The sequence below is a fragment of the Bremia lactucae genome, linkage group LG10 (genome assembly GCF_004359215.1).
Source record: "Bremia lactucae strain SF5 linkage group LG10, whole genome shotgun sequence".
Classification (NCBI taxonomy): domain Eukaryota; phylum Oomycota; class Peronosporomycetes; order Peronosporales; family Peronosporaceae; genus Bremia; species Bremia lactucae.
The window spans coordinates 5,299,713-5,353,355 of record NC_090619.1 but is presented as its reverse complement, the minus strand read 5'-3'; the positions used below and the strand labels follow the sequence as shown (position 1 = coordinate 5,353,355).

At 45.8% G+C, this 53,643-nt stretch overlaps 18 protein-coding genes across 18 annotated transcripts; 7 read left to right on the top strand and 11 right to left on the bottom strand.

Annotated features, from left to right (window-relative positions):
* Positions 1-3,414: 3,414 nt before the first annotated feature.
* On the top strand, positions 3,415-4,863 carry CCR75_003960 (uncharacterized protein; the record flags this gene model as incomplete). The annotated part of the gene is made up of 1 exon (XM_067962051.1): positions 3,415-4,863. The coding sequence occupies one exon, from the start codon at positions 3,415-3,417 to the stop codon at positions 4,861-4,863; it is 1,449 nt and encodes a 482-aa protein (XP_067819045.1).
* Positions 4,864-11,960: 7,097 nt separating this feature from the next.
* On the bottom strand, positions 11,961-12,590 carry CCR75_003959 (uncharacterized protein; the record flags this gene model as incomplete). Its single annotated transcript, XM_067962050.1, has 1 exon — positions 11,961-12,590. One exon carries the CDS (start codon positions 12,588-12,590, stop codon positions 11,961-11,963), a length of 630 nt encoding a protein of 209 aa, XP_067818745.1.
* Positions 12,591-13,257: 667 nt separating this feature from the next.
* Positions 13,258-14,688, top strand: CCR75_003958 (uncharacterized protein; the record flags this gene model as incomplete). The annotated part of the gene is made up of 1 exon (XM_067962049.1): positions 13,258-14,688. The coding sequence occupies one exon, from the start codon at positions 13,258-13,260 to the stop codon at positions 14,686-14,688; it is 1,431 nt and encodes a 476-aa protein (XP_067818744.1).
* Positions 14,689-14,928: 240 nt separating this feature from the next.
* On the top strand, positions 14,929-16,899 carry CCR75_003957 (uncharacterized protein; the record flags this gene model as incomplete). Its single annotated transcript, XM_067962048.1, has 1 exon — positions 14,929-16,899. The coding sequence occupies one exon, from the start codon at positions 14,929-14,931 to the stop codon at positions 16,897-16,899; it is 1,971 nt and encodes a 656-aa protein (XP_067818749.1).
* A 794-nt stretch (positions 16,900-17,693) lies between these two features.
* Positions 17,694-18,233, top strand: CCR75_003956 (uncharacterized protein; the record flags this gene model as incomplete). Its single annotated transcript, XM_067962047.1, has 1 exon — positions 17,694-18,233. One exon carries the CDS (start codon positions 17,694-17,696, stop codon positions 18,231-18,233), a length of 540 nt encoding a protein of 179 aa, XP_067818748.1.
* An 85-nt stretch (positions 18,234-18,318) lies between these two features.
* Positions 18,319-18,658, top strand: CCR75_003955 (uncharacterized protein; the record flags this gene model as incomplete). The annotated part of the gene is given in 2 exon segments (XM_067962046.1): positions 18,319-18,585; positions 18,605-18,658. The coding sequence occupies 2 exon segments, from the start codon at positions 18,319-18,321 to the stop codon at positions 18,656-18,658; spliced, it is 321 nt and encodes a 106-aa protein (XP_067818747.1).
* A 460-nt stretch (positions 18,659-19,118) lies between these two features.
* Positions 19,119-20,327, bottom strand: CCR75_003954 (uncharacterized protein; the record flags this gene model as incomplete). Its single annotated transcript, XM_067962045.1, has 4 exons — positions 19,119-19,144; positions 19,189-19,326; positions 19,484-19,568; positions 19,632-20,327. The coding sequence occupies 4 exons, from the start codon at positions 20,325-20,327 to the stop codon at positions 19,119-19,121; spliced, it is 945 nt and encodes a 314-aa protein (XP_067818746.1).
* Positions 20,328-20,742: 415 nt separating this feature from the next.
* CCR75_003953 (uncharacterized protein) lies at positions 20,743-21,892 on the bottom strand (the record flags this gene model as incomplete). The annotated part of the gene is made up of 3 exons (XM_067962044.1): positions 20,743-21,061; positions 21,126-21,294; positions 21,352-21,892. The coding sequence occupies 3 exons, from the start codon at positions 21,890-21,892 to the stop codon at positions 20,824-20,826; spliced, it is 948 nt and encodes a 315-aa protein (XP_067818753.1). The 3' UTR covers positions 20,743-20,823.
* A 369-nt stretch (positions 21,893-22,261) lies between these two features.
* On the bottom strand, positions 22,262-22,528 carry CCR75_003952 (uncharacterized protein; the record flags this gene model as incomplete). The annotated part of the gene is made up of 1 exon (XM_067962043.1): positions 22,262-22,528. The coding sequence occupies one exon, from the start codon at positions 22,526-22,528 to the stop codon at positions 22,262-22,264; it is 267 nt and encodes an 88-aa protein (XP_067818752.1).
* Positions 22,529-23,191: 663 nt separating this feature from the next.
* CCR75_003951 (uncharacterized protein) lies at positions 23,192-24,751 on the bottom strand (the record flags this gene model as incomplete). Its single annotated transcript, XM_067962042.1, has 1 exon — positions 23,192-24,751. One exon carries the CDS (start codon positions 24,749-24,751, stop codon positions 23,192-23,194), a length of 1,560 nt encoding a protein of 519 aa, XP_067818751.1.
* Positions 24,752-25,372: 621 nt separating this feature from the next.
* Positions 25,373-28,053, top strand: CCR75_003949 (uncharacterized protein; the record flags this gene model as incomplete). Its single annotated transcript, XM_067962040.1, has 4 exons — positions 25,373-26,519; positions 26,584-26,820; positions 27,237-27,394; positions 27,454-28,053. Exons 1-4 carry the CDS (start codon positions 25,967-25,969, stop codon positions 28,051-28,053), a joined length of 1,548 nt encoding a protein of 515 aa, XP_067819024.1. The 5' UTR covers positions 25,373-25,966.
* Positions 25,404-25,853, bottom strand: CCR75_003950 (uncharacterized protein; the record flags this gene model as incomplete). The annotated part of the gene is made up of 2 exons (XM_067962041.1): positions 25,404-25,450; positions 25,538-25,853. 2 exons carry the CDS (start codon positions 25,851-25,853, stop codon positions 25,404-25,406), a joined length of 363 nt encoding a protein of 120 aa, XP_067818750.1.
* On the bottom strand, positions 27,246-29,607 carry CCR75_003948 (uncharacterized protein). Its single transcript, XM_067962039.1, has 5 exons — positions 29,480-29,607; positions 29,217-29,389; positions 28,468-29,151; positions 27,447-28,429; positions 27,246-27,388 (listed from the first exon to the last, which is right to left on the bottom strand). The coding sequence occupies exons 1-4, from the start codon at positions 29,593-29,595 to the stop codon at positions 28,398-28,400; spliced, it is 1,005 nt and encodes a 334-aa protein (XP_067819025.1). The 5' UTR covers positions 29,596-29,607; the 3' UTR covers positions 27,246-27,388; positions 27,447-28,397.
* A 551-nt stretch (positions 29,608-30,158) lies between these two features.
* On the top strand, positions 30,159-30,362 carry CCR75_003947 (uncharacterized protein; the record flags this gene model as incomplete). The annotated part of the gene is made up of 1 exon (XM_067962038.1): positions 30,159-30,362. One exon carries the CDS (start codon positions 30,159-30,161, stop codon positions 30,360-30,362), a length of 204 nt encoding a protein of 67 aa, XP_067819026.1.
* A 224-nt stretch (positions 30,363-30,586) lies between these two features.
* Positions 30,587-32,092, bottom strand: CCR75_003946 (uncharacterized protein; the record flags this gene model as incomplete). The annotated part of the gene is made up of 1 exon (XM_067962037.1): positions 30,587-32,092. The coding sequence occupies one exon, from the start codon at positions 32,090-32,092 to the stop codon at positions 30,587-30,589; it is 1,506 nt and encodes a 501-aa protein (XP_067819027.1).
* Positions 32,093-32,381: 289 nt separating this feature from the next.
* Positions 32,382-33,326, bottom strand: CCR75_003945 (uncharacterized protein; the record flags this gene model as incomplete). Its single annotated transcript, XM_067962036.1, has 1 exon — positions 32,382-33,326. One exon carries the CDS (start codon positions 33,324-33,326, stop codon positions 32,382-32,384), a length of 945 nt encoding a protein of 314 aa, XP_067819028.1.
* Positions 33,327-33,577: 251 nt separating this feature from the next.
* On the bottom strand, positions 33,578-34,002 carry CCR75_003944 (uncharacterized protein; the record flags this gene model as incomplete). The annotated part of the gene is made up of 2 exons (XM_067962035.1): positions 33,578-33,791; positions 33,875-34,002. 2 exons carry the CDS (start codon positions 34,000-34,002, stop codon positions 33,578-33,580), a joined length of 342 nt encoding a protein of 113 aa, XP_067819029.1.
* Positions 34,003-34,013: 11 nt separating this feature from the next.
* CCR75_003943 (uncharacterized protein) lies at positions 34,014-39,298 on the bottom strand (the record flags this gene model as incomplete). Its single annotated transcript, XM_067962034.1, has 5 exons — positions 34,014-38,067; positions 38,144-38,526; positions 38,603-38,964; positions 39,040-39,103; positions 39,188-39,298. The coding sequence occupies 5 exons, from the start codon at positions 39,296-39,298 to the stop codon at positions 34,014-34,016; spliced, it is 4,974 nt and encodes a 1,657-aa protein (XP_067819030.1).
* Between the last annotated feature and the right edge of the window lie 14,345 nt (positions 39,299-53,643).

Sequence of the window (53,643 nt, the reverse complement as noted above, 5' to 3'; positions counted from 1 at the left end):
CTTGCATGGACACCGTAATCAACGTGTGTTCATGAACTGGGTTATTTGTGATAGAACTCGCTAAGAGTCGTATGTGCTGGGCATATGCGTGAACATCACGCTTGCCTTGCTTGAGTTTAGGAAGCTCTGAAGAGCTCTGAACTCAGTCCTTGGCGGTTCAAACGTCTGTTTGAGTTGGGTTTTAAAAGCCTCTAGTGACCCAAAGACGTATGGGTCGCGCAACAAGGCCCAATGCCCAAGTTTTGGCACGACCTGCCAGACTTGATTGAGCAAATGCGACTTGCATTTGCTCGTCGACGATGGTACGTGCCCTTATGGCATCGTCTAACTCGATAAAATATCTCAAGAGGGAGTCTTCTTCGACTCCCCTATATTTAGATATGTCAATCTTTAGAGTTTCGGGAGACGCGTTTGTATCATCCCAGGCACAGAGGTCTGTACCTGCTGTAATCTCAACAGTTCCGCCTGTTGAGAGCCTTGATGATTCAGCAAGGCTATTTTTTCCTTCATCTCGTCAAGTTCATGTTGTGTGAACTTGGCGATAGTTGAATAGAGGGCATCTCTGTCTAAGTTAGACAGTAATGCCAGGATTGCATCGAAACCCACGGTTGAACTCATTCGTTCAACCGCACTCATTTCTATATCACTTAGAAAGGAGTAGCTTTCAGGGGAAACGTGATGTGTATTCCCACTATCATCTAACATGTCCATGTTAGATGTGGATAATGTGGTCCTCGGACGGACTACAAAGTGCTACCAGGTGTCACGGGGCACTACGACTTGTACTGTTTCAGTACAAGTCTACTTCACACTGCTTCAGTTGTGAGTGGTGCCTTACGTTAGGTGACGTACACTGTACGTGCAGAGGCAGACTTCTCCTAAGACAAGTAGACTTAAGAGGGTAAAACGAAAACTGTATTAAATAAAGTTAAGTGTCACTTAATCTATCTTTGTAAATGCTTACTTAACTATAACCTAATACTTATCATGTAAATGAATTCTTATCTCTTTTTTATTTGTAACTCTCTTTGATTACTACTTCAGCTGATTCTTCTGCGGAATAAATAGATATAATGGCCGATACGTATTTATAGATAAGAATTCTGAATATTACTATATAAAGTAATATGCTCAAAATTTTATCTACCTTTTAGATAATATATTAATTCACAACCTTTAAGTTTTAATTTCACGTAACGATACACCCCGTTATATTGTCAGCATCAAATACTTGCTATCTAAGAAGTAGCCGCCCTCTCACTGCTGAAAAATTTCACCATTAATGACGCTTGGATGCAGCTGCGCCTGCAGCCATTTCTGGTGTGGGCAAAACAATGTTGCCACCATTTTAGAGGCTGTCAGGGAACTTTACAATATGGTGGAGCCTCGCCATCAAGAAATCATACTGAGACTGCTGCGACAAATTGCAGTCCTGGATGATGTGGGTCCAAGAAATCCTGTCCCCTGACGTACTCGTGGTCGCCCAACTGCATCTAAACCTTACAAAACAATTTTGTGAATGACTTATCAACGCAACGAGATCCATCAATATTTGAGATTGTTCAAGCGGCGGTTCGTTCAAGACTTTGTAGTATTTGCAGGAATTCAGGTCACAATGCATGTAACGGGGTGTATCGTTACATGAAATTAACACTTATAAGTTTTTAAATAATATATTATTTAAAAGGTAGATAATATTTGGAGAATATTACTTTATGTAGTAACGTTCAGAATTCTTACCCATAAATAGGCATAGACCATTATATCTATTTATCCCGCAGACTAATTAGCTGTAGATATAAACAAAGAGAGAGACAGATAAGATAAGATATGATAAGAATTCAGTTGCATGTTTAGTATTAGTTTATAATTAAGTTAGAGCTAACAGATAGAAAGAAGAGATACTTGATTATACTAATACAATTTTCATTTTACCCTCTTTAAGCTGGTTACCCTAAAGAGAAGTCTTCCTCTGCACGTACTAGTGTACGTGAACTAACGTAAGGCACCACTCGCAACGGAAGCAGTGCGAAGTGGACTTGTACTGAAGCAGTACAAGCCGTAGTGCCCCGTTACAATGCACGCAGTTGCCCCTAACGCCCAATAATTTGGCTCGTAAATAATCATTTTTATCCACCCCATCAATTCCACTCCATCATTTGTTATTTCCACCGTCATTCGTTTTTTACACCACTTTTTTCGCCCATGTAAATAATATGCGAAGCGCAATACTAAGGATTTTTGGCTTTTGAATGGCCAATCAAGATCAAGTCGGCAGCGACGGTAATTTATTTTAGCTTTGGAAGCGCGTATTTTACTAAAAAAATTTTTCGCAAATTCTATAAAAGAGCTTGAATAAACTGATGTATGTTGTTGCTGCAAATTGGACAATTCTTTTATGTAGGATTATTTTTTGACAAGGGCCAAGATGTCAACTTAGTCGATTGTAATGGACGTTGCAAATTATATTTGTCGATTGATGGTCATTCTCAGTGGTAGGTTTCTAACTGCGGCAATTATTTGCATTTCATGCCAGTGGTGACTGTTGCATTTGTGCTGCACAAATCTTGCTGTTGCTTTTATTTATACAAGTGTCGGCGAATGCGTTTCTTGTAAGAGTAATTCAATCTCAAGGAACGCGAGCAATTAATTAGGATTAGTTGACATGTCTGGTAGAGAATACTCAAAATAATGTTTCAATGGTAAATGTTATTTTTGTCATTTTATTAAGATCCTTCTGTTGCAAATTTAGCTGCTTTCTAAAAATGGTCTAAAAGTAAGCGTATCAATTTTACTTAGCCATTATTCTATCGACACCAAAAACAATATCGCCACCATGAAGTTAATCACCATATCCTACTAATAAAGATGGCGAGCAGTTTGCCCAATAGTAAGCAATTTGTCATCTCCTCTAGTTTTGGAGGCTTTGACGCGGGCAAATCACAATGATGCCTTTGTCCCACTATAAGGCAACAAAAGATTTTCTATTCTATTGCATGATGTGTCGATGACAAAACGACAAGTCACGACTCGGTTGTTCGTAGTTAGAACTTTAGAAGTGACCTGATTCTACGGTTTCCATGACCTTGTACTAAAAAGAGCCTTCTATTCAGGACAGCGGGATCTGGTCAGTCCAATCCTCCCACTTTCGCATTTACGACCGCCAATACCAAGCCCATGAAGTCTCAACAATAATTATTCTCGATTAAGTTGACATCCAACTCGTTATATCTATCTACCCTCTGCCAAATTCTTGTCAAAGCAACCGAGAAAAGTGCCAGCATGATGGGCTAACACTGAAGCCTTTCGAACTCCTCGAAACGTGCACAAGCATACCACTTTCATACACAAAAATAAACACCAAGCACGACGAATCCCGACTCTGCCTTGTGCAGCTCCTACTACGCTTAAAAAATGAGTTACCAATCACTCAGTGACGACATTGAAAGTAGACTGTCGAATGCCAATTTTGACTCAATTGAGACGCCCAAATGCGACGAAAAAAAAGAATTACCAAACGCTTCCGTTGGGGCTTTGCTCGTAATTTCAATGCCTCGCATGGCCATTCGAATGGCATGGGCTGCCCAATGGGCAGCAGTAGGACCTTATCTCCAAACCATGTTACCTCGCTACGCGGTTCAATTGACGCAACTCAGTGGACCCCTCTGTGGAATACTTATGGCCCCAATCGTGGGTGTCTATTCCGACCACTCGACATCAAAATTTGGACGTCGGCGACCATATCTTTTTGTCTCGGCAGTCGGAAGTATCCTATGTTGGATACTTATGATTTATACCCGTCAGCTTGGAGACGCGTTGGGGGATGTCGGGTCGGGATTGCCCGGTGAAGTCACCGATCGTACGTACACTGGTCTTCTCACCATTTTCTTTTACCTCTCGATGGACATTACTGTCAATATTGCACAAACACCAGCTTTGTTGCTTATTTCTGACTTTGCGGGTACTCGACAAACTCTCGGATCGGCTTTGGGTCAAGGATGGTCCACGCTTGGAGCAATTGTCGTCGCTATGTATACGGAAATCTTTGGAGCTGCGTACAATTCAATGTCGTTTTTCTTTGGAATGCTCTCGACGTGTATGGTAGTTGCCATCGGAGCTTCTTGCTATGTGGCAACAGAAGTGCCACGAATGAAAGAAACAAGTGCAAATCAGTCTTGTTGCCACAATGCACTAATGGCAATACATGCAATTTATTTAGCAATTAAGACGCTACCACAAGGGCTTGTGATTTATTGTAGTGTGATTTTTTTGAATCAATATGCCTTTGCGGCTTACAATAGCAACAAGGGCATGTTCTTTGGTCTCGAGGTTTTTCATGGCGATGCCACGAATGCGGCAACATGTGGCAACCAGTGCTCAAAAGAACAGCTTGACTATAATCGTGGCGTACGACTAGGTGGTGGATTGGCAGATATTCTCTTTTGCAGTGTCGGGTATTTGTACTCGTGGGTGCTTCCTCCGCTCGTACGTCGGTTTGGCGCGCAAACTATTGCAACTCTTGCGACGATTCCACAGATCTTGCTTATGCTGATGGCATTTTGGAATGTCGTGGCAGTAAATCTCGTGATTGTGGCACTAACGTCGATTACTATCAGCACCTTTTTTGCTTTGGTTGTTCCGATTGTGGTGCATACTTTGGGCCAGAGTGCTGATATTGGCGTCTACGTTGGTGTAATCAACTCGGCCAATTCACTTGGTCAGTTGCTTAATTTTATTGTTGGCTCGGCGCTCGTGGAAACGTCCATGGGCTATCGACTGCCCGTCTTCGTCGGTGGTGCTGTTAGCCTCGTATCATTTCTCGTCTGTATAACGTTCTTTCGGATCACAATGCACGCGATATAAGATAACTAATGCGAGAGATTACAAACCATAAAAAAAAATGCTTTCGAAAGTTAATGATCTTACAGTATTCAATCTTGCGATACTCGTGGAAACCCATCCTTTTTATTTAATCGAGTTTTGAAAGACGACAAATGCGAATTTGGGCTCGATTTGGATTACAAAAAATAGGGGTTCCTATTTTTTCAAGCGACGTCGCGGTGATATCTTTGTATTCAATCTCGTGAGCTGCGAGCTGGTCAAGAAACTCCTGGAAGGTCTCTTCATTTCGAATAGTGGCAGCAACGAGTGCCAATGGCTGTGGGCGCTCGGCTCCTTTGTGAGCAAGAAATATTTGCAAAACACGCATAAAATGGGGAAAAGCAGCAACGTCGTAGGCACAATCGCCTGCTATCAAGACGTCAGGGCGCTCACTTTTGTCGTCATGTGGCTCCCACGTTTCCCAGTCCAGTGCTTGCACTTGAACGGGGCAACAAAAGTAACTGGAATTGATTTCGACATTGTAGCGCAAATTTTGCATGACATTTGGCGCGTAGTCAGTAAGTACTAGACTACGAGAGTGGCACACACAGGCCAAGACAATTCCAGTCAAGCCGACTCCAGCCCCTAGCTCCAGCACCTTTTTATCACGAAACTCCCTTTGATACGCAATAATGTACTCTGCAAGTAGTGAGCTAGCTTCCCACACCTTAAGTCCCACCTCATTGATCACAGAGGCTACTCGACAAGTGACAACAACGGACTTGTCAATTGATGGTATAGTGTATGATACGTAATGCATAGCTTCGGCATTCAGAGTATCTTCATTCCATTGAGGACTTTGCACGTATTCCATTAAACTCTCTACTAGGCCATCGTCTAAGCTTGCGTGCTCAGCTTCAATAGCTATTGTCAATGATTCAGCATCGTTAGTCTTCTGATAATTTGTTACGGTCACAATTTGCTCACCTTACCTTCCACATAAGTTTTAAGAAAATTGTAAGTATATTTTTTGAGTGGCGCAAAGTCTTCGCAGACTTTATCGTGAATAACTACCTGCATGACTTGAGCCTACAGACATGTTTGATACTATATTAAAAAGCGGTATAAATTTAACATTATTGTCATGAATAGAACCTGGACTTCCAGCGACGCCCACTGACAATCTGCGTCGAACTGCGCTTTGATCAATTCAATGAGATGTCGTACGGGCGCCATGGCCCGATAAGCCTCCAGCACTCGCTGTAGCTCCATACTCCACAAATTCTAGTAAATACGATGCCGTTCTATCGTACCGTAAGAAAAACAAGAAAACAATAGTTCCACCAAATTATACTTCTAAAAACATTTTGATATTAAGCTCGGGCAAATTTGAGAAAACCCTCGTATGGGCAAAATGCCATTGAACAGAATTTTCCAATATTACCGTGCATGGTAATATTGTAGCAACTTTAAACGTTCCTATGCACGTCGTGTACGCAAGAACTTGGAAGCACCTCACCTTCACTGTTATCACTGCAGGATGGATAGTACTGATCCAGTATAAGCGAAAGGTGCCCCGTTATGCCTGGTAGCACTTCGTGATCCGTTCAACGTCCACGTACAAACCATCAAACAAGGGATGTTGGATGAAGAAGGACGCCACCCACGAAGGCTTCCATGCAACGCAGAAAAAATCGCTCGCTTGAGTGACCTCGACTGGGAAGTAGTCAAAAAATGCAATAGGCCGTAGGCGGGCAGCCATTAGCGCCATTTTGTTCACTCTGCAAGTGACGATCAACATGCACCTATCGCCGAATTCATTCAACTTGAACTCGACGTTGCCTCAGAAAAAGTACATTCTTCACTATCAAGGCTCTCAACACGCAGAGGTGTTGAGAGAATAGGGTGCTCAACAGCTAAAGCTGTTATTAGATAGCAGCATTTAAAATGCTGCTGCCGGGCCAACGTCTTTGCGTCGACCCGAAAGCTTAAAGATCGAAACATTTAATCTCAAGGCAGTCGAAAGCGACTCCTAATAAGATGGTTCGTCGAATAAGCCAATGCCATAGACGCTCGCCGCATCGATGACATGCAACGAAAGTAAAGTTTGGCATGTCCAACGTGACCAAACGTGCCAAATCTTGGACCTTAGGGCTCAAAGCTTCCGTATATGTGTTTTAGTTGTTTGAGGTCTTTGAGACTTCGGGCAAACGTTTCAGCTGCCACGTGCCGATTTAAGAGCTCTTGTAATTGAAACAGGGCAAGCGTGACCTTGACAGCACATACGAATTGTATCGTGAGTTAACCAATTAATGAACAGACACAGATTACTGTGTTTATCAATAATTTGCCGATGCCTCCGTCAAGACCCACCGGTTCCGTTTAGAATAAGAGACGCTTCACCATTCTTCATAAATAGCGAAACTGGACGACTCTAGCCTGAAAGAAGCTTTTGTCCACTCTGGTGCTTATCGTCCACCGAGACGACAAGAAGTCTGAGGTCCAAAACTTAGAGACCTCTCTTATGTAGAGAGCGAAAATCCTCGCTCCACCAGTTACAAGCGATTGCAAAGGCGATAACGTTGTCAAAAGGCAGGGCACTACGCCTATGAATGCAGTTGGTGATGCGGTTCCCCACATCACTTTACAACTTAAAGTGGTAAATAAGTGGCCACTAAAAAAATTTGTCCATTTGGAGCTTCAAGATAATCCATTCGACGCCAACCGCTAGAAGATCGAAGGCTCAATTTGTTGAGCGCGATTTTAGCTCTAACGAGAATGACAGTGCGCCTTGCAACAAGCGCATCTGTAAGAGCTAAGAAACGTGTGGTTGCTACCCAAGAAAACTTTAAGGGTTAACAGTGCAATGACGACGTCATTGTACTGGATTTGGATGACAAATTTGATGCCATCCTTGTAATAACATGACTTAGAAAGGACGAGCCATGCATAAACTGGCAGCATTGGTCTGTCCGATATCTGTGATCTGTTAATCAGATGGCCATCGGATGAGCGTCTTGAAGTGTTAACAACGTGTAGTTTTTGAGTGTGATGGCCCCGCTTGTGGATGGTCGTTAGTACGTATGCACAAGACCTCAGCGTGACATTTCATCACAGCGTGAAGTTAGACTCCGACGGCTGTGCACAAGCACAGGCAGCGTCGAAAGTAAACCACCTAGTTAGTCGGGTGGATAGAAACAAGGATGCTTGCCTCGACATCAACATCCAAGGGAGTTTGGAGCGTCTATCTAAAATAGACAGTGCGAAATTCTATAACGACTGCAGAGTCGATCGTAGAGGATCTCGCTATACAGCTCGAGGCAGTTGGAAAGACCACTCCAAAATAAATAAGCAAATAAGTCCCGATAAACTTGAGAATAAGGTCCCCAGGAACTAGGGGGATAAGTCCTCAATAATTTTTGGCAATAAGACCCAAGGAAAAAACTCAGACGCCTTAAATCGATCTGACACCAGCGGAAGTTAACTTCGAAGATTACTCAGTTACCAACTCTACAGCTGAAACGCTTCCTGCGTGATCTGCGCAGTGGTAACGTCAAGCAGGTCTGCGTACTTATCAGATGACGAGCACGTGGCCAATATTCGGTTGGCAATGATATTTCCTGAGAATGACGGGTTCTCAGCAGCACATGGATGGACGAGAATGTCCTCGACGAGCAGCTTCAGATGAAATTAATATGGCTCAATTTGGTAGTCGCTAGAAGCGAATCCTTTATCTAAGAATTTGATTGACTTCAGGGATGTAATCCCTGATTCGGTACCCTGCGAGTTGTTCAAGGATAAATGCACTCGACATGAGATCGACCTGATACCAGGTTCAAAATACTGCTCATGATGCATTGGCCACTGCCTCGTTAATAAGTATTAGAAGTATTAGTGATCGAAAAGTTCTGTACCAATCGCTGAGCAGCTAGGCCATGTGAGAACTTTAACCTCCCTACATAGCAACAGGAGGGGTGCATGCATTCAATAACTTCAGTACCGACTCAAACGCCAATACCGATAAAGGACATTATCATTGATGATATGTCAAAGAGTACCATCTTTCCATCTTTTCGTTTTCATGAATCTGATGGACGGATTCTATCAGATCCTCATGCGTGAACAGAGTATTAAATTCACAGCAATTAGCGCGCCCTAGCGGTATGCTTTGGGAGTGGCTATTATACCACAGTGGCTGAATAATGCCCCAGCAAAATATAACAGACGTGTAACCAATTTGTTGAGATCGGCGCGAAAAAATCACACCATGTTGTTTTGATGATGTCTTCTTTCGTTGTCAGGCCATGAACGCAAAAGCCGGACGTTGGAGTACATCGTACTAACGTCGGAATGGTTCATACACTAATACTTAAGCAAAAATCGTATGCAAATTTCAAGAGTGTAAATCAATGCAAGCGAGATATCACTTGCTGGGTGCAACGTGGTAAACACGGTTTACGCCCTGATCCTGGAAAGATCAAGGCGATCACCGACTGGCCGGCGCTAGTCGGTGTAAAGAACCTTCGAAACTTCTTGGGCTTAGCTGCGTATTTGCATAAGTACCCGCGCAACTCTACCGAAATGACAGTATTCATGTTGGTTAGAATGTGAAGTGGACACGGAACACCTATTGTCTGTATTTCTTTGAAATATCAAGCAAAGCTTGATGCAATCGGTGATCTTGGTGATTGCAGACCAAGATAGATCGATTCTCGTGGTCTGGACGCCGGCTATTTTGGATTTTTGGAATCGGCTGTGCATTACTACAGGATAGCACAGGCGCCGCAAAGACGTTGTTCGCGTCAGCTGAAACTAGCTAAGTGCAAATACCCAGTGCATGACAAGGCACACGTTGCAATGAAATAAGCACTGGCTACGCTTTTGGTCTATCCTTTCGATTCTAGACCGTTCATTGTTTATATGGACCATGCGTCATGGCGCACGGACATAAACAGTCCACACCTGTCGCAAAGAATGGCGAGTTGCGTGTCCTTCTTCGCGGACTCCCCACCCTCTCTCTTTCTTGACGTTCATAGACCACTTGCATGCCACGTAGCGTTTGATTTCCATCAAACAGTCGATGACTGGAAGACTCCGAATTCCCTTCAACACTCTGTTCGCGGATTCAACGTTATTTGACGTCATAGTATTGTATCTTGGGCATGTAGAGTAAGACGTTGACCATTTTTCACGACCAACCTCCTGTAAGCACGCCGACGCACTGCTGTTCACACTTGCAATATTTGCTACCACCTTCTCGTTCTCCACTGTTGTCCGTAAACGAGCCAATATCCATGCCAAAAATTTTAAACCTTGAACTTGTACATCTTGTTAAAATTCTTCATCAAATGGCGGAAGCATAAAAGTGTGGGACGTTTGGTGACGCTGTCTGCATAGCTTATATATGTCCCTTGTCCCTATCCGGTATAACAAATGCTGGGCCAGAGCTGGCTGCAGGTCGAAGAGTAGGAAATTCAAAAATCAGGTCCAGTTATCTTCGTTCTCCACCGATACCATCCCAACTCCGATTATTTGGATCTCGTTGTTTCCATTTCGAAAGCACGCTACAAGAAGAACTCCACCGACTGACGTGTTCGTAAAGGTTCCATTCACGGATATCCCACACTCACTGTATGGCTTATATGCTTGAAGCTCTTCCCGAAAAAATGACACAAAAAGCCACTTAAATTTGTTCTCTACGACATCAAGCTCGGATTCGTGACCTCGAATCTTCAGCTCATCCATGGAGGATGAAATGAGGTTGTATTGATCAATGTCGCTTCCGAATAGCTCAAGCTTCAACTCTTGAGAGCTTAAACGCAATTTTTATAGGTGGCGTTAATCCCTTCGCTCCTTAACTTCAATTGAATCATCATGGGTGTCACTTTCCTGCCAGAGGAAACGGCCATATCTCAAATTGAAGGTTTTAAAGCAATTTGTTTCGCAGTCTCATATCTAGCAGGATGAGATCGGAATAATTCCGTCCGGGCAACGCCCTCATTGAGACCCCCCATAGAGATTATTACGACAATTGCTTCTTGCACCGGGTCTTGATGCACAGATGCAATGAGAGTTCACAACTCCTGGACAAAGTCCCCTAGGGTTCGTTTACCCTGTCGAGTCGCTAGGAGTCGTGCTCGCATGCGAAAAGCCTGATCAGGCTCTGCACGACGCCTTGGACGATCCGTATACTTGACGCATGTGCATTGCAAAAAAATTCGGAGGGCTGAATGTATGCGAAAAAAAAAACTGCACAGCGAAGAGACAGGCATGTTGCGTGCACACTGCCTTGTAGCGCCGTTCATCGCTTGACACAACACGAAGCTGACGGTTGCAATTTCGAGCAGTCATTAAAATAGAACTGCTATCTTTCTATTGCTCGTCGTCGCTATCCATCGCTGGTATAAATTTGCAGCAAAACACAATCGTTGATGTGTGGCCAGCAAGAGGTAGCGGAGGTGGGACATCTAAGTTTTGAAACATGCCAGAATTATACATATTGCAGCATTAGAGATCATACAATAATTAGAACAGGATACGTGTCAAATATCGTCTGAACAGCAGAAAAGTAAATGGAACAGTGTTACAGAGTCTTAATCCACTCAAAAGTTTAATGATCACGTGACTTGATTGAAGCATGCTAAAAGTCCGTCGTATGCTTATGACAAATTTCTATGAATATCAACGCCTTCAATCCATATCTCTTCATAATACCTTCTCTGCCTCATGACTAAGATCAAGTGTAGCATATTTCTTCATGATCCCAAGCTTTTGTGTACTCGTAGGTATATTATACATGTGTGGTTATATATTTTTATTTATCAATTATTTTACTACTGTTGTTTCATTTTTGATTATTTGGTATGTATTTTACATTTATTTATTGTTTTGGTGTATTTTTATATATTTCCGTTATTTAAAGATTCTATCTTAACTTGGTTTTCTCATTTGTCTGTTTAGTGAATGATATGATTCTTGTAATAATATATCGGTCATAAAATTTCTTGCTTGAGATCTTTTATTTTTTTCTGCCAACTAGTAGTTAACCTTTCGGTAATTCCGTCACAAATAAGATTATTTTGCTACATTGATTAAGGCAGGTCAGTCGCGCTTTATTTTATACGACTACCAAAGCAAGCTTAAAGTTTGTTCATGGACGCAATATCGACCGACTGCACGTAATCTTCAATGGCTTCAATAGACTCCGTAATGTCGTCAAGTAGAACAAGTTCGTCCACAATGACGCACTGCACGAGCAGCTTCTTGATCCCAAAAGCTACTGGAACCAATTTGTGACCTTCCCCCCACGTGAGACCTTCTACCACAAGGGCTTTAATCTTCTTAGCCAATTCCTCCAGATCAGTCTCGGCCTCCCACGGTTTCACCTCAATCACCACTTGCGAGCGCTCAATAGGCTTCTTCTTTTCCTTCTTTGCACTCTTTGCAGCCTCCGCACGCTTAGCTGCCAATGCCTTGGCAGCCTCGTCATCCTCATCGTCGTCATCCCCGAATAAATCGTCGTCATCGTCGTTATCCTCTTCGACCTTTGTAGGAATCGCCTTCTTAGGAGCTTCTTTCTTAGCCGGCGCCACGGCCTTCTTTGCGCCTACAATGGGCTTCATGGGCTTTGCGCCCTTAATCGGGTGCAACACCGAGAACTTGGCGGTCTGCACGAGCTGGAACTTACTCATATTAGTTGGCATGGTGGAACACAAATTATGGTCGGAATTCGTGTCTTTAAGTGAATGGTTTCGATCAGCTGTAGCCATCGGTAACCTTTTTGAAAAATTACAAAAGTCATATCTCTAAAAAATGTGCAAATGCGATCTATTTTCTTCCGTCTGACAGCAATGTCGTCCGTCTTTTTTTTTTCACTTCATTTTGCGGGTGCCGTTTATAAATCACGCACGCAACATGTACCGTCCTTGATTTGAGTTTAAAACTGTTACGGAACTTGCGCTTTGAAACTGATGCTAAAATGAAGCTTCTTTTTGCGAGCTCCTCTATGCCTGCGACAAAGCACCAGCTGTAATTAAAAGTCGTCCATTCGACAGTTTTCATTGTGCTAAATAAAAAGCTCTTAAAATTACAATGTACATGTCTAATCTTTGGGCTTCATATTAAATAGAAGCACATTAATCCAGTAACCTACGTTGCAGCTTTTTCTTTTACAACCCATGTTCTGTTATGGGCGAAACGATCAACGATTTCACGAAACATGCCCAGCATCCGATCTATCTGTCAAGGCAACGACATTAGCAAGTCCTTGGAGCGCCGCTCCGGCTGTTTGTCTTGTCTAGAATTGATGGTCGATACAGCTTGCAAGTGTAATAGGCTGCCTTTATTGATCTCGTAGGCGACCTCTCATATTCCAACTTGCTCTGCCAAGTGGACTCGGAGTACTCGCAAATAATTGAGTCCAATTAAGCGTTTAATATGACCGACGTCGAGAAAGGCTATGACATTCAAAACTCGCCTAATGCTAAATCTAAGATTGGCAGCATCGACGCCGCTCCGCTCGCGCATCCCTCCATATGGCTCCTCCTTGCAGTGTCCATGCCGCGTATGGCTCTCAACATGGCGTGGTCGGCACAATGGGCAGCGCTTGGGCCGTACCTGTCGACGATGCTGCCAAAATATGCTGTTCAAATCACGCAATTTATTGGCCCTGTAGTCGGTGTACTCCTCGGTCCCAGTATCGGTGTACTTAGCGACCGAAGCACTTCTACGATCGGTCGACGTCGTCCGTACCTCATTGTCGCTGGTCTTTTAAGTATTGTGTGCTGGATTGCTATGAGTTACACGCGCGAGATGGGCGAAGCGCTAGGTGACCACGGTACTGGCATTGCCGGCGAGCCCATGAGCCGCACGTACACGTCAATTCTGACCATCTTCTTTTACCTGTGGATGGACATTACCGTCAACGTTGTCCAAACGCCTGCCATGCTTCTCGTTGCGGACTTTGCAGGGGATCGTCAGACCATGGGGGCAGCGCTTGGCCAAGCATGGTCCACGCTCGGCTCGATCCTTGTCGCGGGGTACATTGAATTCTTTGGAGCCGCGCACAAGAGTCTCCACGAATTTATGTGGATGCTCTCGTTCACCATGTTCATCTGTATTGGCATCGCTTCATTTTTTGCGCACGAGACGCCACTGGACCCGAGTACGATCGACGCCGACTCAACGTGGGTGCGCATCGGACGTGCCTTTGCGTCTGTGTATACTGGTGTTCGCACACTCCCTCGTTCATTGGCGGTATACAGTATCTGCCTCTTTTTCGTGCAGTACGGGTTTACAGCGTATAATGGCAATAAGGGCCAATTTTTTGGCTTGGAGGTTTACAAGGGTACCGCCGAAAGTGCGGATACTTGTAACCCATGTACCCCGGAGCAGGATGCTTATAATGATGGCGTAGGTATTGCCGGGGGGCGCACCGATTTGCTATTTAATATTCTTGGTTACGTCTACTCGTGGACGCTTCCGTTTCTAGTGACAAAAGTCGGCGTGAAATGGATTTTGACGCTCTCAACCATTCCACAAATGTTCTTAATGATCATGGCTTGGACGAGCAATGTAACATTTAACGTAATTATCGTCGTAATCACTAGTATCACCCAGGCCACGTGGTTTGCTCTCATGGTGCCAGTGGTTGTCCATGTTTTCGGAGATGGCAAAGAAATTGGCATGTACGTTGGCGCAATCAACTCGGCCAACTGCTTTGGTCAATTACTAAACTTTGCGGTTGGCTCGGGCCTCGTGCAAACTTCTTTGGGTTACAAACTGCCAGTCTTTTTGGGCGGTGTCATGAGCGGCCTTGGGTTTATCACAGCTTTATTATTCTTTCACGTGGAAATGAACTCAATGTAAGAAGGGTATACGTAGTCTGGGCATTGATAAACCACATTTCTCTGACAATCTCTTAACAACCAACTCGTTGTATCACATATTAATGACAATTAAAAACTTTTGTGCTTTAATTCTTTCTTTCAATCTTTTTTAACATATTCTACAGCACTAAAAAGTCTTTGACCAGTCTTTCATAAAACACGAAATGGTCCGAGCTAGGAACCAAGCGAATCACAATACTTTTCACTACGCAACTGCATCATGTTGGAATGCCAAAATTGCGGCGCCGTTGGCGACACGTTTTTTAGCGAAAATTACTTTGGGGAGATGGTGTGTGAGCTCTGTGGGACGCAAAACTTCTTGCAGGCGCGGAATGAAACGCACACCATTGAGGACACGGGTATGGACATCGCAACAGTGCTGAAGACGCTGAAGCGCCGTGTCGTGCGCACGAAGAAGAAGAGTCAAGACAATAGTACGGTTCCGACCGAACAAAGAACCCAAATTAAGAAAGAAAAGCTTGAAAAGGAGGTACCAAAGCTGCCAGAGCTATTAGACTGCGTCATTGCCACACAAATGGTCTTAAATTCCATGGCGCACGCATTAATTGAGCGAGTAGGAAGCAGTACCTTTCCCAAAGACGAGTATCCGAGAGTTGTGAAAGAGCTGTGGTTTAAATTCTTACAAACGTGGGGCGTAAAAGGCACGAAACCGCTCTTGCGTTGTTACAATGAGTTTTTCATGTACTATACAAAGAAAGAAGAAGTAAGCATGGATCCAGCCACAACATTCGACTTGTTAGAACAATGGGATGCAGAATGGGAGAAAAAACGAGGTGACGAGGCAGAAAGCAAGGAAGACAAGACGGTGGAAGAAGAAGAGGAAAACGTCGACAAACCTCGACGAAAAAGCCGAGTTAGAGATCCTCCACGTCGACGATTTGATGAGCTCAATATGTTTTCAATCGTCGATTTAGTCGGAATTTTAATGCTTGCATCGCGAGTTTTAAATTTAGGACTGTTGCCAAGTGATTTTGCGGAATGGGTTGCCACGGGTGTCATTCCGTATCATAATTCGCTGGCCACGTGTTGTGCTAACGCCCCTGACGTGCGAGAATCGGTGAAATTTATTGTCAGTTTCTTTCAGTCCTTCATGCGCCGTCACCGAGCAAGTAGCGTTCAAATTGCGTACTCGGCTCACCATCTTCAGTATCACATGGGCTTGCGTCTACCTCCTTTAAACGTTCCGCTTGCAGCTCACCGCATTTGCGCTACGATGGGCTTTCCTAAAGGAGTGTATCGTAATTTCTTATGGATTACTGGCATGATGAATGTCAAAGGGCCCATGACGGAATTGCCGCTGCTGCTGCAATCGGAAGTCGATGGGTACCCTCGATTGAAGCTTACACACACGCCAAACGATCGAGCCATTGTCGATGGAATTCTCGAATCTGAAGTGGGTCTTGTAGCTCACTTGGTTGTCGCGATTAAAATGTGTGCCAATTGGCATGAGTGGATCTATGATCGGCATCATACCAAGGACGATAATGAAGAAATTAATACGGAAGGGGTCCAATACAATGCACCACCCGTTGCTGCAGTGCACGAGGCTCAGCGTCTTCTTCGGCGTGATCTCGACTCGTTTGCTTCATTTGCCAAACAGATTTTTATTGATCCTACCAAGTCTGCCATACCTGAAGAGTTTCAAGAGCATATGAAGCAGCTGAAACGCATTCAAGAGAACGAAAAAGCAGTGAGACAAATGCACACTAAGAAATTGATGACGAATCCTCTTTACGCGTATCCAGCTAAACACGTCGACGGAGTCCTCGCGGAGACTGATGTAGAAATTGAGCAGCGTATGACGCGATTACGATCTCGAGATGGCAACAGAGATAGCGTCAATGATACAGAAAAGATCATGGATGCTTTCTTTTATCCCGTATATACCAATGATCATCGCACAGCTTTGCATTCAGCGTATGAAAATGTGCTTGAACTGCTTTGTCGAAAAATTGACGCGCCAATTGCCCAAGTGCTACCAATCCTGACCAAACTTGACAAGCGGATGAAGAGTCTCATTTACCACTTTGAGCGCACTACCACTCACACTGATTTTTTACGAGCAGGCCATGCCAAGTGGAAAGCTGCAAAAGCTCCCTTGACGCCCACTATAGTCGATGCGTCATCTCGTCAGCGGCATTCGAAGCGAAAGCGGGACGACAAAATATAATAATACGTACATACGAAAAAATATAATATGTAAATTGATATACTTGAAGTCACGCGTTCTCGTACCTTTAAAAGACGCAAACAACTGCAAGCATCGATAGTAGGCATTGCAATAGGTATTGAGTGCCTGCAGGGCAATTAAGTCTCAAATCAAGAAATTTGAAAAAATTCAAAATTCTTAGCGGTGTCATTGCTTAGATGATCATCTGTGGAGAGCAGCTAAATATCATCGGATTATTTCATTGAATTGTCCGGTCAATACGGATGATGTCTCGGATACGTTGAAAGACATTTGGCTTGTAGCGAATTCTGTCGCGATACATCAGCATTTCCGTATCTTACCAAATTTTACGCCTCAAGCAATCCATGCACCCTTTATGTAAATATTATTCCATAAGAGGAATAATAGATAATCTAGGGCTAAAATGAACTCGACTGAAAAGCAAAAAATTAGCTCAACTTAAATGCCTCTTCCAGCGTTGTATAACAACGCTGGAAGAGGCATTAGATCCGATTTAAATGCTCATTACATCTCTGCAGCTTTATGATCAGTGCCCTCTTGTATCTGGAGAAAGAGTAACCAGGGCTGTGGCAGATAGCTTTGTTATCCTTGATTCCCTAATACTTGACGGATTCAAGTACAAGATGAATCGTAAGCTGAAGAAACTCCAATGCTCCATCTCCTATGTGAATGTGGAAGCACCAGAATGTCTCAGACCTTTTTGTTCTCGCAGTCGTTCGCTGTTGCCATCACCGTACAAGTAGTTTAAAAACTTAGAAAGCTAACAACGTAACATGAGCGATCCAATGCCATTCACAATTGAGCGTGTAGTTGCACCTGGAAGACTGGTAACGGCTGCACCTAGATTGCAGAAGCTGGGATTAAAGAAACTAGACGTCCAGAAGCTACGTACAATCCAGTATGTGCAGAAGGACGCAATGAATAGCAACAATTGTGATGTGGAAGGACATGTCAGATGTAAAGGTCATATACAAAGCGAGAACGCAGGACTGCTTGGACTTCCACGTTACATGGTGACTGAAGATGAATTTGTGAAGGACGAACGAGCGTCTGCCAATGCTGATCTATTTGCTGGAGATATAGACAGTGTTACATTTGTAGTTAGAGTTCGTTCTACTCTTATGCGTAAGCGAGGTCTATTGCGTAAGAAGTTCACATCTTTCCGTCCAATAATAGGTGCCAGAGGCAATACAACTTGTGTATGGACAGAAGATCCAACGATTGTGTTTGTGCCCAGACGCTGGATGAGAAGCATGAAGGTACCAATGCGTGAGTCGACGCCTGATGGTCTTCGGAAAAAGCGAAATGTATAGATTCAGACCGATGCAAGATGGTAACTTAGGCGTGATTCTTAGAGCTCCAGTCATTTCAGTGCATTCTATTGTTGCAGTGAGGTTCATGGCTTGGGATGGTCTCACCATTGGTGTCAGTCCCGAATTGTGTGAAGGCATGAATCTGGACTTTGATGGTGATGAACTTCACTTTGCAGTTGTATCTTCACCCGAGGCCAGAGAGGAGCTAAAGCTCAAGATGAATTCCAGAAAGTTGGATAAGTTTTCACAGCAGAACATAAGTCATGCAAGAAAATCAAGTGGAGAAAAAGTGCTGAGTCAAGACATGGATTTTATGATGTCCACCAGTTGTTGTATGGATGATCTTCCAAAGGTGTATGCTGGAATAGCAGACTCGACGAGACACGCTGGCATCATGGGTGTTTTACATGATTACACACTCGTAGATGTAAGGCCATTTGAAGAGGAGACTGGAAATGAGGATGATGACCGCAATGCAAGATTCAATTTAGAGCTACGAAAGACGCTTGAGTATCTGAGTGGATTCATAGATTGTACTTATACACCAACGTCACTTGAAGCGGGTCGCATTCGATCGTTATGCCATGGCATTCGGATACCAACAGAGGCTCTGATAGCACGCGCACATGACATCATTAAAGTTTCTACAGCGGATGAATCTGAGTTTGCTTACACAGGTGAATGTCATATCGCTGAAACGCTCGCGTCCTAACCGCTAGACGACACTGACACTTTCCAATGTCTCTCGTTCAATCATCAGATTCACTATAAACGAGCATGCGCAAGCACGCAGATTCTCCAGTCTGTTCATCGTAGCAGGTCGGCATCTCGTCGTCATCAAGGATCTGGGAAATTGTGAATTTCTGTCCATGTTGAGTCGCAAGTTTATCTCCTACTCTCAATCTGCAGTTCTGCATGTAAGCAAGAACATAACTAGTCTTATTTCTGCTCTCACCCTCTGCCATGACTACAGCTGAGTCCGCAGGTCTGAACCAACGATCCTTGTCTCCAAGCTTACCCCCAGTTTGCACGCGTGGGCGACGTGGAGGCAATGGATGTTGCACGTAGCCGTTATGGTTGAAAACTTCCATCTCTACAATGGAAGTGTTAACCACAATGGAATCCTCCTAATTGCCCTTCAAATTCATGTAAACAGTTAGCAGAGGAAATCCAGGCACAGACAGGCAAGACACATCTTCGACTTCAGACGCTATCAAGTTCATCAATTCTGTCTGCAACACAGGTTGTACCTTGTGCCTGCTTGTTGTTGTCGACATCATCTCGATTCTTGGTTTGCAAATGGCCTGTGTTGACATGGCTGATGCGAGCAAGGGTCTAGGAGGATCATCACAGCAGATATAAGTCACAAGATGAGAGAAAGACTTGCAAAACTCAAACTAGCGGTTGCTCTGTTGAGGGCCTTTCATAATCATATAGTTCCATCATCGCAGGAGTTGAGAATGTCAGTGAGTCTACCCAGTCAAGCTCATCCCATCTTTGAGGCGGACATTCAAGTGAAGACACAGGTCTCATTAGACATCCAGGTGTGATTGCCATTGAGATTACACGTCTACCTTCGAATACATGCAAACTTGGGCGTTCATGACCTTTCATTGTGAGCCACATCAAGATCATCTCTACCACGTTAGCAGAACGAATTGCACTTACAATGCCACAGAAGTGGAAGATCCAAGGTTGGCTACTGTTAAGATACTCCAAAGTTTCAGCGATATGACATTCACCTGTGTAAGCAAACTCAGATTCATCCGCTGTAGAAACTTCAATGATGTCATGTGCGCGTGCTATCAGAGCCTCTGTTGGTATCCGAATGCGAACGCCATGGCATAACGTTGGTGTATAGGTACAATCTATGAATCCACTCAGATACTCAAGCGTCTCTCGTAGCTCTAAATTGAATCTTGCATTGCGGTCATCATCCTCATTTCCAGTCTCCTCTTCAAATGGCCTTACATCTACGAGTGTGTTATCATGTAAAACACCCATGATGCCAGCGTGTCTCGTCGAGTCTGCTATTCCAGTATACACCTTTGGAAGATCATCCATACAACAACTGGTGGACTTCATAAAATCCATGTCTTGACTAAAACTTCCTCTTCACTTGATTCTCTAGCATGACTTATGTTCTGCTGTGAAAACTTGTCCAACTTTTTTGGAATTCATCTTGAGCTTCAGCTCCTCTCTGGCCAAAGAGCAACTTCATGCAATGATTCAAACGGGCCTATGACTCCAGTTCTCGCTCCACTTATGATCCAAACACGATTTGACCTTGCAATGTCGCTGAGACTCTCAAGCTGAGTTTGCACACCTGAACCTGTGCGAGTGCGTATAGTCTCATATGAAGCTCCAATTGCATAAGGATATATAAATGCCGGTGGAAAGAAACGTGGAACGTAAAGCTGTTTGGGATCTGGATGAAACCAACTCGCCGGTGGTGGAAGGCGATTAGATGTATTACGTACTCCAACTCTTCAAGAGTTGCAAAGATTGACGGCGACATAGTAAAGTAAAGTGAGCGCGATGCTGCTATAGGCAGTAGACACCTTGTACATGTTTTCAAATTCATTTTACATTACTTTCCATTTTTGAGGTACTGAAGCATGTAGCTAAAGTCTTTCTTGCCATGACCACCGGCAACCATCATATTATAAAGCTGATGAACCTGACAAGTCAAAGGAATGGACACTTCAGCCTGCTTGGCGCAGTCTATGGCTAGTCCTAAATCCTTCCGATGTAGCCCGACCACAAAACCGCCTTCGTAATTATGTGATGACGGCACATTCTCCATTAAGCCAGGGTATGGATGGTTGCTATAATCATCAGTACTTTTGTCAAAACATTTAGTCTCGCCCCACGTTTTATATAGTCACGTACACAAGAGAAGACCAGCATGAAGACGTAGATGTATCCATGATATTTTTGAGAATCTTGGGATCAATGCCTAAAGTCGTGCCAAGATTCATCGCCTCGGCCACGGACGCCATCTGAATGGCCAATGCCAGATTGTTGCATAATTTTGCAATTTGGCCAGTAGCTAGTCTTTCTGTCAGCACATCATTTTAACAGATATCAATTTGTATACACTACTTACAGCTTCCACCGCAGTATACTAAATTCTTGCCCATTGCTTTAAGTAGTGGCTTCACGCGTTCGAACTCCTCTGGCTCACCACCGACCATGAATGTTAATGTGCCATTCTGAGCACCCGCTACGCCGCCAGACACTGGGGCATCCACGAATGTAGCTCCACGGTCGTGTAGCTCTTTGCTCAGCTGCTTGGTAAAAATCGGGTCAATGGTACTCGAGTCTAGTAGCAAGTGCTCGCTACGTAGCACCTCGTGCATACCGTCCTTGCCTAAATAGACCTTCTCGACCGTGGCAGTGGACGGCAGCATTGTAATGATAGTGTCGCATTGTTCAGCGACCTCTCGGGCAGTGACAGCGGCAATTGCACCCTGATCCACGTGCTTCTGTACATTGGCCGCTACAGGATCGCATACCACGAGGTTGTAGCCATGTTTGCGGAGGTTGTCGGCCATGCGCCCACCCATTTGTCCTAGTCCAATAATGCCGACCGGATTCACAGACGATAGGGTCGACAATGTGCGGGTGAAGCATGACTTTTGAGATAAACGAATCATTGCCGTGCTTAATATGGCAAGAGTGATGTTCTTGAAAAGGTCAAAGGTTACTTGTGGGTACTGGAGGGGGTACTCGTCAGAATGTCAAGTGGCAATCTGACAGCGAAGTTGACGGAGCTTCTCGCAACTTCAAGTTGCGGGACGACGTGGCGAATACATTAAGTACGACGACAAGTCCTTCATCAAAATAAAGCTGCATCAATCTACTTTTTACCAACGCTGTGGCTTGTCAAGACAGCGATGACATCTTAATGCAATACAGAGAAATGTCTATTCAACAAGCAAAGCAGGATTATTTTTTTACGATATATCTTTTTGATCGAGTCCCTCCAGAATCATGTAGGGCAGGGTTGGCAGTAGCAGATCTGCTTAGTTGATAACGTCTACAAGGAAATCAAAGATATCCGTGTTCCTAATGGCCGTCTGGATATCTTCTTTCTGAAGCGTCCGCCGCTTGTTCTTTTCCGAGTAGCCCCACGAGCGCAGCGTTAGCTCGAGAATAAACATTTCGCAAGCCTTCGCAAAGAGCACGGGCGCCTCCGCACTGATCATACGGACATCTTCGTCCGACTTCATAATACGCTTGATGCGGGCGAGTGGCAAGTCGTTATGGTTCTTAAAATCTGCCACACACATGCATGGAGGTCAGTTTATTCATGCCCCTTATACCAATAATTCGTTCTTCGTGAAAAATCGAAAAAGACCTTGTTCGCTACCAACTTCGAGCTGCTCCATCTCCAATAGCTGCTTGGCCCAGAAAGCCTTGAGCTGTTGCTCCATCTGCAGCTGGTGTTGCGCCTGCTCGGCCTCTGTAAGTTCCACCACCTGGCCTTCCATTATTTCGTTAATGAAAGTTACAGGATCTAGATGATATTATTAGCTGCAGCAGGACGGGATCGAGTCGCGTATAGGTTGATGTGACGGGAAGGCGCGCTCAGTCAGTCGACTCTTCCTAAAAATGCGTGCACATTTTCCATGTCGGACATGTGTGGACACACCATTGTATGTAAGCCACATCGCAACCTCATTTCTCTAATTACAAAATAAGTAGACTAATTCGCTTGCAACTGCGTCTTGTTTTTGTCCATCGTCGTTCTAGTCCCTATGGTGGTGCAAGCTTCGTGAAACATCCGCGCGACATTATTTTCCCGTAATTAAAACAGAAAAGATTAAATTTACTTATGGGTTTTGTCGCAGCAGAATGGCTACTCCTCTTTCATACAAAGTCATAACAGAATCCTTTCAAGACATTCTTTACAACTTTCGCGACAGGACGAACATTGTCCAACACAACTAGTTTTAATCTCTTTCAACGTCCGGGTCAACAATTTGACGCAGAGAATCCGGCACGTAGTCAAAGAGTGGCTGGTCCACCACACTATACGTTTCAATGAGACTAGTGCCATCGTCATGGGCAGCAGCCTCTAACGCGTCACACGCTTCGAGGAATGTCATCGCATCCAGCTCGTCAAATCGAAGCTTCGTCGCCTCGGCAAACTTTTGGATCCGAAAGTTTCGCGCAAGCTTATTGACCGTAATATTGTCCGGAGACTGCACCAATTCGGTGTCCACAATATTAATGCCAATCTCCGAGTCGCTGGTCATGCTGCGACGGTTCCAATTGGCCGAGCCCAACGACACATACACGTCGTCGACAATCACGAGTTTACTATGGATATACAGCTGTTTCGACTCTTTCGTCGAATACAATTTAAACTTATCCGGGTACGCTTTTTGGATCGGAAAGACCATGTCATAAAGGTACTTGGCGTACCCCGTGTACCCCGCCTCGACCGTACGTTGCACAATTACAATAAGCCGCTCAATACTGGGCATCATGTCCATTATAGCCTCCAGGAGCTCTGGCACGAGGATAAAGTATTGATCCTGGATAAAAATATAATTCTGGGCATTGCGAATGGCTTTAATACGAGCGTGAAAAATCGATTGCTCTCCCTGAGGAGCAAATGTATAGTGGTCGTAATCGGGACTGAACGTACGGCATAGTTGCACAGCGTGGGTCCCGTCGGTAGGAATGTTCAGCGAGACATCGGCATGATGAATCGGGGGAAGTGAAGAGAACTCGGGGTTTTCAAAGTCCAAGAGGTCATCCATGAGGTCTTCGGATGGCTTCTTGTCCATGTTCCACCGATCAAAGAAGTTTTGAGCCACGTCCTTGGCCGCAGGGCCTTCCAAACGGGCGTGGGCATCGACCCAGCCATTCCAAAGAGCTTTAATCCCCGTGCGTTCCCGCACCTCGGCCTGATCGTGTTCAATCGTGTCCCAGCGATCATTGGTCAGGTCGACACCGCCAACGTACGCCACGAGATCACGGCCTTTGCGTATAATCACGGATTTTTGATGATGCGACGACGTGGCATGGGGCAGACGGTCATCGTATACAAAGCGAGCGGGGCCACTTCGTTCTGGAGGCGGTAGCGCGTTAACGAGGTCGCGCACTTCGTGGTTTTGATCACGTTCCGTGATGTTTGACCACACGAGCATACGCCAGTCCGCGCCACGCATAACAGCGCTCTTGGCCAAGTCGCAGAGCTTCGTGTCAGGCTCGTGCGGCTTGAAAGGCACGTTACAAGTACCCCACCCTGTAAGGTACACGACGTCGCCGCGACGGACTTCCATCATGTTGTCGGCCACGTCGTTGAAATACGGGGCAGAGGCCACGTAGAGCTTCACGCGGTTTCCTCTAGTGTAGAGATGAATGCCCTCACGCTTGTAGCCATCGCGAGAGGTGCTCATCTCTTCCTCAGTGAGAAACCACCGCGAAGGCTCAAGGAAGGGCTGATCGAAGGGAGCTGTCGCGGCCTTTTCGGGTCTTTCCTCCTTTTGAAAGGGGTCCATAATGAAGTGGAAAGCACGGCTGAGTCCGCTCATGGGAACGATGTGCTTATGCAGGGGGGAGTCTTGGTCTTGAGAGGGCAGAAGCTAGAATGGTGGATCTTCGAGCGCATGATATAATACAGTAGCTGTTTACGGTCGTATACTGGAGTGGTGTATAATAATTGCGATCGGTGGAGCCAGATGTCCGAAAAGAATTTCCATATGAAAATCACGATGGTTACTTGTAGAAAAATTGGTGTCGACAATGATAATCGACAAAAGCTTCAAGCATGTTACTTCACAATCTATAAAAAAGGAGGCAGAGACGGCCACCTTGCTCAAGTTGAGCGGCTATCGTGTCGGTGTTGTTAACTTGACTGATGTATGGCAATTCACTTATTTGGCAATACAAATATTTCTTAAAATTAAGACCCGACTGTAATCCGACATGACACTATAACTGCTTATACGTAAACATTGCTCCCAAATGATGTTATATTGTAGCAATATGATAACAACTCGCATTATTTCATAGTCAGCTCTGCATCGGCAGGCGCAAGAATTGTTCCTATAATTATACAGGCTACTCATCTGATCGGTTGTCGAATGTCGCGAGCCGCCAATTCTTAAGTAAAACACTGCGCGAGTCAATATTTCAGATCATTTTTCTTATCTACTTTTTCTGTAATTTTATGAAATGTGTATACATGTACGTATTGTCTTAAATATTAAACCACATAAAATATACAATTGCTAAGATAACCAAAAGCACCGACATCGCCATTTCCCACGTACAAGCAGAAATACCTTCCAATATGTTTCTTGTCAGCCCAGATTGCGCGATTGGTGCGAGCGAGTGGTTAACAGGTGCATTCGACAACACGTCTACATCCTCTACCTCCTGTGGTTTTCCCTTAGACATGCATTTCTGCTCCTCTCCACCGCTTCCAGCTAAGACTGGCTCGTCATTGCAGCTGTCGAGCGTTCTTGTTCTTAATCCGTCACTTGTAAAGTAGTCCGGAATTATCTGCTCCGTTAGCGAGCTGCCATCCTCTGTCAGCATAAGTGTCGAATGAAACGTTTGATCGTGCGTGTCCGATTCATTTTCAAGCGAATAGTCCATTTAAGGTCTTAAATTTAGAACGAGATTCAAATTGTCGAGAGCTATCTGCGAGAACCCTTAAATTAGGTGACATTTTAGCCATTACAAAGTATGTACGAAACTATAGCGCATGTATGAAGAATCCACGCGCAGCAGCTCACCGCACACTTCGCTTCGTCTGTGGATCTACGACCGCTGAGAAAGAGTCTCAACAAAAGTCTGTAGCGGGAATAGCTCCGAAGCTGAAGCGGCAGCGCGTGAACAAGCCATTAATAGTCGAAGTGCGTCTTGTCGAGCTCATTGGTGACATAAGTGAGGCTAGTGACAACAATGACAAATATTACGGTCTCTTTCTATGGACATCGGCGTTGCTGCTTTCTAGATTTGTGGCATACAATTCAAAGTGGCTATGTCGTGACAACGTTGTACTGGAGCTTGGTTGTGGTACAGGCCTTCCTTCACTTCTCGCTGGATTATGTGGAGCATTAAAAGTTTACATGACCGATCGTGCAAGCGCGGGCGATGTCCCGCGCAATGTAGCCGCCAATATCGCGCTAAACGGACTTGAAGCTTGTGCGACATACCTCCCTTTGGTGTGGGGAGACATGCACCTTTCCGAGGATATGATGACTGTTTTCCAAGGTGTCCACGTCGTTCTTGCTGCTGATTGTTTCTACGAATCAAAAGGTTTGTAGTCTCAACGCTCTTTAGATTTAACGCAAACTTGGATTTATCGAATACTTTTCTTTAGCTTTTGAAAAAGTGCTCGCGACCGTCGCTCTAATTTTTCGCTGCAGCTCCGCCACGAATTGTAAATTCTATTTCGCTTATCAATTGCGCAGTATAGATCAATCGATTGCTCCAATTTTAAGCCGCTGGGGATTGACTGCACAGTCGATTGATAAGCGCACGTATATAAACGACGAGATTGAAATGGAAGCCAACGTGACACGAGACTTTGACAGTATCTACCTTTACGAAGTACAACGTAAAACCTAACGAATAAAACAATGCAAGTTGGTGGCTCAGATTCGCCTTTTCATTATTTCTGTCCCAGCTCCTATGATATTTCTTGAATAAATGTATCTCCTACGATCTAGAGAGCGTATGCATAGGGCTCTCGCAATAGCCTCTTCAGCCTTTTCGCAAAAAGAAATAGAAACGTATTATTCCCCATAATAATCGGCAAACTCGTGTCTACAGAATTTACCGAGAAGCTTTCACTCGCGCGTATACAGAATAGTCTACGACTCATGAAGCTATCTGGGGTTTCCCTAAGGAGCTCGAGAACACACTTCTATCGTCACTGCCACACGCGAAGAAGGTTTTTTAAATGGTCCGTACGTTTCAGCATCGTATTGGTCAAAATAAAGGCTCAATTCAGCTAATCAGTTAATTATTAAGTGTGTGTGGCTGTCACGACATTTAAAACTTCCCGAGAGCTCATGCTATTTTCCCGAGTAGCCCGTGTAACCTCGCGTATCGCTCTGCGTCGCACGCCGTCCACGGCACTGCGTACACTGGAGACCCGACAGAAGTCTTCGCTTGCCAGCTTGCTTGAGGTACGCGATTGAATTAAAGCGATGGACGTACGATATGCTTACAATTGCTCAACTTCCAGCGGGAGATTCGCGAAGAGAAGGGCAACTCGTTTGAAGAAGAGGAGCTTGAGCAGCTTCGCTTGAGATTTGAAAAGGTCTTTAAGCTTAAGGAATCCCCTGAATGCATGAATGTCGTATTACAAGGCACTGTAGGGTCCGACTCAATCAAGATCCACTTTAACGCCCAAGACACGGTGGAACTCGACGAGGACGAGGACTACAGCGATGATGAAGAAGAGTCGAATGAACAAGATGAAGAAGTGGACGATGAAGCCGAAAGCGACGACGAAGAGGATGAACTTCCTGGTATCCGTTTTACTGCAGACATTCTGCGTAATAACAAGGGTTTGCAATTCGATTGCGTCGCAACAAGCAATCTCACGATCGAACGCTTACGTTTTTTTCACGATTTTGAAAAGAATGACAAAAACGAATCGCAATACTATGGTCCGGATTTCATTGATCTAGAACTCGATGTTCAAGACAAGTTCTACAGCTACTTGGCCGATCGTCATATCGACGACGACTTGGCGCAATTTATCACGCAGTATGCCGATTTGAAAGAACAGCGCGAGTACTTGGCATTTCTCGAAAACGCGGAATCGTTTGTAAAGAATTGATTAATAAAACCACTACCGAGGGCTGTATCTCATCATTTGTTTTTATACTTGGCTTGCTTTCGAGTCATTCCTTCCACTCCATCCCAGCTCTCGCGTCGTCTTAAGCTTGAATTCGAGCCATGACGCGTTGCATAAGATCCGAGACTTTAGGATTCGACATGTGACGCATGGCTGCTGACGGACCTTCGGTATCCACATCCCGAAAAAAGTCCGCTAAGTCCACGTCGGAACGCGCAGCAAGGACCTCCGGGCTATTCATAACGCGACTCAAATCGGGCGTCCCGTTTCCTCCATTCGCCTCAGTGCTTGGAGTCCCCCCACCTCCACCCAATCCTCCCATGAAATTATTCAGCATGTCGGGATTTTGCATCATATTCTGCGCCATTTGCATCATTTGCGGGTTTTGCATCATACTCTGCGCCATTTGCATCATTTGCGGATTATTCATAAGACCTGCAAGGCCCCCGTCGCCTCCACCAAGCATACTCGCAAGGTTTGATAAATCGGGCATCCCACCCGTCGCATGATTACTCGAAACCGAAGGTGTGGAAGTTGTTTGCAACTGTTGACGCTTGTTCTCTGCCTCGGCAAGTCCGGATCGACAAGCATCATTCGTACTATCGATTTCAAGGCCACGTCGATACGTGTCAATAGCTCCGTCAAAGTCTTGAAGCTGCAGCTGTGCACTACCTAAACGAGTGTACGCTTTCATGTAGGACGGCTTGAGTGCAATCGATTGTTCACAGTGATCAATCACTTCAGTATATTTGCCCATATACATGTGTGCAGCTGCCAAGTTGGAGTGATAAATGTGTGAAAATGGACCATTCGGTGACAATTGCAGAGCCTCACGGTACAAGGTAGCAGCACCATCGTAGTCCTGGCTACTTAATGCAGCATTGCCTTGGGCCTTGACCTCTTCTGCCTTGACCTCCTTTTCTTCTTTTGACAATTCCGGCGTCACATCGCCAAATTTCTCTTTAAATTTACTCAACGCCTTGTTCGTGCGTGTGGTATATTCACTTGACCCTGGCAAAGCGTCCTTGAAAAAACCCTTGCTTTCCAGCTTCGCGACCCACTTTTGCCACAACTCGGGGTCTGTCACCATAGAAATAAATTTTAAACATGCATTCTTGGTTCAGTTGCCAAAATAAAGTACGTACGTTTTTTTACGACGGGATCTTCAGCTGCGATTGATGGAACCTCAGACGGCGTACCCGTGTCTAAATTCAGCGCCTTGAGTCCCGCCGCAACGATGTCATCAAACGACGTATCACTATTAATGGCCAATTGCCGCTTTAGCTCGGGATCATGCATGCTCAAGCCAAAAGCTTCGCTGTAAGTATCGTTAGCATCATGGGAACAATCAGACACGATGTCATGTGTTGCAACGTAGAAAAATGCAATTATCAAGCATAGTCCTTACGCAAGGCGAGGGAGGGCCTCATCAACTTGTTGTGTGTTCACACCGTCGCGATTCTTGAGCTTATCCACAAATGCAAGCGCGTTATAGAGCGTCGCTTTCCACGTGCTGTCCATCATGTCGAGGGCGAATTTGTATTCTTTACCACAGCAACAGGTCTTTTGGTGGCGAGGATTGGACAAAATCAATTTATATCCAAAGATTTAGCTACAATGAGCCAAATTATCGAGTCTGTGTAACCTAACAGATATGGCGTATACGTATGCAAACCCCAGCCATCAAGACGCGTACGCGATTATTATGTCAGCAATGTTTGATGTAAACGTTAAACAGTCAATTTATTGCACCCTGATACTGAAAGAATGAAAAACATATTGGTCACGTTTCTCACTTAGAATACATATCAAGCAATTCTCTAGCTAGAAAATGGTAATGTGGAAAAATGGTTGACTGGATGGTCAGTGTAACTATGACAAAGTGGAACGATCATAGAAGGAGGCGAGACCAAAACGGTTCCTACTCCTTTCACTATTAATAAATTAAGTTCTTCATTCCATCCCATTAGAACAAATTCGACGAATACGGCAAAGTTGGACGAGGCTAAATTTTACAATGACCCCTTCATTGCGATGTCCGTCTTTTTGACTGGCTGACAAAGGACTAGCTGAATTATGTGAAATACATGACGAAGTCGCTTCAGAATTTGGCCAATCACGTCAAGCTACAACCTCCGACACTTCCAGGATATCCAGATCGGCATACCATGCTTGATGTTGACGTGCTTGTGAGTCTCGCTACACGCATCAAATCAAGCATCAAGGTACTAAATGTCAATACAATTATGTTATCAAATCGCGTCTCCCATCTTTTAAACACCGACGTTTAGTCAAGGTCACTCACTATAAAGTCGCTTTGTATCCTCATTGCTTATATTACTACAAGATAAACCAGAAAAACTATGATTTACATAAGTAGCCTTACCCATCCCAAAGTCTATCTACTTAAACCTTTCGTAAAAGTTTTCGAAATCGAAAATTCACGTTCGAAAGACATTATTCTACTGCTTCAAGTACAAAGCGTAAAAAGCTTTCGACAGCAACCAAGTCGGGTCTATATCGAATGCACGTCAATCCGTAGCATGCCAAGGCTGATCAGAGCACCGACGAGGGAAAAAGCGCCTCCTACAAACACTGGTAATGCGTACCCAAACGACGTCTCGACAAGTGCGGCACCAAGAACAAAATTGACCAATTGACCCACGCAATTGGCCGAGTTCACTGCACCAACGTACATACCAACTGGTGTCGACGTGCCAAAGACGTGCACAATCATCGGGACAATAAGTGCAAAGATCGTGGCCTGTGTAATGGCAGTGAGTGTCACGATCGTCACGTTAATCGCGACATTGTGCGAAAACGCCATGGCCATGAGTAGAATTTGTGGAATACAGGCCACTGTGATGATCCATCGAGCGCCTTGACGAGAGACAAGAAATGGCAGAACCCACGAGTAGACGTAGCCGAGAATATTAAACAACAGATCGGCTAATCCTCCCGCAATCTGAACGCCGTCGTTATAAAGCTCTTGGTCGTTTGTACAATGCGATAAACCACAGACGTCTGCTTCCGTGGAATTGCCATGAAACACTTCAATGCCAAAGAACTGCCCTTTGCTGCCATTGTATGCCGTGAAGCCAAATTGAATGCAAAAGAATATAAGACAAAAGACACTCAGTGTGCGAGGAAGAGTCTTGATCCCCAGTAAAGTCGATGAAAACGCGTCACGAATTCGAGACATTGTGCCTTGAGTTTCATCGGATGTCATTTCAATGTCCTTGGAGAGGACCGAAACTTCTTCGGTAGCAAAGACACACACGGCGCTTACAGCAATCAACATAGTCACCGAGAGCATGCCAAGGAACCACCGTAGCGTCATATGCGCAGCACCAAAGAAGTAAATGTACCCAGCGACCCAAATGGAGCCTAACGTGGAACTCGCTTGACCAATACTAGCTCCAAGAGTCTGTCGATCGCCTGCAAAGTCACTTATCATGAGAAATGCAGGGGTTTGAACTACATTGACTGTCACATCCATGCACGTGTAAAAAACAATCGTGAGCCAAGCTGTGTAGGGTCGATGCTCGCCAAAGTCCCCGAAAAACTCTCCCAATTCACGTGTGTACCCCATGAGTGTCCAACACGCTGCACTCGTGATCGCACCAAAGACTAAATAAGGACGTCGACGGCCCCATGGACTCTGACTTCGATCACTGAGGACACCAATAATTGGCGCCACGACGATCCCTGAAAGGGGGCCAATAACTTGGGTGAGCTGGACGGCAAACGGTGGTAACATCGTTCCAAGATACGGCCCTAATGCTGCCCATTGAGCCGACCACGCCATATTCGTCGCCATTCGTGGAAGGGATAATAAAACCAGCATTGGTACAGAACATCCAACCATATGGTTGTGTTCACCACCATCGTTTAAATCAAGATGCGAAAACGTCGAAAGACGAGGAGGATGGTCAATTAACCCCAAAGCAAACGATTCCCGATGAGGTGGCGTGTCCGTACGCGTGTATGTGGGTGTACTCACTTCAATATGAATCGTCATGACTAAAAAACGACTCGGGTCACAAGGAGCTTGTTTCAAAAGCTTGCAATTTCTCAACTACCAAATTTCACCGTGCTGCTCGTTCATGAAAAGCACGAAACCCAAGAGGTTTAATCTTCCTCGTAGGACTTGAATTCCTGATTCGGAAAGACGTGCGTCGTACGATCTTGTGGGGGTTTAAGAAAATGCCGAATCAGATGAAAACAGTCGGATTGAAATCATTGTGTTTCATTTGCTGGTTTTGAAAACTCTCGTCTGCTGTAACTAGCACGATGAAATATGTTTTTAATTATGTGGTTCCATTTAATTCATGAATTCGTTCACGAGCTTCTTGCAACGTTTGTCGCATTCGTTCTTTCGTCCGTTCTTTTAAATTTCGAAAAAATGCAATATCGTCTTGTAATTCGACGAGAAGATCGTGGGTCATACCATGCATCTGTGTATCTCGGTACGTTTTCCGAAGATCTTGTAAAATACCCAATACTTCCTTAAGATGATGGGTATCTCGATCACGTTGTGCAGCAATTTTATGCCACTCTTCGAGCTTCATTTTCGTCTTGCCCAATCGAATGGACTCCATCAATTGATCCGTCACGACCGTTCTACAATTGCCACATAATTGTCCATCGGCAGAAACCTCGTTCTGAGTATATGAATTGGCAATGCCACTTAGAATCTCTAAATCCGTCGTGGGATTATTGGCCGTCGAAAGTGTGGATTTTCCTAAAGTTGACGGGGGGTACTGCATCGAGAGTAAATTTGACGGGACCCCTTCGTAAAAGCCTTGTAATTCTCCTGTAGAGGGAGTTGTCTCGGGTTGTGTTGGCATAATTACGATATTTCGTTTATTTGTCAAATTGCTAATTATCTGAGTTTCCGAAGGGTCCCCGATAGTCTCGTCCCCAGTCTCTTGATCCGTTCGTTTCGAGACTTGATGCAATGTAGTACCAAAAGAAGGAACTCCCGTCGTATTTGTGGTTCCATTCGCATCGAATTTTCGCAATAAATCAACATATCCCCCTTTATTGTCATTCGCATTCGGCCCTTTCTTAATGGGACGAATCCCACGTCGGTAGCACTCGGCACGTAGGTCGTGAGCGCGATGTCGTTCGTAAGGTTCATGGAGTCGGCGCACGGATTGCTTTATTACGTTTGCCTCATTCGACAAGAGCGAGTCGATGTCGCCGCCACCACTATGCACGTCGCCAAGCAAGGAGGTTTTAATCGAATCCATGTGTTTAAATTAAGTATACACTTTTTGAAAAACCAACGAAAATAAACAGTTTTTTTTGAAAGAATGATTGTCATTCCTTGAAGTTGCACCAGCATTCTTTCTTACTACGCCGCTCCTTAATTGCATGATTCATGGAGTGAAGACATCCTTGTGACGTGTTTTTCTGTTGCTTAAGGCAAGAAATCTTCTGTATATCGTAGTATTGCGTCGCATACAGGTTCAACGAGAGCAAAAAAGACGAGCATTGAATGTTAGATTGGCAAAGACCACGGCTTTTTTGTAAATAATGTTGTCAAGATGTATCGAGTGCTTTGTCGAAGGAAGCTAGCAGCAATTTCATAGACTACACAGCTGGAGGTAGCGCAGTTTAAGATGCCAACCGTATTAGTTAAGAAGAGCTTGGCAATTTGGAATAGCGAATAGATGAGACCGATATCAAGACATTGCTTATTCAGCTCGCTCCAACTGCAATTGTACACTTGTTTTTTTTTTCATTTCAATCAAATCGAACTCGACCTGTTTTCCTAACATTCGATGCCGTGTCTTACTCGTCGTCGGCTTCAATTTCCTCATGATGCATCGAACCACTACCGTCCTGCTTACTTTTCGTATCGTCGTCTTCTTGGAACGTAAAGAGCTGCTTGAACAAGTACGAGCTCGTGCGACACTTGTCCATGAGTGTTTGCATTAAAACACGTGGCTGCACCAACTCCTTTGTCCTTGTGTCGACTTGGTTTCCTGCATCATTGCCAAGCGCCGTACAATTCCTTTTACATGTTCCCGAATCTCTTCATGCGCTAAGAGCACACTTCGACGTTCAAGCGCTGCAATCATATCTTCGCCACTCGCGGCTTTCTCAATCGCTCCTGGAGCGATCTCAATCGCCGTGTATTCCAGCAACCCCATCAAAAGGTCGGTGATATCCTCCCACACGGACTGAAACGCTACACACGTCTGTAAGTTCGTCACTTCTTCGCAAATCACCAGTGACAGGACTTGAACGACAACGACGTGCGGATAAAGTGCCAAAGGATCGTTCACCGTCGATGGTCGACGTCGACGGCTACGTGGTGCCTTGTTTCCGTCGCTTTGTCTAGTACCACGAATCACGTTATTCTTCCAAGGAAGGTGTCGTTGAAAGTCGAGAAACAACGACTTCTCGCTTGCTTTTTCGTCACGAAAATTTTGATTAAATTCTTCGAAATGAATGTCATGAAGCAAATCGAAACCAAGTGGAAGGATGCCGTATTGAAGAACCTCGAGCCATGCGATGGAATCAAATGATTGAGTGGTGCCGGCATGGGCACGGAGCATGTGTTGAAACCCGTCAATTGCTACGCTCTTGAGCTCCGTCGCAACTATTGAATCCATTGAAGGTCCTAGTAATCGTCTTGAAACAAGAGCCATGCCACCTAAGAACCGAAGCCGTTCATTTCGAAACTCCATTGTATCCCGACCAAGCGAATCAAACATCAAGACAAGCAGTTCCAATGGCCGCGATACAGTCCAAGCATCGTGTGGTTCACGAGATTTCATGGCAAATCGCATCATAATTGTAAAACAGTCACGAAGATACATGGCATGACCGTCTGTCGTCCAAATTTGTGTCGTCACAAAGCGCTCAAGAAGTCGAAAACCATGAGATGCGGCATACGATCGATTCACCGAGGATTGAATCAAGTGGCAAAGAAGCAACCACTCCTTGTGTGTGTACTGCACCCATGTCGGCGCTTTCGATGCCACGTAACGATTTAATCCACATAAGATTGGCGTCAAGAATGGACTCAGGACGTCGTCATTGTCACTTTTTTCCATCAATGTGGTTAAAAACGTGATCAACAAGTAACCATTGGCATCACTTGGAGCCCGCAAGACCCAAGCAAACAACCCATGGATGGATTTATACATGAGAAAACATGCCTTGTCATACGTCAAGTTGCTTGGACTAGGAGTTGTGGCAAGAAGCACTGGCCGCACATACGTCACGAGCTGACAATAATGCGCGTTTAAAAGAGCACGAATCCCATAGTCTTTGTTTTCACAAGTAGTATACAGCGATGGACTCGTTGCAACGACTTGACTCAACAAGTGAGCCAAGAAAACACTTCCTCCTTGACTAAGTAAAAGCTTGGATCGTTTTCGATCGCTCCGTACCGCTTGATCATCCAAACCTCGCAAAACCGACAATATTTCATCCTGAAGTGCTTGAATTACTTCACGTAATGCACGAGGTGGCAAATTGGCCACGTCTTGTAGCAAAAATTCGATACGATACGGCTGTAACATTTCACGAATCCACTTGCCTTCTTTCGTGGTAGTCGAATCGTCTGTCGAAAGACATTGTTGTTCAATCAAAAGATCGTCAGCATTCCACTCAAAATCCACGGATGTTTGCGGGTGCTCCAATTCACGCGAAAGACACTTGGTTGGCGACATGGTGCCACTTCCAGGGCCTCCAAGATTTGAATCAAGTGCGGAAAGGAGCCACGTTATACCTCGATAGAAACTACTCGTTTCGTCCGCATTATCGTCTTGTTCTTGCGTACTCTGGGCGACTTGCAAGGCTATTTTAGTCTTCATTTGATCGACCAAGTCAATGAATTCCAGACATTCGTCCCGTGTCATGAGATTCAGTGCTCTGTCCTCGCTAGGATACAGAATTTGCGATGGTAGTACACGAAACTCTCGCAAGGCATTGATTAGATGGAAAAAATACTTCCACGCACGACTTTGGAGAGACGAACAATATACATTCACGAGCTTCAACACGGCTGCCGTCGCGATAGGAGCGCTTGTATTCTCGCAATACACAGCCATTCCATTGTGACGACCATGGTACCCAAGAGGATAAATATCTGACGAAACGAGTCCCGTGTACTTACAAAGTCGAATAAACAACGCGTTACACGGTTCCAACAACGACAAATGCGATGCCACGGCAGTACAGAGGACCAATCCATTGCATGCGAGACGCAACGCGCTTTTCTGAGGCACATAATGCATTACATAGCTACTCCCGACCACGAAATCCGCGCCTCGTGCTGCATCTTTTGCTAGTGAATCCACAACAAATTGTTGAAAAACACTACTAAACGCACGTACAAGACTTTGCTGAATTAATTCAAAAATGTGCCGATTGTATTGATTCCCTCTCAGCGCATTACAAGCAGCCTTCATGCCATTCTCTTGCTCCTTCGATGCTTTACGAACCAGACAAGGAGCTCCAGTCGACGCGCTTTCAGTATTACGTTTAATCTCCTTATTTATTCCCTCGGATGACGCATTGAATGTATGAGCAAACGTCGAATCTACTGCGGACGAGTCGTGTACAATAAAACAAGAATTTCGAGGATTCTTTTCAGCTTGATACAACAAATCTTTCCACCGATCCCTCGTGACTTGACCGTGTTTTCCACCATCTTCTAACGTCTTGATTTCATGCGTTGAGATCGTCGTATACAATTCCGTTAAAAACTCATCGGGTAAATCCAATCCCTTGGATACTTCATTGCCATAGTTTTTGTTATTCTTTATAAAATCTTCCAATTTCATCTTCTTCTCAAGTCGAATGTTGGGGTTATGCAAGTCCGTATTGAGCATAATGAGACTAAAGGACAGCAAATACGCAACGTCGACAGACGCCATGAGAAAGCGTTCGCGACATTGTTCGTAGACTTGAAGCGAAAATGTATTCAGAATACGATCAATCTGTTGAGCTTCTCCTGGAAGCCGAAAGCTCGCAAGAAACATTCGCAAGGCCGTGATAATACTCTCGTCTTTAAAATTAAATGATCGTACAAAGATTGTCAGCACGTCTCGATGAAAGTCCATGGTCTCGGCTTCATGAATCGCAGTCTTTTCAAAACCCTTGACTTCTTTTCCCACGGCTCCCAAGTACGCACCGACGGCAGTTTTATTTAATCCTTCTGGAAGCGATCGTAGAAACGTAGCGAGTGAGAAACTATCCAATGGCGTCGGAAGAAACGTATTGTCCTGCAAATGTTGTATCCCAGCCACGGGTTTACGATTAAATTCTTGAATTCCTTGTTGAAACCACTTTTTTCGCTGCCGTTTTTGTAGCAATTCGTCCGCTAATGCAAAGTTTTGACACTCGAATGAATGGTTTAACAAAACATCTTGTGTCTTCTCTTTCTTCAAGTCTTCGTCAGCAATATGGCGTTCAAATTCTGTACGTGAATGCAAAACCGCTATGGCATTGACCAATCCCCGTAACGAGATCTCGCCTATTGCTTGCGCCCATACGAAATGGTTTTCATCATGCGATTCAAAGCACGCAACATGCGACTGTTGTGTGGTTTGAGAGAGAAGCTCAACTAATGACTGCATCAAGTTGCAACGATTGCCATCACAGTCGTAATTGACGTACAAATCCGGCAACAAGGTTGTTTCAGCGAGCAAATCCGTAAAACAATGGAGAATTTCAATCGATCCATCATAAAGCTGCTGCTTGGAAGGTTGTACACCCGTAAATTCCTCACACGCGGTGTCAATTATCGTTGTAGAAGAACAATGGACGTGATTTTCGGCGACGACAATATCCTGTCCATGAGGAAAGTCGGGATTATTTACATCCATTGTTGTAATGCACCACTGAAGCGTGTGGTAAAAGATACCATGAAACAACGCTTCGATCTGCATCTTGAGCTTGGAGCGCAGTTTCGTCCATACAAGCCGAACAAGATGAAGACTGACAATCAAGATCTCGAGCTCGACACACGCACTGGACAACACATACGATTCTACATTAATCGTTGTACACTAGTGATAGTGTTTTTTTGAGTTCAAGCCGTACCCACCCAAGTCGACAATAGCGCAAGAGCGCCCTGCAGAGATCGTCTTGTAGAAATAGCATTAACGATGGCACACGGATTAAAAGTGCCGCGTCACATGCCATGAACATTCGCTCCAGTAATGTCAATGAAAGCACTACATCGTGCCACTTGTTCATGCCACTTTTCAATGAATTCCTCCGTTCTGTGTCGTGAGTTGTATGCAATTTCTGGCACAGAAATCCGAGAATCTTGACAGCACAAGGTAGTCCAAATCCAGTTTCTACGGACTTGGCAAAAGGTAATGGCTTGACAAGCATTTGTTCCGACAAAAGCGTCGAAAAAATAAAGGCCACTGTGTCATGTAAAAACCGTGATGCTGTTAACCGCAGCGTTTGCGTCCAATGGGGCTACAAGGGTTAAAAATCGAGTCACATTGTTTAGGACTACAAAACATATTAGGATCGCTCGTATCGAAGCACGTACGTCGTGGTGATGGCGACTATGAGAGTAGAGGGACTCAACGAGTTGCCACATGGAATGATCCGATAGATTTACGCCATACGGCGAGCGCACAATGGCGTAGAGTACATGAACAACTACTCCACGTACGTCTTGGTCGCTTTCAAGGTTCGTTTCTTGGAATTTACAGTGACAGACCACGTCCACAATCTCTGAGACGGCCTCCACGGCCACGTTCTGGTTTTGGATGTCTTCCCATGGCCACGAGTGAAGAATATGGAGCACTGCATTAAGTGCGGCACTAGTGATTTTACTACCAGTCTTTTCGTGACGGAGAACGTCCAGGAACGGCGTGACGACGTGCACTGGTGAGAATTCGATCATATCTGCGTCCAATGAATTGGCAATGGGTTAGAATTGAAAGATTTAAGTGGATAGATAGATTGGTTTTTCAATCGTACTGTTGCAACGTAATAGACGTTCACGGAATTGAGAAACGCCTTGGAAAAGTGTGAGGGAGCTCTCCTATTGCCACCATAATGGAGTGAATTTCGAGGATTGTTTGCTTTCTTGGGCTTAGAGGATGCAGCAGAAAACATTGATATGTACCTGATTCGATGGGTCACTATTGTTAGACGGTAGTAAGTAGCCATGACGCTGTCTTGCTAGACTCAGGACGCTCTGAATGTCGCTCAACACCATGGAACGCACAGCTGCCATGGTGTCAAGATATCGGCGTGACATGATTTGATGTGGTTTACATGACAGGGCGGTCTGAAAGCGCAGAATGACCTCCCCCAAGTTATATAAGCGAAACATACTAATATTAATATCACTAGTAGCATGCAAATATTAATATTTCATTTTTTTTATTTTTTATGTTAATATCGCCTGTGTAACTTCCGATACTAATATTGCTGCTTCATTTCCCATAGTAAATCCCTTTTTAACTTTCCAAGTTTTATATTTGAACACATCGAAAGAGGCAACGACGATAACACCCGCGGCACAGGCATCGCCGGCAACTGGTCACGAAAGGGCCACGATGAAGCCTGCTGCAGTCGTTATCTCTCCCGCTTACTCAAAGAGGGCGGACTCTGAAGCGCTGGCCAAGGCTCTCGAAATGTGATCCGGAATAGAAGCAATGATGAAGAAGATGGAAGCATCGCAAGCAAAAATCAAAGATAACGAACGAATGCGCGGCGCCATAGAAAGCGGGCTATTCACCTCCATGCTCGGTGCCGACTTTGTCGGCAGGGTATATTGTGGAGCCCTGAAGCTTTCGGTCCTCCGTGAACGGCATGGATCACCGCAAGCTCGACGTGTGGGTGGTCGACTTGACAACCTAAGGATGGAGACGCGACAACCTGCGCAGCAACGCGCCGAGCCACTGCCGCAGCCGCCTCCGCAGCTTCCGCCATGTCAGCCACAGCCGATGCCTCGGGCATCGCCAGGGCCACCGCAGCAAGTCATCGCGTCGACGCAGTACGAAACACCGAATAAAAGCGGCGTTAAAAAAGATAGAGACTTGTTTGCGACTGCAGTCAGTCGCAAACAAGTCACTACCTTTTTTAACGCCGCTATTTTTCATTGACAGCAGAGGTAGACGGTTTTTGACTCGAGGACTCGACCAGATTGGGGCATGCTGTATAATTCAGAATTTGTGCCATGTCTGGAAAACAGGCTTGGACTATGCGTGGCAACGCAAGATTGCGATTTACAAGTTTGACGACACCGAGGTGTACGTCTTACCTTAGTCGAAGAAGACTGACCCTAGCCAGACCTGTTGGCGTCAAGTTGACATGGCACAAGAGTCGTGCGGTTTCCTATGGATCGAGAATGTCAAGACCGTAGGGCTCGGCCAGTACCGCCGAGCCCTACTTCACCAAGCAGGTTGACTCGTGATAGACTGTGCTGCCGACGCCGCAGTACGTGATGCAACGTATGCTAGACAACGTTCAAGACAACGATAACAGTAGCACAATCCATGGAGAACTTCACAACGAAGAAAGAGATCAAGTGTTTGTGGCCGGCGCACTACATATACCTAGTGGCTGTCAATGACGCCGCAGGTGGCGCGGAGCAACAAGTGCTGGACAACATCGTCAGGTATGCGTCGATCGAGCTATCGACGATACTCATGGCGAAGTATAATACGCAGCGTCTGGACTATCTTGTGCACGTAGAGGAGCTTGCTCACAATGCTTAAGCCATCGAGATGGAAGCTCGATCGGGTATATTTTCTGGAAATGAGGTTGCGGCTCAATGGATAAGTCCAAGACACGTAAGGATGAGACGCGCACTTGCTACGGATGCGGCAAGGTCGGGCACGTCAAGGCTGATCCCGCAATAAAAAAAACAACGGTGGTCATCGCAGTTGGCATGATGAACACATGGTGCTTTTTGTTGGCGAAAGCAAAGGAATCAAGGGCTTATGTGCCGTGAAGAGCGACCTATCGATGGTGAAAGGCGATGAGGGTGGCACCGGTGCTAACGATGGGTCTTCGATAGTGGTTCCAGTCGCCACCTCGTCAACGATCCGACACTGCTGATGGACTCATAAGATTGTGAAGAAGAATTGCACCTTGCTGACGGCAAACAATTAAGCTGTCGCGGGTTGGCAACGTGGTGCTGATAGTGCTGCCGAAAGGCAAGCAGCAATCTGTGACGTTTACGATTGTTCCTTTCCTTGCGCTTGAGCTAGCGCGCAATATCATATCATACGGTAAGCTTGAGTGCAAGGGTTTTGGCCTCGTTCACAATGGGGTGACGCGTGATCTGGCGAGACGCAGGGACGGTGAAGTCGCGTTTGATGTGTTAATGAAATTGATTGTACAGTGCGCAAGGACAGTGTAGTAAGCGTGCAACACACGGACCCCAAATGATGTGTTGATGGTTATGATGCGAGTAGAACGACGGAAGAGACGAATGCTGATATGCAGACGTTATAGAAGTTTAAACAGGCGGTATTAGTATAGAAATTAAAGATGCGATATTAGTACAGGCTTTATACAGACGACATTAGTATAGGAGTGTTTAAATTCCTATACTAATTTTCCAAGTTATAAGTCATACTAAGTCGTCAACTTTGGCTCGGGTTACAACAGCCATTAACTTATTTACCTCAGTCATACTCTTCACCTAGCTTGGCTTACTCCTACATTTCCTCCATCGACTCGGACATCTCGCTTGCGACGGCATCGAAAGGATGGCCAAGGACCCAGCGTCCGGCATCCGACTCACGGATACCAGAGAGGCCGACTCCTATTGCGTGTGCGCAGGGAAAGCAGACGAAAAAAATCAGTCGCGGAAATACACTGGCGCGAATTCTCCATTGTAAGAATCGGTGGAGTAATTTGCTCGGATTTGAAGGGCCGATGACGCCGAAGAACCGGCTCGAAAACCGTTATCTTGCGATCTTAATATTACAAATAGAACAACTGTTGCGTCTTTTTGGCGCCTAAGAAGAATAAGGCTAAAAGAAATTTAAGCACTCTCAGTTTTTCTTCGAACGCCGGTTAAACTGCCATATCCACGTGTTTCGCATATACGGGGGTAGTAAGTACGCAAACGTCAACCTGTTCTGCAAGTCGACAGGTGTCGCGCGGAAAATAAGCTTGGCAAGAAATCTGGCGTCAAACGGAGTGGCGAGGCGCATGCACAGGACAATGTTACACTTGGCGCGCAGCAGGATTTTGCCAGTCGTCTTCCGAAGTCATTTTGGGGGGACGCAGTCGAGTATGCAGCTTATCAGCGCAAATGCAAAGCGCGCATCGCCGATGGAGTCTCTAACCAAACACGCTTCCGAACTGCGTCGTATCGTTGCTTTTGGATTGATCTGCACGGTGTGCCGGGACCTCGAAAAGAACTTACTAGCGCAACGGGCACAAGTTGGCGTCATCATCGATCGCAGTGATAAGACGAAGGGATGTAGGGTGTCCACTCATAAGACGAACAAGGTCACGGTCACACAGCATGGGCGCAATATTGAAACTCACAGCGTGGACCAAAACAGTCAGCTTCAACGCGCACTCGAATTTGAAGATCAGACGGTCGTGACAGATGTGACCAGTTCAGAAGGAGTTAGCACAAGACGAAGGTGCGCATCAAGAAAAATTGGTAGCGCATGTGTACGAGCGCGATCCCAAAAACTATAGGGAAGCGATGCGCAGCGCAGAAAGAAATGACTGAGAGAAAGCAATGCATGAGAAACTACAAGCTCTCCAAGAAAATGGCGTATGGAGCCTTAATAAGCGACCCACAGGAAGCAACGCATTGCACACGAAGTGGGTCTACAGGACGAAGACAAATGCTGACGGCCTCCTCGAGCATCTGAGGGCAAGACTTGTGGCGTGCGACAACAAACAGGGTTATGAGGTACCTTCGCGGCCGTCATGGATACGCCGACTGTGAAGGTGATATTTGGCGCTTGCAGCAGTCTGGGGTGCTGAAGAAGCACGGAGTCGTCCTAAACACCTACTTTAAGGCATGCAAGCTAGGGGTGCCGGACACGTACTTCAAGGTATACAAGAAAACCCATTTGGAAATTCTACTGCATGATCTACAGGCGATGGAAGGCAGCATGACAATTTTCAAGACACTCAGCGCCACACGCAATAAGGATGTCGTGCTCGAGCTTTGCAAAGGCCTGTACAGCCTCAATCAGGCCGGACAACTTTGGAGCCAACTCTTGCACGCTCGATTGCTAGCCGCAGCTAACGTCGATATGGCGCAGTCGTAACACCCTGATCTACCTCAACATTACATTCAGCCGCCAGTATACCACCTGGCTCAGCAGCAACACCACGCATTGGCGCTAGGTCAGCATTTTCTACGAATTTCAGACGCAAGTCAATGGAAATTTGGGATTCTCTTATTTGACGGTAAGGAGTTGTAACAGGGACTGGGTACAGGTCTCCTATCATAAGGACAATGATTTGTTCGACGAATCAAGTTTGCGGAACGTGCGAGTGGATTCCTATGGAGTGAGGACACTAAGTTTGGCGTACTTGACGTGGAAGGCAGCTGGGACGAGAAGTGTTGAACACATTTACTAATAGAAGGCAGGACACGCGAACGTGTTACAAGTGCGGGATAGCAGTGATATAAAGGTAAGGTTCCCTTGAAGGAGAACGCACTCGAAAACATGATACGGACTCGTCCTCCCAGGCAAGATACTAACTGTCGATGAAGGAAGCTGGATCCTGGTTAGTGAATCAAGCAGACATTTAGTAAATAACGACAATCTTTCTATAGATCCGGAAGAGCACTTGAGCATAAGTGTCGCAGCGGACGGCGGCTCTCTACGTGTTACCAAGCGCGGTAGCGTCGTAATTGTGAGCACAGTGAAGGGAAAGACGACTAAAGCGCGATTGATGGACGTGTACTACGCTGAAAATCTGAAACGAAACATATTTTTTACGGTATGCTCGAGGCAAAAGGATACAGCATTGTATACCAAGGCGAATATCGTGTGATCGCAAGGCTCGAAAGAGGGATTTTTGTGCTCGACGTCGAGATGTCGAACAATGTACAGAAAATTAGAGACTGCTTCAAGTTTTGTAAAAAAAGGCCGCTATAGACGAGACTGTCTCAGTAAGGCTAAATAGAGCTTTCCCCTAGCTCTCGTCGACGGAATTGACACCACAGGCCAATAGATACTAGAAAGTGGTTCAAGCCGTCATTTCGTGACAACGGCGTCACAGCTGAGCAACGCAGTGAATGCAATGAGGAGTGTATATTTCCTAATGGCGTCATATCCTATGAGAAGATCGAGGAGCGTGGTGTTAACTTCGTTACAATGAACAAATAAGTGATCGCTGAATCCTCGGCGTGATGAATGCCACATCTTTAATGTTAACAAGGACACGTGTGCTCAAGGTACACCGCGCCGCAATCAACAGTCGAAGAAAGAACGAATAAAAAAAGCGCCTATCGATTGGGTTGGCGGGGCAATCTGCAGCGATATCAAGGGACCACTCACGCCGGTCGACAGGATTGGAAATCGATACTCGATTAATTTCATCGACCGCAAGAGTAACCACTGCCGAGTATTCCTCGCCAAGACGAATGACAAGGCGACCAAGCATTTCGAAGACTTTCTGATCTACTTTGAGAAGCGCTTCAACTTCAAGATAAACTATCTCCGTAGGGATGGAGGCGCCGAGTACAAAGAAGTCAATTCGTTCTGCAAGAATGTGCGTCGCCAGGGTCCGAAGCTGACAACCGTGCGTGGAAAAGAAGATAAGAGGCTCGAGACCTTGATGAACTTGGCGCGATCAATAAGTTTTGGTTCTAGACACCCGTGGAGCTTCTGGGATGATGCAGCTGAGTACGTGACCTACATTCTTAATCGAACCCAACTTGAGGGTAAGGTGGGGCGTGCGTTACCTATCCACGTGCTCACAGGTATTAAATTCACGCAAACAGATATATATATATATAGACTCCCCGTGTACCGCTATCCGAACACGGAAACCCAAGCGCTGATCAGACGCGGAGAAGCAGGATCGATATTTAGGAAAAGCGACGAAGTCAAAGGATACCGTGCATTGTTTACAAAGGATCGCGTAGTACGCACTACACAACGTTTACAAAACATAATGATGCTGAGTGAGGATGCTACTGTTCAGCTACTTCGTCTGGCAGAAAGCATCTCGATACAAGCGAACACGTCAGCTGAGTCCTGAAATCCGCTAGCTGCGTCCGGATTGAGTACTGCCGAATCACTTGGTACAGTGTCAAACTCATCTCGGCTGAGTATCACGATGTAGGACATTAGAAGGAGCCGTGTAAGTACACATGGCCACCCACGTTGCGTAGTAAGTGCGGCGGGCAAGGGAAATGTCGAATACTAAGACGCTCGCTGAGACACCACGGCATGACAACGCGATTCGATAGAAAAAGACACCGCAACGCGAGATAATTGGAGCAATTTACCAAGTGGACCCAAGCAATTGGAGCCTAGCTATGAAAAGTGACAAGCGCGTGGAATAAGAGCACTGAAATTGACTCGCTGGAGGCAATCAATACGTGGGAGTCGGTCCACACGTCTAAATCATCATGGTTCCGGCGAAAGAAAGCGCGCACGTGCAAAAGACATTGCCGGTGTCAATGTCGCACTTAACGGATCGATGGGTACTAATCCCGGTGCCTTTTCCATAAATCTAACGTGCTGTTGCATTTGTATCGCATCAGCGCGACTGGAATGCTCTGCCTCGTATGCTAAAGGGTTGCTCCGCCCGTACCATCAGTACGCGGCTACTTCCGAGGAGGGGTCCGTCTGCAAAACCTTTAACACACAGTCACCTGTGTCTGTTCATCAATTGGATGACAAATGGTACAACTGACCAGGTATCGTATATGTTGGGCATAAGCCGGAACTTCGACATCAGCAAGGGGAAGCCGAAGGTCGAAGGAGGAAGCAGCCGAGCGGGACGAAGCAGTAAACTACTACCCAAGTTCATTGGGCCTTTCCGTGTACTGCATCGAAGAGGACTCACTCCAGATCAAGTGGGTCTTTAAAACGAAGAGGACGTCGATGGTAACACTTAGCAATACAAGGCACGCATGGCAGCATGTGGCAACGAGCAGTCATTCCAGGAGTCAGTTAAAATTACTCGACATCTAGCTATTCATATTCACGGAATTTGGTGAGCCGCGAGTGCCCAGAATCTTATATACCGTTGTCTTGGACGTGCACTCTCTCGCTAAGTAATCTTGCTTTTCACTACTAAACACTTACGATGCTCGCCAGCCTGTTCACAATTTCTTGGGTGTGGACTTTATTGGCATTTCATTCTTCTGCGCCCTCGCCACTAGTTCTTGTGCGTGACGTAAGTAAGCAGTATGCCTGGGGTCATATCTATTAATTAGCGCGTAAATGCGGCGAGGTAGGCAAGTTTTCCCCTCGCTCCGCTTGCGGTACCATTGCTGTCAAGTGCAGCCAGTGCTCTGTTCACGAACGCAAGCTTTTGCACCATACAAGTGCACAGATTAGTGATGGATAGTACTGACCTTGAAAGCGAGCTGCAATTGCTCAAGAAAGTAGGCAAGTCTGTAAAACTGCGTCCTCCAGCCTTCAACATGCGGATAACTTTGCATGTCGTCATACTCATCACAGCGGCTTACATCACAGTATAATCCTTGCCGTGCGCGATATAGCGATGCTTCAAGATGCGAATACTACAAGAATCTGGATGGTTGCGCCTTCTAAATGGTGAACAAAAGGCCGTGTGGCGTGACGTTTAAAGGATTTTGAATTTCAGCTGCGTGGTGTGTATTACCCACCTTCGTTGTCCAGCATTACGATTTTGTTAAGATAACGAATCAAACAAGGGTGTCAATTCGAGGCACGTCAAGCTAAAATGGTCATTCCACACACCGTCGTAAGTGGCTTTTAATTTCGCATGTAGTCGCATGTTCTCGAGCGGAGATCACCGAACAAGACACAAAAGATTAAATATATTGTCATGGTGCAGCCATTTGGATCCACGTAAGAAACGTTTACGTCGAAGTAAGCTTTATGCATTCATTTATGATTCGGCCACTTAGGGTCGACACAATGGAGCGAATGGTTTATGATGTCGGCTCTGGAATTAATTTACTAGCAACCCAGGACCGTTAGTAAGGTGGCTAGATCTTGTCAGGCGCAGAATGACATTAAAATCGTTTACGGATCGATCGGTAGGTGAAGTGGTTGCAGAAATTTATAGGGCCAATTACGCCGCTCGATTGATATCGCAATCGCTATTTTATCAATTTTGTGGATTCACAATCGAATTATGTTCAAAATTTGCCAGAAGAATGAAATATTAAGCTGCTATTTAAAAAATAAGCATTTCATTGCGTATTTAAAAAAAGATTTAACGACCGCGTCCAATTTTTTTTTTATTAACGTAGGAGGCAAGTTTGCCGACGATAATCTTTTATGCAAGCAACAAGGAGTTGTTATACAGATAAGCGAGCCCACAAAGGAAGTCAGTAATGTAAACCTGCACATATGCATGGTGCTTTAATCAATATGGTTCGCGGCATGAGCTTTGTATCGGATATTCCTTAAAAATCCGGATTTATGAAACTGAGTATGCTGCATACACTGTATTGAAGCCCGACGAGGTCGAACCCATCTATGCACATAGGGGCAAAAAGGTACGCTCGCAACACATATTAGTTTTATTTTAGGAGATGACATCTTTGATTGGTAAATATAGGTATTTATATTTAATGCGATTAAATATAAATCAGTCTGAAAACTACTTCCTACTTAGTAAGTGCGCACGAGGAGCCGGATAACTGGTCCCGTGACGACACTTTACTAGAGTACTTAGTGCTTTGAGTAAGGTCGCTAAGGCGCCCACCACAACTACCACACTGCACGCAAGAGAAGCTGGGTTATCCGCTTCCTCGCTGTGCTAGGGTGTGTATCTAAGTAGAGCGTGGCCGCACTTTGACGTGCCCGTCTGCACTTGGTAGAACTCCCACGACCCGCATCTCTGCGTGTGTACGTGAGGATGATCCTCAACATCGATTGGGCTCACTTTGCTTACCTCTCCGAACATCATCGGGAGGTTGCAGGGCATATGGGCAGGGACTTGGTGAACAAGCCCTGGCCAGGCTCCTGGGCAGTCCTCCTGAGCAACATGTTGCTCAGTTGGAGCAGTTTGAGGCTTTCGTGCTTAGACGGCGGAGAGTCGCGTCCGTGGCACAGAGCTATGCTGCGATGGAGTCCATCACTCAGACTCAGGATGACCTGAGGTATGAGCAGGATCTGAGCGAGGTTCTCAACATTACTGTTGTGATGCTCTCTGCCCGGCCGCATCAGCCGAGGCCCATTCGGATGGACCCGCCCAATTCGATGGAACTGCAGTGCATACCATTGTCCGCTGGCTGTTAGCCGTGGAGCTCATCGAGGACGACAGCCGGATGGTGTCGCACGCCATGTCGCACCTGCGCGGTAAGGCCTCAGAGTGGGCTTACTCGGCGCTTATGGCGGAGAGAAAGGCGTTACCTACATGGGCGATCTTCAAGGAAAAGATTCGCGCCATGTACCAGCCGCCGAACAACGAAGTGTTGCTTCAGGCGCACTTCTTTGGAGCGTGACAGGCGAAGCGATCTCTGCAAGAGTATGTGCAAGAGATACGCTCGCTGTCGGCGTCCATTACCTTAGGTCCGATTCCGAAGCACATTAAGGTGCCCACGTTTATGAACGGACCCACGTTTATGAACGGACTAGTACGGCATGGCCCATCGCGACAGGTCCTTTAAGAAAGGTGCCGTCGATGATGTAAGAGGCAATCCAAATCGCCATAGTTGAGGAGCAATCTTACAGCACTGCCTAAAAAAACAGCTTGGTATAAGCCGTCGGCTGAGTGGTTAGATGTCACTCCCATGAAGTTGTGCAATGCAGACGTTGTCTGTTATAAATGCGGTAAGCGTGGTCATATGATGGCTCGCTGTTGTGCCAGGGTCCCTGCTGGGGCGAAAATGCCCAGCTAGAGGACTCCCTTCCCCAAGGGCGATGGCAAGAAGCAGCGTGCGAGACACATGAGTTCTGCATCGACTACTGAGGAGTTTAGAATTTCAAGAGTGCAGTGGGGGCTCTGAAGCTACCCCTAAGCTCAGAGTTGTCGAACAAATGGTAGCATAATCCCTGAGGTCTCGAAATGTTGGAACTCAACTCTGCTGGTCTATAGCGCTAAAGTACGAGGCAATGACCAGGTGATGACCCTCCTAGTGAATTTGAGTGCATAAGAAAATTTTGTAAAACTCGCGGCTTTAAGAAAGAGACCGGTGATGTTTAAGTCGCTTTGCCAGGATGGCAAGCGAGAAGAGGTGATTGTTCGTTTAGCGAACGGCGCGCTCGTTAAGTCTGAGGGAGTTCAGGTAAAACTTGCCTTCAGCTTTAGTGACTTCTCTTGTAAAGAGATGAACACAAGGCTAGGTATGGAGAGTCCGTATGACCTCATCCTAGGCATGCCATGATGGCGAAACACCCACCATGGATAGACTGGCGTACACGCACAGTTGCGAACTCTACGCAGGACAGGAGAGACAAGCTCCTGCGAGAGGCGTATGCAATTGATGTCGTGTCGAACACAGTTGAGGGTGCGTTGACAGGATGTCAAACTTCACCAAATTCTACCCAGCTTGTGGAGACTGTGGTGGTGAAAAGGGCAATGACGAGTAGTCATGTGTCGCATAGTTTTACACAGAGCCGAGAGGCTGTGGCAGTAGACGGCGAGCTTACAGGATGTCAAGCGTCGCATGAACCGGCACAGTGCCTAGAGTCTGGTGCGGTTGGAAGGGGCGCGTTAGCCAGGAGAGCAACAGCACCCGCTTCCCAGTCAAAGGTCGTGGTGAGTCGAAGAATGAGTACCCGACAGATTAGGGCGATCGAAGGCACGACTAAACATGTGACCTTTGGATCAGTTCCTAATAAAGAGGACGGGCCTTCGAACGAGGTGTTCGAGGCCGTCAACGACGAAATTGCGTTGGCACCCTCAGTTGAGGTACTCCGGTAAGTCTTTAAATCTGCCGAGGAGATAGTAAATCTCCCGGAGATGTCGTGGGATCTGTTCCTTGCCGAATAAAAAAAAGGAAAGATCCACGAATTAGTCGAACCAATTCCAGAAGATAACTTGGTGGACGTCGTCCACAATGGACGAGAGCGTCCCTAGAAACGGATAATAAGAAACGGTATGCTGCTCAAGGCTGGGATGCCTTGAGAGACAGTCCATTCTTTCAGGTTTTGTGGAAACATCGCTATGCGTTCCCAGATGAAGTGCCGAGCCGCCTGCCAGCAGATAGGAGCATCGAGCACGAGATAGACCTCGAACCTGGCACCAAGTATTGTGTGGCCAGACAATCGCCGTTGCCGAAAGAACAAGTCGATTATATTGATGAGCTCATTGACAAGCGAAACAAGGCGGGACATGTGCGTGAGAGCAAATCGCCTTACTGCAGCCCGACCTTTTGTGTGCGTAAAGCCACAGGTAGATAGCGCGTGGTTCATGCTTACAATAAGCTAGACACGGCGACTATACTGGCTCAAACGCCGATTCCGCGAAAAACATGTTTTGTTGAACTCCATGGGAAAGTCAACTATCTTTTCCGCGTTGGATTTGAAGGATGGCTACTATCAGGTACTCATGGGAGAGTTTGATGTAGCTAAAACAGCGGTAAGTACCCCAAGCCGTATGCTTTGGGAGTGGCTTGTGATGCCCCAAGTTTGAAAAATGCACCAGCGACATTCGACGTAGTGGTGGCTCACATAATGCCTCAGGACCGTGCCTACATGCCCCATTTTTTGGCGATGTATTCGTGCATAGTAGGGACGAGAACGGGATGAGCGCAATAAAGTCGCACAAGCGTCATTAGACGCTGTGTTGCAGACTTTGAAGGACGCCCAATTGTACGTCACTTGCAAAAGTGCGTCATAGCGGGTCCCTGAGATACCTATGCCGGGTTGCATCGTAGGTACACATGGTGTACGAGCAGACCCAGATAAGGTAAAATCATTAAAGGAATGGCCCACGGCATGTGAAGGATTTGCGCCAATTTCTAGGGCTCGCTAATTACTTGCATAAATATAGCAAGAGTTATACTGAGCAAACTAAACCATTATCTGACCTCCTTCTAAAGGACGCAGAATGAGTTTGGTTAAAAGAACAAGATGATGCGTTCACATCAGTGAAGCAATTTCTTGTAAAGGCACCGGTCTTAGCATTGCCAGACGCAGATAAGCCCTTTTGCGTCGTCTGCGATGCAAGTAATTGTGCAATCGGCAGCGCGCTCATGCAGAAGATGACGATGGCGTTGACCACAACATCTCTTATCAGTCCCGACTTTTAAAAGCCGCGGAACGAATTACTACGTGCATGACAAAGAGCTACTTTCAATAAAGTATGCTCTTGTAAAGTTTCGTGTGCACCTATTGGGCTCCGAAATATTTTGTAGTTTATATTGATCACGCACTGCGGACCGCAATAAGCTCGCCGCACGTCTCGCCTAGAATCGCAACATGGCTGACATTCTTCTGTGACTTTAATATCAAAGTTAAAAATTAGCCGGGTAAGTCAATGTTTTGGCTGACGCTTAATCGCGCAGACCAGACTTCGAGGTAAGACACCAGGAACGTGTGTCTAGAGTGCTAAAATACAATTTCAGCCGTCAACGTTGGCAGCCATGAAGGCATACCACGTGACGAGCTCAGTAGCCTCTTTAACAAAAGAGAGCTACAGTCAGGACGACCGTTGCCGCCTGCTATTGGATAAATTTGGTGGACGAAAGGTACCCTTCCGTCGCACCTGAAAGCTAAGCTAAATCGATTTAGCTACAGCGATGGCCTGTTATGGCAACGGCTGTCACCTTGTGATCCCTTGAGAATCTATGTGCCTCATGACACAGATCTCAAGCTGATGATCCTTCCAGAGCTCCATAATGAGGCATCTAGTAGGCACCTGGGCCGTGAAAAGACATTATTACGAGTGTCAGAGAAAAGTTGGTGGCCACATCTATATAGATCGGTGGCCAACTATATTCGCTCTACGAACAGTACGAACAGTGTCAGCGCATTAAGCCTGCACCGTCCAGCCGTGCGCCACTGAAGCCGGTACCGATTCCAACCAACTGTTGGAAGCCAGTAAGTATGGACTTCATGTTTGGCATGCCGCCCGATCATAAGGGTCGGACAGGGCTCGTCGTCTCTGTAGACAGACTGAGCAAAATGGTGCATTTAGCACCATATAAAATATCGACCACAGGTAACGAGGCAGCTCTCTTGGTCCGGGATCATGTTTACCGAATACACGGGATGCCCAAGTCCATAGTATCGGACCGGGATCCACGTTTTATGTCTGGTTTCTGACGAAATGTGTTGAGCTGCTAGGTAGCAAGCTCCACATGTCGACCGCAGATCATCCCTAGACCGATGGCCAAACAGATCGTGCCAATCGGGTCTGTACTACCTCGAGGTACTACGAAGTTGTTGCTGCATTCATTGGCCTGTTTATGGTGGTAGAAGAGATTGGAGACCTAAATTATAGGCTCACCCTTCCCCCGTTAATGAAGACGCAGGCCGTATTTTACGTGTGTCGTCTAAAAGGTATGTAGACCCAAATGAGGTCACATACCCCCATCCGTCTAAGGAGACCGATGGTGACGCCGAGTGTGAGTCGAGCGTCGTTCGGGTGAGGGAGACGCAGAAGGTGAAAAACTATCAGCTGACCGACTTCTCCCACCACGAACAGGACTCGGAGAGCGAGANAAGAGATACGCTCGCTGTCGGCGTCCATTACCTTAGGTCCGATTCCGAAGCACATTAAGGTGCCCACGTTTATGAACGGACCCACGTTTATGAACGGACTAGTACGGCATGGCCCATCGCGACAGGTCCTTTAAGAAAGGTGCCGTCGATGATGTAAGAGGCAATCCAAATCGCCATAGTTGAGGAGCAATCTTACAGCACTGCCTAAAAAAACAGCTTGGTATAAGCCGTCGGCTGAGTGGTTAGATGTCACTCCCATGAAGTTGTGCAATGCAGACGTTGTCTGTTATAAATGCGGTAAGCGTGGTCATATGATGGCTCGCTGTTGTGCCAGGGTCCCTGCTGGGGCGAAAATGCCCAGCTAGAGGACTCCCTTCCCCAAGGGCGATGGCAAGAAGCAGCGTGCGAGACACATGAGTTCTGCATCGACTACTGAGGAGTTTAGAATTTCAAGAGTGCAGTGGGGGCTCTGAAGCTACCCCTAAGCTCAGAGTTGTCGAACAAATGGTAGCATAATCCCTGAGGTCTCGAAATGTTGGAACTCAACTCTGCTGGTCTATAGCGCTAAAGTACGAGGCAATGACCAGGTGATGACCCTCCTAGTGAATTTGAGTGCATAAGAAAATTTTGTAAAACTCGCGGCTTTAAGAAAGAGACCGGTGATGTTTAAGTCGCTTTGCCAGGATGGCAAGCGAGAAGAGGTGATTGTTCGTTTAGCGAACGGCGCGCTCGTTAAGTCTGAGGGAGTTCAGGTAAAACTTGCCTTCAGCTTTAGTGACTTCTCTTGTAAAGAGATGAA

Bases quoted from the DNA above. Each gene is read 5' to 3' on its own strand.
- CCR75_003948 (XM_067962039.1), bottom strand. From the start codon at position 29,595: ATGATGGACAGCACGTGGAAAGCGACGCTCTATAACGCGCTTGCATTT. The intron at 29,152-29,216 runs GTACGTACTTTA...CTATGGTGACAG, and splicing joins AGATCCCGTCGTAAAAAAAC to ACCCCGAGTTGTGGCAAAAG. The intron at 28,430-28,467 runs GTATGATGCAAA...CAAATGGCGCAG, and splicing joins AATGATGCAAATGGCGCAGA to AATATGATGCAAAATCCCGA.